The sequence below is a fragment of the Salvelinus alpinus genome, chromosome 5 (genome assembly GCF_045679555.1).
Source record: "Salvelinus alpinus chromosome 5, SLU_Salpinus.1, whole genome shotgun sequence".
Taxonomy (NCBI): Eukaryota; Metazoa; Chordata; class Actinopteri; order Salmoniformes; family Salmonidae; genus Salvelinus; species Salvelinus alpinus.
Window position 1 is genome coordinate 25,160,416 of NC_092090.1, and position 72,089 is coordinate 25,232,504.

At 41.9% G+C, this 72,089-nt stretch overlaps 3 protein-coding genes across 7 annotated transcripts in view; 1 reads left to right on the forward strand and 2 right to left on the reverse strand.

Moving 5' to 3' along the window:
* Window positions 1-21,477: 21,477 nt before the first annotated feature.
* Window positions 21,478-26,419, reverse strand: LOC139575797 (insulin gene enhancer protein ISL-3). Of its 5 annotated transcripts, none has more exons than XM_071401109.1 (6): window positions 26,240-26,419; window positions 25,615-25,804; window positions 24,862-25,124; window positions 23,378-23,658; window positions 22,542-22,709; window positions 21,478-22,227 (listed from the first exon to the last, which is right to left on the reverse strand). In XM_071401109.1, exons 1-6 carry the CDS (start codon window positions 26,295-26,297, stop codon window positions 22,111-22,113), a joined length of 1,077 nt encoding a protein of 358 aa, XP_071257210.1. In that variant the 5' UTR covers window positions 26,298-26,419; the 3' UTR covers window positions 21,478-22,110. The 5 variants fall into 5 exon arrangements, with proteins under 5 accessions (XP_071257210.1, XP_071257208.1, XP_071257209.1 ...); XM_071401107.1 differs by having other exon boundaries at window positions 23,366-23,658; XM_071401108.1 differs by having other exon boundaries at window positions 23,378-23,661.
* LOC139575275 (electron transfer flavoprotein subunit alpha, mitochondrial-like) lies at window positions 26,326-40,944 on the forward strand. Its single transcript, XM_071400234.1, has 11 exons — window positions 26,326-26,472; window positions 28,089-28,253; window positions 28,709-28,790; window positions 28,991-29,073; window positions 29,938-30,037; window positions 30,933-31,043; window positions 31,236-31,337; window positions 31,454-31,522; window positions 31,690-31,772; window positions 39,004-39,069; window positions 40,807-40,944. Exons 1-11 carry the CDS (start codon window positions 26,326-26,328, stop codon window positions 40,927-40,929), a joined length of 1,131 nt encoding a protein of 376 aa, XP_071256335.1. The 3' UTR covers window positions 40,930-40,944.
* An 11,560-nt stretch (window positions 40,945-52,504) lies between these two features.
* Window positions 52,505-72,089, reverse strand: part of LOC139575798 (transmembrane protein 266-like) — a 53,470-nt gene continuing 33,885 nt past the window's right edge. Inside the window, exons 6-11 of the mRNA XM_071401111.1 lie at window positions 71,447-71,503; window positions 70,706-70,844; window positions 64,468-64,583; window positions 57,790-57,976; window positions 54,477-54,542; window positions 52,505-54,358 (exon numbers count right to left, since the gene is read on the reverse strand). Of these exons, the coding sequence (XP_071257212.1) occupies window positions 53,574-54,358; window positions 54,477-54,542; window positions 57,790-57,976; window positions 64,468-64,583; window positions 70,706-70,844; window positions 71,447-71,503 (1,350 nt within the window). The 3' untranslated portion in view covers window positions 52,505-53,573. The remainder of the gene's footprint in view (window positions 54,359-54,476; window positions 54,543-57,789; window positions 57,977-64,467; window positions 64,584-70,705; window positions 70,845-71,446; window positions 71,504-72,089) is intronic.

Consider the following 72,089-nt stretch of genomic DNA (forward strand, 5'->3'; position numbering starts at 1 on the left):
ACTTGTCTTCAGCGCTGTCTCTGATGAGGACATCAAGTACTGACCTCTGACCTTTCAGAGCCCTAATGACGTCCATTTAGTGCCATCTGACAGCCCTGACCCGGCAGTGTCCGGGAGACGCATTGATTTCAGTAGGAAGCTGTGGAAACTTAGTGTCCGTCTGGCTCAGATTCAGAAGACGGCAGAGGGATGGAGGATGGAGGGGAATTGGCTGCAGTTACAATGGTAGTAGCCATGCCCAGATATCTCAGTGCAGCATTAAGCCTTGACCAGGCAACCTCTCACACAATCAGGCCCTTAGATTGTGGAGGTATTGGCATACACTTTCCCATCCTGTGCTTAGTGTACCCCAGAGTTAGGGATACCCGCGCGTCGCATTTATGACAGGAAGTTTAGACTCACCACCCGAGGGGAATCTAGTCCAATTTAGAAATGAAAATGTTTGCTGACTCATTATAACATCACAAAATTGTTTGGGATTTAACTTGGTACACACATATACAGTACACACACACACACACCAATTTGCTTCAGCTCTTCAAGATCAGACAGATTGATGTGTGTTTGTTTGTGTACCTGCCTGTTCTGCCTGTCTGACTCAGCCAGACAACACTGACATTTATTGGGTTTAACCGACTGTGGACCGACCAAGACTAATTACATAATGAGTTTATTAGAGGTAATTATGTTGAATCAAATATTTAGTATTACGTTGCGTCCCCCTTTCATCCAGTAAGGAACAAGGAGGTCTTTTCAGGATATGGCTCTGCTCTCCAGCTCACCAGACGTCTGGAGTGTGTAATCGCTCCATTTTAAAACTCTTTTAGCTCTGGAGCCAAAGACTGCATGTCTTTTTCTATCACATTGGGAGTTATTTGGGAGTTATCAGGAAGACCATCTCTTTCACACATTGATATATGCAGTAATAGTAAGATTCCATTAAGGCTGTGAAGGTTGTCTGCTGACTCCTGGCTCTAACTCTTGTCCATAGACTCCCGTTCCTTAGACTCCGTACTCTGCTGTAACAAGGATGACATTAGTTAGTTAGACAGTCAGAAAAAACAAGCTTAAACCCTCATCCAAAGCAAAGATCCCTTCAGCTCATCAGCTTTGTGAAACCTCCACCATGGTGTGTGTGTGTGTGTGTGTGTGTGTGTGTGTGTGTGTGTGTGTGTGTGTGTGTGTGTGTGTGTGTGTGTGTGTGTGTGTGTGTGTGTGTGTGTGTGTGTGTGTGTGTGTGTGTGTGTGTGTGTGTGTGTGTGTGTTGGGGGGGAGATATTACCTGTCCTCCTAGCACGTCAGATATCACTTCACTTCTCCATCACAATGCAGGTTTAAAAGGTTCAACTGTATAATGACATGTGCAGGAATGTACAGAGCCTTGTCCAGACCCCAGCTTAGTCCTACCGTAGTACCCATACCATTAGAACTGCTTCCCAAATGGCACCCTATTCCCTAACTAGTCACTACTTTTGACCAGAGCCTTATGGAACCTTGTCATTAGTAGTGCACTATGTAGGGAATAGGGTGTCATTTGTGATGCATCCTTTAGCTGTCAAAGTCACATTCCTATGGGATTTAGAGTATTCCTACCAGCTTCTGTTTTAGCACCACTAGAAAACAGAGAGTTTGGTGGGGGTGAACTAAGTGCATCCTCTGTGTAACAGAAGGCACACATCTTTCAAAACAGCCAAAGGAGTAAGAGGTCTGAGTATTCAATCAGGTGAACACATTGTTTTGTGCTACACACTATGATCTAGGATTTTTTTGAATTAATGAATTAACTAATTGATTATAACAAGCTCTGGTCTTCTCTACCCTGACATCATCATACAGCCGAATACAGACAAGCCCAAGTGCCTCAGAGCCACTGTAAATCCTATCTTTGCTTTCAGTTACCCAGTGAGTTCCTGAACCTGATAGGCATGTTAAAGAAGTGCTCCCAAGTGGTGCAACGGTCTAAGGCACTGCATTTCAGTGCTAGAGGCATCACTACAGACCTTGGTTCGATTCCAGGCTGTATCACAACCAGCTGTGATTGGGAGTCCCATAGGGCGGTGCACAATTCGCCCAGCGTTGTCCGGGTTAGGGTTTGGCTGGGGTAGGCCGTCATTGTAAATACATATTTGTTCCAAACTGACTTGCCTAGTTAAATAAATGTTACATTTTTAAAAAGCCATACCAACCCACAGCAGTATTGGTATGGGAAGAGACAGGCCTGGTTAGTGGGTATAGCCGGCACCCACAGACAGCAGACTTCCTGGTAAACCACTTGACAACAACATGGCTCTGGTTTCTAACTCCTCCAGTCTGGCTCAGATAATATTTCCCCAATTTATAAAATCTTCAGGTTGTCATAGAGGTTGTCAGCTAATTCCCCTCAGTTTAGACCCTTTTCCTTCCCTCCCGGTATATTCAATCAGAAATATTGATGTAAACTGTGTTTGTTCTGATTGTCATAAAACCAATAAATAAATGTCAATCTCAAAGCTACACTCTTAAAGCATATAGGATGTATCCTACAAGCACTAGAAATAACTATGCAATAACTATGCAATAACTATAACTATGCAACTATACTATGCATCCCATTCCCAATACTCAAGCAGTAGACACACAGCACCATTGCCTTGCAGCCCAAACTTGATGTTTCAGTGTTCTCATTATTGCTCCTGCAGGGCTACCATTAGGAAAAGACGTTTCCTCGCCGAGCATGACCTCTGACCTGGGCTAATCTGTCATGGACAGACAGGTCAGGGAAGGTCTCAAGGCTCAGTGCAAACCTGAACAGTCACATAGCTGCTGGACTGGACATACACCCACAATGGCCACTGGAGCCATAGTCTCTCACAAATCATCTCTGCTGCAAACCTGAGTTCAAATACTTTTAGCATTGGCTGCAGCCTGGCTGGAGTGCCAGATGTGTGGGGTATGCACTTTTGCGAATATTCCATTCATTCTATCTTGCCAGGTAAGCTCAATCAAACAAAGATAAAGTATTTGAAATGATTTCAACTAGTATTTGAACACAGGTCGTGTCTTCTCATCTGGGACATTGGAGGATGGGGGCTGTAGAGGTTGAACCCACTCTCCTTTTCTCTGACAATCTGATGAAAATCTCCTATGGCTCTGCTATTCCCCAGATCATGTACTCTAGAAAACAAGGAAAGGATTAGAGTGAGTTTAAGCAGGGGAACCTTCAGGTGTTTTAGGACTGTTCCTCAGGTGGGCTCAGCCTGTGTGTTCCAGCCCAGTAACCCACCTAAGTGGGGTTCTTAACATGCACTGAAGGGAGATATCAGTCACATACTGCTCTGGTTCGGACTGCGCTTTTTTTCTCTTTTCAATGTTTTATTGTTGTTTTTAATGACTGTGTGCGCGGTTTGGTCTGTAACAAGCCTCTGATACAGGCAGAGTTGAAACAAAAGCCATGAAACAAAATTACAATTCAGGTTTATTTATGCCAAGGAAAACATGTTTTGAAAGATCTTCTTTGTCAAGATGGGGGGTAGTGGATAGGTCAGGATTGTTTTAGTGTTGTTGCTCTGTTTAGTAATGTGTCAGTTTGTAGATGCCCCAACACACTCACAGTCACACTTTCGCACACACACACACACACACACACACACACACACACACACACACACACACACACACACACACACACACACACACACACACACACACACACACACACACACACACACACACACACACACACACACACACACACACACTTGATTTGATCTGTGTTGCTCCCGACCCTCTGCTGCTCTGTCACACTGACATGTTTAACAAATAGTGTCTGGGCTGGGGGCAGGACATACTATTATGTCAGGGTGGGGGGCAGCAAGTTGTTGTCTATCTCAAGAAGCTATGATATAGTAAATCATGTTCAGGAAGTGTCAGGGTGGGGGCAGCAAGTTGTTGTCTATCTAAAGAAGCTATGATATAGTAAATCATGTTCAGGAAGTGTCAGGGTGGGGGCAGCAAGTTGTTGTCTATCTCAAGAAGCTATGATATAGTAAATCATGTTCAGGAAGTGTCAGGGTGGGGGGCAGCAAGTTGTTGTCTATCTAAAGAAGCTATGATATAGTAAATCATGTTCAGGAAGTGTCAGGGTGGGGGCAGCAAGTTGTTGTCTCTCTCAAGAAGCTATGATATAGTAAATCATGTTCAGGAAGTGTCAGGGTGGGGGCAGCAAGTTGTTGTCTATCTAAAGAAGCTATGATATAGTAAATCATGTTCAGGAAGTGTCAGGGTGGGGGCAGCAAGTTGTTGTCTATCTAAAGAAGCTATGATATAGTAAATCATGTTCAGGAAGTGTCAGGGTGGGGGCAGCAAGTTGTTGTCTATCTAAAGAAGCTATGATATAGTAAATCATGTTCAGGAAGTGTCAGGGTGGGGGCAGCAAGTTGTTGTCTATCTCAAGAAGCTATGATATAGTAAATCATGTTCAGGAAGTGTCAGGGTGGGGGCAGCAAGTTGTTGTCTATCTCAAGAAGCTATGATATAGTAAATCATGTTCAGGAAGTGTCAGGGTGGGGGGCAGCAAGTTGTTGTCTATCTCAAGAAGCTATGATATAGTAAATCATGTTCAGGAAGTGACAACCTAAATCATATTTAGGTTAGTGTCTTCAGAATTCACATACTGACTTCAAATTACTTTAATGTTCTAGCCAGTTCACATCTATGTTCATATTCAATGATTATGTGATAAGAAATACAAAGAGGTGAGAATTAATCGTACATGTAAATGAGACTATCATCTTTACATCTTAATTCTTCCCAATGGATCTCCAGTGCACTGCATGCAGGTAGGCATCAAGCCTGGCTGCTGCAGGATGTTCAGAGGAGGGAGTGAATGAAGGATGAGGTCTTTCTCCTCATTCACCAACCAAAGCAACAAAAGGTGCCTCTGTAAATATTTCAGATGGTTTGACACCTTGGTCATGTCCCACAGCAGGCAGTCTGTTGCCTCTCAGAGAGACCCATTGTGTTCAGTGAGGGTGGTGAGGAGAGGCCTGCTTTGTGCCGTGTGCTGCCCTGATAACTCACTGTGTGTGTGTGTGTGTGTGTGTGTGTGTGTGTGTGTGTGTGTGTGTGTGTGTGTGTGTGTGTGTGTGTGTGTGTGTGTGTGTGTGTGTGTGTGTGTGTGTGTGTGTGTGTGTGTGTGTGTGTGTGTGTGTGTGTGTGTGTGTGTGTGTGTGTGTGTGTGTGTGTGTGTGTGTGTGTGTGTGTGTGTGTGTGTGTGTGTGTGTGTGTGTGTGTGTGTGTGTGTGTGTGTGTGTGTGTGTGTGCCCGTGCCCTTTAAGGAGGCAGCAGTGCTTGCATGCATAGCGTACAGCAGCGGACTGACTAGGTTTGCGTCCCAAATGGTCTCTGGTCAAAAATACTGCACTATGTAGGGAATAGGATATCATTTGTGACATAGACTGGAGGATTAAAGCCCTGGTTGGTTCCCTGTCCTGTGTCTAACTGGCTGCCATGCATGCTCCAACGCCTTGGCACAGGGGACACAGTGTGCCACAGTTGGCCTGTTCACTATCTCTGTTCCCCAGGCTACTTAAGTCAGCCATGTCCCTTGATACCATCACACCACCATCAGGAGTGGGTCTTCAGGGAGGTTTCCAATAAGAGTAATGTCTTCCCTCGTGTCCCACGCGCCACCCGCGACCATTCAACAATTTACGGGGAGATTACAGATTCTAATAAAAATGTTGTAGTCTTAATTAAAGGATCTGCTCCTGATTTTATGACAGTTCCCCCCCCCCCGACCCCCCCTATTGTTGCTACCTCTCCAATCTAATTATACTGATATGCCTCATTAGCATGAGCTGGCCATTGTTCAGCTCATTTGCATATTATATTTGATAATTGAATGAGGAGGCTGGTGATTAAATTAAAGGGAATGACAGATGATTCAGCTCCCGTTCCGTAAGGAAAAATTAACAGAATGACCAAGCTGGGAATTAGAGCTAGTTCATTTTCATGCATATTCATTTTGTTCCCCAGCTGGTTGCACTCTTGCTAATTTAAAATAGGCTCTGCGCTGCTGTGAAGTTGTGAGTCTGCTCTTTACTCGCTACTGCAGATCACAAGCTGCTGTGTTGTATTCCTTCCTGCTTGGCATGCTCTTCAGACCCTGTCACAGATATACATCTGTCTAAAATGGCACCCTATTCCCAATATAGTGCAGTACTTTGACCAGGACCTATAGGGCTCTGGTCAAAAGTAGTGCACAATAAAGGAATCAGGGTGCCATTTTGGACACAGAGAGAGAGAGCTGTGAAGGCTATGTCAGATGAAAGAAAACACTTGGTGAATTGAAACATGTTTTGAAAGTGTAGCTTCATCACTGAGGCAACACTTTTACAGGATGAATGATAAGACAGATTGGAGCAGTGTTGGGAAATTCATTTCTGAGCACTTCTAGTGTAAACACAGACTACTCCTAGCTGGAGTCTATTACATCTAGAACTGTTGCTGCTGCCATGGCATTATTGATGCCTGCCTGGTCTAGAAAACACAAATACAAAAGATGTTATCATTTTTTAAAGTAAAACATGGTTTTAAGTGTCTGTTTTCATGACAATTACATTTCCACATTCCAATTATACAAATGTTCAAATTCTGCAAATTAGCATTTTAATTGTTAAGAGCCAATGGGAGAAAAATATTTTATTTTTACACAACATTTGTAAGCGTCCCTCTTATGTTATTAATCCTAAAGACATGTCCTCCTGGACAATGTAGAACAAGGCTCCCTGGAATGTTTCCACGCTGGATCCAGGTTCCAAGGCGTCCATACAGGCAGGATAAATGTTTAGAGGGGATATTTGGAGCAGCTTTAGCCTTTCACATGGTAATGTAAGCACTGGCGGCAGAAGAAAGCTGGCCTGACCCGGGGGGCACGCCGTGACACAGCCCCCTGATTCACCGCCCCCAGCCCGGAGCTTTGTTTATGTGTGTGCACAAGAAATAATGCAGAGCATAAAACAGGAGAACTTTGAAGGGGACCCACTACCCTGGATGATAAATGTTGCCTGCTCTAAGGGTATAAATAATCCATCCAATAGCACAAAAGTCATTTCAGGAGTGACTTATACATCGTCATTTGTACAATAACATTGGGGCATGTTTCCTCTCTCTACTGGGAACCTATCAGACTAGGGGTTGAATCATCCTCCTGGCGTTCTATACTTCTAACTTCTGAAGACGACAGTTTGTAGTGAAGAAATACTGTTTTTATTTTGATGTTTTTTTGCGATATTTAAAATAAAATGCTTAATTTGCTACCATTTTTATTAACTCCATTAGGCTACTGTAATTCAGTTATTGCTAGTTGATTATTTTATTATCATTATAGGTAAGCAGAGTTACACCAGCAGGCATGGCTTTTATGTCTTTATGTTTCTGTTGGACAAACTGCTAGTTATTATTTTTTAAGATGGTTGTAATGTAATGATCTCTCCAGCAGTATGAAAGTGGTGGAGAATTCAAAAATCAGACGTTTGCTATAGCCTAGATGTTTAAAATAAACACTTATAAATGTATAAGGTGGTGATTAAATATATTTATCTTTAGTTTAAAAAATTCTAAAACATTTTATGTGTGTTTGTGCTTTGTTTCTTTCAAGTTCCACTGCTGACAAACACAGTTAACCAGATATGGATATTTAAATCTGTTTATAAGATCTTGTTGTTCTTGGTTTCCCTATTCACTGCCTTGCGAAATCTGTTCACTTCCTACCCCAGTATACATCAATGCACAGACTGTCGTCTCATTGTCTGAACAGAGACAGTTTTAGGAGGCAGCGGAATTTACACAGCCTTAGTTTGCTCTCATCTCACTATCTGTCAGTAGGTGGTAGGAGCTGTTAAGTGAAGTCCTTACATCAGTCACTTCCTCACAAGGGCTCTCTCTCTTGGTCTCTCTTTCTCACCCCCCCCCCCCCCCCCCTCTCTCTCTCTCACTTGATCTCTCTCTCCCTCTTGTTCTCTCTCTCGTGCATGGTCTCTCTCTCTTTCGGTCTCTCTCTCTTGGTCTCTCTCTTTCTAGCTCTCTCTCTTTCTCCTGGTCTTTCTCTCTCTTGGTCTCTCTCTCTTCTTTCTTCATCTCTCTGATACAGCCTCAGCTCTTATCAGTAACTTGACCGTGCCCACTTCCAGACTTCCAGCTAACGCAAATGTTTGCAGAGAAGATGGAGATCTGTTGATGTGTGTTTTGGGGGGTTGAGATGAGACTGAGATTTGTGGAGCGGTAACACACACACACATGCATGCACGCACACACACACACTCAAGTCTCAAAGTAAAGGATTGCCAAGGTGTATAGACTAGCAAGGTAACAGGAACTGTAGCAATGTGTGTGTACTGATATCTCTTTCCCTCTCTCACTCACTGAGTGCTTATGTAAGGAGAGAGTACAGTGTATACCAGCTAAGCCCCCTGAGTAATTAGTGTTGTGTTCTCCATTAGGTACCCTGATCTCTGTAGCAAGAACATTTGTGACTTACCACCTGGATTTAGTCTTATGTAGCTAAATGTGAAATTGTGTTTTTTTTGTACATTGGATAAGAGTGGAGACTCAGAGCTACAAAACTGTTTATCATACACTACAGTTGAGGAACAATGGGAAAGTAATTCTGCTTTGAAAGTTGATCAACTTGTAAACTCACTTTTTTGAAAATTGCCTTTGAATGTTTTGGTATCTAGTGAAGAGCTCTTTGTCTACACCCATTCAGCATCGTTCACACCCTCTTTAGCTTTAGCCCCACCCATCTCGTTTCGCTCTCGGAGTGCACACTTGACGCTCTGGCCGATGATTTGTTTACCTCTGTATAACATGAAAACAGCCTAACTAGCTCTGCTGGCAACAATTTCATTACAATTTTTTGCAGACGTTTACTGACACCGGCCGTATTCAACAGGTGTTGTACACACGTCACGTAACATTAGCTAACGAGCCAGCCAGCTAACGTTAGCTAGTTAAACAACAATGAACAACATTAGACTAACTAGAAAAGCAAACAGCTCTGGGAAACAAATAATAACGTCCGCTAGGGAGCCAGCCAGCTAACATTAGCTAGCTAGCTAACAGTACACTTTAGCTTAACACATATAGTTAGCTAGCTAGGTAAACTACGTTTTTAAGACCACACATGTAACGTTAGCTAATGAGCCAGCCAGCTAACGTTAGCTAGTTAAACAACAATGAACAGAGTGCCAACAATGCCTAACATTAGGCTCTAACTAGAAAAGCAAACAGCTCTGGGAAACAAATAATAATGTCCGCTAGGGAGCCAGCCAGCTAACGTTAGCTTGCTAGCTAACAGTACACTTTAGAAGTGTACTGTTAAGAGATATAACTAGCTAGCTAGGTAAACAATGAACCTAGCTAGGTAAACAACGTTTAAGATCACACATGTCACGTAACGTTAGATAAAAAGCCAGCCAGCTAACATTAGCTAGTTAAACAACAATGAACAAAGTGGCAAAAATGCCACAGTGCTGGGAGCTAACCAACCAGCTAGCTAACATTTGGCTCTAACTAGAAAAGCAAACGGCTCTGGGAAACAAATAATACCACCAGCTAGGGAGTCAGCCAGCTAACATTAGCTAGCTAGCTAACAGTACACTTTAGCTTGAAATTAAACCACTTTCTGTCAAAATTACAAACGTGTAATATCTGAAAATGTAGCTAGCTAACGCTAGACTATTTTACCTGTATACATCAACATGCATCATGGACGCATCTCCCTGTCAGGAATGCCATACCACGGTTGCCCTTAATTTGAAGATGTAATCCAGAGATAGGTGTTTGTTCCATCTCTTTAACTATCATACTCTAATTCCACTGATTTCAAAACTTAATCTTCCAGAAAATGGAGAGCAACACTTATGCAGCTCCACCACACAATACATTTTTTTTTAAGCCGTGTTCGACCTCATATAGACAGACGCTTTCAACATGGCAGACCAATCCAAACTCCTCTCTCGGCATGTCCAGCCCACTCATTATCTCAGCCAATCATGGCTAGTGGGAAGGTTGCTACTTTTTCTGTGGCTTAACCAACAAGGCTCCTAATTTAACAATTTTATTCGTATTTACAGATGGCATACAAGTTTGTTATTAAGGTGCATGAAAGTTCACATGTTCAAGAAAGCATTTCAGCCAAAAAACCAACTGCCCGACTAAAGGCCCACTGTTGACCGTCTTGAACTACCTAGTCTTGGGCTGTGTTTGTGTTTCACAAAGTTACGTTTACGTACCCTTTGTTTTACCAGAATAACTTCTTTAAGACTTATGTAATGGGATGCCGTAAAAGCGCAGCAGCCCTGTCTGAGAGAAACACCCACCAGTTGTACTTCAGAAAGGGCAGATCTGTCAGGGCTAGGTCGCTTTTTACGGTGTCTCCCTGTAATTGAGGGCTGATTCATCGGTTTGAACGCTTGTCATTACTTTTATTACCTTGAGGGTCTGGGTCTGGGTAGCTAGATACCTCTGCGAATGAGGTATCTAACTAGTTCAGTGCCAAAGGCCTGTGGGTGAAGAGGAACAATGAGAGCAAAGTCATTTTTCTCCCCCGGCTATATAGTTACTGGACTGGGGGGAAGCAGCTTTGAAAGGGCCACAGTTTTTGACACAACCCACTGGCCCTGGCACTGGCTGGCGAGTCTTGTTTTATGTCTTCTCTGCAGGGCACACACACGCACACACTTACATACACAAACACACACACACACTTACATACACACACACACTTACATACACAAACACACACACACACACACTTACATACACAAACACACACACACACAGTTGAAGAAGGACAATTTGTTTGGCTGTTTGATGCTCCTCTAGACACAGGCTGGTAGAGGATTATATGTGATGGCTCAGTGATTAGTGGTAGTGGTGGTACGGCTACAGTAGTGTGCATTTGGTTCCAGGCTCTTGCTTTAACACAGACATCAGTTGTCCTAAAGTCCCGCTAACTTCTGAATGCTTACATTATGAGGCTGTCTGCCTGCATGTGGTCCCATGGTCCCTCAGGGAAGATGGTTGTTCGGTATTGCTTTATGGATTATTACGTTACAGGTATATGTCCTGCTTAAAGATTCATTTCCCCGGGATTTCATTTTGGATTTTTGAAACGCCTCTGTTGCCAGGTTCTCTTTAAGCATCTTGGCAGAGAAGATAATCATTGATTCACTGTGAAGCTTCGCGGTGCTCTCTAAAAAACAACCAAACGCTACTGTGAGGATAGCCAGATCACACATGCAGAGAGAGAGCGAGCAAGAGAGAGACAGAGAGACAGAGAGAGAGAGAGAATGTGGAGTTGACATTTCCAGAGTTCCATTCATCATTTTTAGAAGCAGATCTTTATATTCTGTTAGTTAGTGCTATCAGAACTTGGAATTTTCATATGACAGAAAAAATAATAACTTGATCAAAATAATAATCAAAATAATTTCATAATTAAATTCAAAATGAATGGATAAGATACATACCATGTGAAAATACATACAGTGGGGAGAACAAGTATTTGATACACTGCCGATTTTGCAAGTTTTCCTACTTACAAAGCATGTAGAGGTCTGACATTTTTATCATAGGTACACTTCAACTGTGAGAGACGGAATCTAAAACAAAAATCCAGAAAATCACATTGTATAATTTTTAAGTAATTAATTTGCATTTTATTGCATGACATAAGTATTTGATCACCTACCAACCAGTAAGAATTCCGGCTCTCACAGACCTGTTAGTTTTTCTTTAAGAAGCCCTCCTGTTCTCCACTCATTACCTGTATTAACTGCACCTGTTTGAACTCGTTACCTGTATAAAAGACACCTGTCCACACACTCAATCAAACAGACGCCAACCTCTCCACAATGGCCAAGACCAGAGAGCTGTGTAAGGACATCAGGGATAAAATTGTAGACCTGCACAAGGCTGGGATGGGCTACAGGACAATAGGCAAGCAGCTTGGTGAGAAGGAAACAACTGTTGGCGCAATTATTAGAAAATGGAAGAAGTTCAAGATGACGGTCAATCACCCTCGGTCTGGGGCTCCATGCAAGATTTCACCTCGTGGGGCATCAATGATCATGAGGAAGGTGAGGGATCAGCCCAGAACTACACGGCAGGACCTGGTCAATGACCTGAAGAGAGCTGGGACCACAGTCTCAAAGAAAACCATTAGTAACACACTACGCCGTCATGGATTAAAATCCTGCAGCGCACGCAAGGTCCCCCTGCTTAAGCCAGTGCATGTCCAGGCCCGTCTGAAGTTTGCCAATGACCATCTGGATGATCCAGAGGAGGAATGGGAGAAGGTCATGTGGTCTGATGAGACAAAAATAGAGCTTTTTGGTCTAACTCCACTCGCCGTGTTTGGAGGAAGAAGAAGTATGAGTACAACCCCAAGAACACCATCCCAACCATGAAGCATGGAGGTGGAAACATCATTCTTTGGGGATGCTTTTCTGCAAAGGGGACAGGACGACTGCACCGTATTGAGGGGAGGATGGATGGGGCCATGTATCGCGAGATCTTGGCCAACAACCTCCTTCCCTCAGTAAGAGCATTGAAGATGGGTCGTGGCTGGGTCTTCCAGCATGACAACGACACGAAGCACACAGCCATGGCAACTAAGGAGTGGCTCCGTAAGAAGCATCTCAAGGTCCTGGAGTGGCCTAGCCAGTCTCCAGACCTGAACCCAATAGAAAATCTTTGGAGGGAGCTGAAAGTCCGTATTGCCCAGCGACAGCCCCGAAACCTGAAGGATCTGGAGAAGATCTGTAGGGAGGAGTGGGCCAAAATCCCTGCTGCAGTGTGTGCAAACCTAGTCAAGAACTACAGGAAACGTATGATCTCTGTAATTGCAAACAAAGGTTTCTGTACCAAATATTAAGTTCTGCTTTTCTGATGTATCAAATACTTATGTCATGCAATAAAATGCAAATTAATTACTTAAAAATCATACAATGTGATTTTCTGGATTTTTGTTTTAGATTCCGTCTCTCATAGTTGAAGTGTACCTATGATAAAAATTACAGACCTCTACATGCTTTGTAAGTAGGAAAACCTGCAAAATCGGCAGTGTATCAAATACTTGTTCTCCCCACTGTACATTATGTGAAAACTGTGGTACAAATACCTTCATAGCTCTCTGACTTGATGATGTGAACTTCAACTTCAAGTGACATGACGTGAACTTCCCATCTATTTGTTCTAGCTTTGCCTTCAACATTTGTCTCAATTCCACCGTTGCGTGCATTCATCCTTATGAGAGAGAGATAGAGATCAGTGGTGTTGTTTTAAACCTCTTCCAAAGCATCTTAAGATAGCTCTTCATTTGATACTGCACTGTTTGGAGAGAGCCTTTGAACGCTGCTGTAGAACCTAGTCCAGAAGGGCTTCACCTTTCAGATGATAAAACAGTGAATTATTGGTTTGTTTATCACGCTCTTAAACCCTAAAGTGCATTATTAAACAGAGAACGCATTAAAAGGGGTATTGTTAAAAGTATTTTTTAAATCTTGTAAATCCCTGTAATTTATGTCGTCATGGTCAAGAACCTTCACCCTGGCCTTCTGGTTCCAATTTAGGCCTTGCTGTCTGGGTCTGGGTTAGTCTGTACCTGGGACTAGGATGCTGCAGTCACTACACTTTGGAAGCTAGAGAAACACACCGGAGGTCATGTCAGTAAATTGTAGCTGGGAAAAAGTAATAGTGTAGTGCCTTTTTTCCAGACACAATTTACTGATCTGACCTCCACAGAGTTTCTCTATCTACCTTCCTTCCATACTGACCACCGCCTGCCCTGGCCCCGCCCCCAGCCTCTAGGGAGAGACAATAACGGTTCAGACCAGCAGACTAACTGCGTCCCAAATTGCGCCCTATTGCCTGTTTAGTGCACTAAGTTTGGCCAGGGTCTATGGGGCTCTATTCAGAAGTAGTGCACTATATAGGGTGTAGGGTGCCATTGGGACGCAAACCCAGAAGAGTCACCAGACCCCTTGGCTTCTTCTGCCTTGTGTGTTGATCCTTTCCTCCTCTCCTCCTCCTCCTTCTCCTCCTTCTTCCTCCCCTCCTTAATCAAACAATCTGGGGAGTGATTGGATTTTAATATTGCTTGGCCCAGTCATAATGGTGTGATGGACGGATGGAGGGGATGGTTGGCAGGGCCCTGGTGGATTGGAGCAACATGTCAGCTGCTCAACCCCACCCAGGGTTGGTTCCATTAATGGTATTGCTTAATTTCTTAAAGTGACAGTAACACCGTGGGAGCTGGGTCACCGTGGTTGGTAGAGCCAGACCCTGCAGACTCTGCTCTGCCCAGCTGTCTTGTCCTGGACTGGGCTATTACTGTAACAATGGAGGCAGGCCATCGCATGAATACAAGGTGATTAATTCAGCAATACTATTTCAGTCAGTGGTTTTGAGATATGAGTCAGAGTTGGATTCATTTGATACCATTTAAAACCTCTCCTGAACTGACATGAAATTGACCCCAACCCTGACATGAATAGGCGTACCAGAGCGTCTAACCTATCATTTTCTTTGATGCTTATCTTTGATGCAGTTGTTTTTTCCCTTCACTAAGTGACTCTTCCTCAATGCCTCATTGTCTCACAGCATGACAGGTAAATAAATATATGATGTATTTCACAACTAACTGCCTAATAACAGTTTGGTTCAGTGGAAAGGGATGTAGTATAGCTAACCCTTCCCTGTGTTTTATAGGGAATAATTGTTGAGTGGGTGGCTTTGACCTTTATTTCTCCTCTTAATGGGCGTTTGTGTGTTTTGTTTTTGCGCTAGATTTATGGTGGGTGGGGCTGGGTGATTTACGACGCTCTGACACTGTCGGCAGTGGGACCAGAGTGACTGACTGTACTCTGTGTGTGTTCCAGGTGATCCCATGCAGTCTGGCCACCAGCCCGGTGAGCTGTACACACATATGCACGGATGCACATGCATGCACATAAACACACACACACACACACATATATAAATGAACACACACACACATACACGAATACACGCATACACGCATACACGCATACACGCATACACGCATACAGGCAGACAGACAGACAGACAGACAGACAGACAGACAGACAGACAGACAGACAGACAGACAGACAGACAGACAGACAGACAGACAGACAGACAGACAGACAGACAGACAGGCAGGCAGGCAGGCAGGCAGACAGACAGACAGACAGACAGACAGACAGACAGACAGACAGACAGACAGACAGACAGACAGACAGACAGACAGACAGACAGACAGACAGACAGACAGACAGACAGACAGACAGACAATATCTCTGTTGCTTCCCCTGTGCTCTGGTGACCTGATTTTTGGCTGATATAGGAGTTCAACCCTGTTCAGTTCTCTTATCTGTGCTTTCTGTAACAGTCCCCCACACAAACCAGGTAATCTATAGTAGGATATAACACACACACACACACACACATATGAGGTCATCTACAGTAGGATATCTGACCATTCCTGGAGCTATACATACTGTCAATTGAATATAGAGTTCAGAATATATAAATATTTCTAATGATATAGCCTATATAACTGCTGGGTGAGAAGAGAATGTGTTGGCTAGTGTGTTTTTATGTTTTTCTCATACCACACCAACTAAATATTAAAACAAGAGCTACGGAATACTTACTGTGTTATTAAGCCATTGACAATTATCCCCGTATGGCCCAGGCCTTCTCCTCCTCCTTCTTCTTCTCCTCCTCCTCCTCCTTCTTCGCCTCATCCTCCTTCTTCTCCTCCTCCTCCTCCTCCTTCTCCTCCTTCTCCTCCTCCTCCTCCTTCTTCTCCATGCTTTTAAGGTTGACAATATCTGAATATTTACTTCATGGTGTCACTTTCCCATAAAAGCAGCATCCATTCCGCCAGATCGATAGAACACAAGTACCCAGTATTACATTGGGATGTTGACACACACACACACAGTGCTCTTTCATTATCTGTGTAACCTAAGATGATTAAATTCTTGTCACTAGAAGTTAAATTGGCCATTACCCATCTAAGATGAATTGGTCCTTAAATGTCCTATTTAAGAGACCTGACAGGAAGTGCATGGGGGGAGGAAAAAGTGCAAATACTCAGTGCTGTTCATAATTTATTTGTTGACAGATGGAGTCAAAATAACATTTAGCTGTGGACATGTGTATTGGAAAATACCGAAAGTCAAAAAGGAGGATCCTTCAAAAAATAAGTACAGTATTTTGACAAACCCATTGTAAGCAGGAACAATAATATTATCTACTGTATGTGATGTAGCTAGTGATAGTGAAAATTCCTCTGTAAAGGGGACACATTACTTGCGTAAACTCCTCCAAGCATTTTCGTAGTTGAATGGATGGATCACATCTGCATGGATCACATCAGTGGTAACTGCCATTACTACACTACACTACAGTGGTAGGCTTGATTACCAACAACGACGAGACGGCCTACAGGGAGGAGGTGAGGGCCCTCGGAGTGTGGTGTCAGGAAAATAACCTCACACTCAACGTCAACAAAACAAAGGAGATGATTGTGGACTTCAGGAAACAGCAGAGGGAGCACCCCCCTATCCACATCGACGGGTCAGTAGTGGAGAAGGTGGAAAGTTTTAAGTTCCTCGGTGTACACATCACGGACAAACTGAATTGGTCCACCCACACAGACAGCGTTGTGAAGAAGGCGCAGCAGCGCCTCTTCAACCTCAGGAGGCTGAAGAAATTCGGCTTGTCACCAAAAGCACTCACAAACTTCTACAGATGCACAATCGAGAGCATCCTGTCGGGCTGTATCACCGCCTGGTACGGCAACTGCTCCGCCCACAACCGTAAGGCTCTCCAGAGGGTAGTGAGGTCTGCAGAACGCATCACCAGGGGCAAACTACCTGCCCTCCAGGACACCTACACCACCCGATGTCACAGGAAGGCCATAAAGATCATCAAGGACAACAACCACCCAAGCCACTGCCTGTTCACCCCGCTATCATCCAGAAGGCGAGGTCAGTACAGGTGCATCAAAGCAGGGACCGAGAGACTGAAAAACAGCTTCTATCTCAAGGCCATCAGACTGTTAAACAGCCACCACTAACATTTAGCGGCCGCTGCCAACATACTGACTCAACTCCAGCCACTTTAAAAATGGGAATTGATGGAAATTATGTAAAAATGTACCACTAGCCACTTTAAGCAATGCCACTTAATACAATGTTTACATACCCTACATTACCCATCTCATATGTATATACTGTACTCTATATCATCTACTGCATCTTGCCATCTTTATGCAATACATGTACCACTAGCCACTTTAAACTATGCCACTTTATGTTTACATACCCTACAGTACTCATCTCATACGTATATACCGTACTCTATACCATCTACTGCATCTGCCATGCCGTTCTGTACCACCACTCATTCATATATCTTTATGTACATATTCTTTATCCCTTTACACTTGTGTGTGTGTGTAAGGTAGTAGTGTGGAATTGTTAGGTTAGATTACTGTTGGTTATTACTGCATTGTCGGAACTAGAAGCACAAGCATTTCGCTACACTCGCATTAACATCTGCTAACCATGTGTATGTGACTAATAAAATTTGATTTGATTTGATTTGATTTGACTTTAACCCTTAGTTTTCATTGTTATTCCTCAGTATACAATGTTGCATGCTACTCTCTCCTCCCAGCCCCCTTATTTGTCTCTTTTTTTTAAAACATAGTCTCTATATTAAATCAAGCTGTCAGAGTGATTCCCTTGAGATGTTGGACTTGCAGCTTTTCCTTCCAGGTCAGTATGGCGGCCTCTCTTCCACACTCATGCCTTGGCATTCATCTTTTAACTGCAAATGTGTATAGGCTACTATTCAATTAAACCTTAAACCTTAAATGTATCTGTCATTCTTTTTTATACAACAGTTATTATGGTTTTATGACAGCCCAAAATATGCATTATTAGTTTGTATTTGGCTCTTTTATTATGATAAGCTAAACCAATATAATTATATTTGGAGCTAATTTGGTATTACACTAATTAGTGGAAGAATGATGCCAACCACACACCCCTTCTCTGTGTGGAACATTGGTGAGTCCGGTCTGGGCCACTGTAACCGGCCGCGCTATACAGTACTGCTCCATTCACTGCGCACGGCCACGGATGGGACTGGGACAACACGCTGGAATCTATCCAAACAGGACCTGCTATTCGATTTCACAAGTCCAACCAATTAGAGTGTTGCATCACACCTTGACTTATGTCAATTGTTTGGTGTATTCAATCATTCATGATGTGGTACAATGCCCTTCAGAAGAGTCCAGTTGCACTGAGTGACCAGGTAGCAACTAAATGCCCTCTGTTATTTTTAGACCGAGTCAGATGGCAGGCAAGCAGTCCTTATTTTCTCAAACAGATTACTGTGAGGAATCAATCAAATGTTAATTATATATATTACGCAAGTGTCCGCTGAACTAAAGACGCAATCACAGATGCAAATGCAAAGGTAGGCTATATGACTGAATAAATGGTTTGAAATCATTCAAGTAATTCTTTACTCCTCTAAAACATAACTATTCATTTTTCAGAATGGGATCAATTAATTGGTTGACAGGACTAGCTCAGAAACGGGTTGTCATTCGGTTAGACCATATATTATTGTAATGTTGAAATTCTGGAGTGTCTCTCTAGTTAGCATTAATACATGTCATATATTTCCTATCTCAGTGTGTGTGTGTGTGTGTGTGTGTGCGCGCGCGCGCTCAGAACGCTCCCGGGAACGGGTGTTAATAGTGTTTGTTGTGGTTCTGGTTTAACGCAATGGATAGACACGCCCATTAAAAAGCTGATAAAAGATCAACAACAGATACTACATAGATGTTGCACTATCTTAAGTTTTTCGAACGTTCCAAACTTTTGTCATGAACTTTGCGTGCATGACTTTTCTTGAATGTTCTGTTTACACTGGCCAGTCGTTTTCATGGAATTTCGTAAATCATGATTTTATATTTTCTTTTGCAATTAGTATTGCCAATAGTGATTAAATCATACAGGCCTTAACTGGCACGGTTATCAGCAAGCTCAAATGGAAACGTAATAAAATAAATGTAAATATGCAATGGTCTTCTCCAGGCTGCCCTGTGAAAAGCATAAATTAAAGCGAATTCAGGTTGATGTTATAGGATTATGTGATGGCTGTCGTGTGGTATTTTATTAAAAGTCTAATAAAAAATGATTTCATATTATTAAGTATTTTTATATTTTTATGTGGTAAGATATCAATAGATATGAGAAGTATAGGTTAAAATCCATCTGAAATTCAACCAATTCGACAGGATATCATGCACTATTTTTGCTACGGCCTACTCTGATATTCCTGCAATGAAATAGGTCAGATTGACTAAGGTTTGATAAAGTTCACATGTTAATTTGACCCATGATCTCGCTTAGATTTTTCGATTGTGTTTGAAATAGCCTACCAATTCCATCAAAATGACCATAGGCCTATCCGTTTCCCACACTAGTTTGCCTACTCTTAATTCACACTCGAAATGAAATATTCCAGGCATTTTGAGTATATAGGGTTGAAATGTGTTTTACTTTAAAGTGAAGAATACAACTTTGTAAATGTTATGAATCTACAGTATAATAAATGTGTATCTAGGACATTTGTCTCTTGAAACGTTCCTCTCCAGGCTAGTTGCACCAATATTGTTATTCCTCTGTCAGTAACTTCTGGTTATCTCCGGTTATCTCTAACAGGCAGCATTGTTTCCTGCAACGTCTCTAAAACAGCTCAATTACACATCTATTATCTACCCATTGTCATTCGAACTTCCGATTTAGATATAGGTTTTTGTTTAGTGTTTTCAGTTGTTTTAATTTCATTGGGAATGCAAATGTTTATGTATGTATGTATGTATGTAGGTAGGTGGGTAGGTAGGTAGGTAGGTAGGTAGGTAGGTAGGTAGGTAGGTAGGTAAGTGTGTCCATATACAAGTATGATAATTGTATTACAGTGTATAAGCCCATGTGGGCTGGGAATCATGAAGATGCATGACACTATAATGAAATCGATCAATCAATAAATCGTAGGCCTAGCCAATAGTTGAGTTGAATTAGGATAATGATGTTTAATACTAATTAAATTAAATCTACAAGATATAGAGTTCCATTCATGAGTCTATTTTGATCCTGTGAAAGTATGGTCAGACATTAAAATAATAAGTTAGACCCACTTTTAAACTGAATTTATAGCCAACTACAAATGGGATAATTAATAATAGGCTATACATTTCGTCTTAGTCTACTGTATTTTTTTTGTTAATTGTTCCTATTATCTCAAATTATTTGATGAGTGCTAACTAATTGTGTCCAGGTAGCCTAGTCTTTACGTAGCCCGGTTAAAAACACACAAAGGTACTTGGTCTGAGATGTCATTACTGAGACGTCTGACCCGTGCGTAATAACGCAATTGACTGAGTGGAATGAAAATAAACTGCGGCCAGATTAGGGTGGGTTTACGAGCTGGTCTCTCCCCTAAACTAGCTCTTTCCAAAGAGAGAAGTGGGTTTGTTGTGGCTTCATTCAATGTATCGTTTGCAGGTGATCCCAGGCGCAGATAAGAAGCCGCCGATCCTTGTTGGCTGTCTAGACTTGTGACTTAACCAGTGAAACTGAATTGATCACAACAAAAATTCGCCCCTAGAAAGTAAATGACCAGAAGCCAATCCACCTTAATTCCAATCTCCCAGCCTCAGAAAAACTGTTATGTTAAGCATTAGGTAGGCTGCGCTAACCCTCAAATTGAGGGTGTCTTATTTACTTTTAAAAAATTATTATTGTTCATTCCACATTAAGCTCCAATGTTTTTTAAAGTTAAAATTATTAAATAGCTTGCGTATAAAAATAACATAATCACATGATTATAAATATTTTCCCCAAATCAATAGGCCTATCAGATTATCCTGATAATAGTCATAACATTCAACATTTATTTGTAAATGCTTTCATCAATGGACCCTCAGTATTCGATCATTGACGTTTTAATCCATCCTTTTGTATCGCAATTAAATAGGCCTACTTTTTGCAGTGGTTTAATTAAAGCCTAATGCAGGGATAAATAGGGAACTAAAACTTATTCACCTTGTTAGCACAATTATTATTTTGATAAATTCTGAAATATATTGGTGTTTGATTTGTTGTATATAGGCCTACACCTCTGTGGTTTAGAAACTCGGGGAACTGGGGGCCTATAAAGTTTGCGTGAAGCATACTCGTTTTGGGAATACCTTTGGTTGAAGGTTTTGAGCTCAAATAACCACTGGTCAACTTGATTAACTGCCTGTCACAGGCTGAGTGAGGGAACGGGGGTGTAAGCCTATCTTGGGAAATTCTACAAGAGTTTATGCAAAGACTGTACCTTAGACATTATAAAGATTTAACAGTTTATTTTTGATCAGTTATTAATTCCTTTATGAATCGTTGTCCTGACAATAAATAATAATAACTTACTTTTGTTAGAGAGGCTCAAACAACCTGCCCTCTTACTATTAAGATCAAATATTTAACAACAAGAATCTGTTTTATATAATCTTCGGAAATCATGCTCCTTTTTAAGACAAACACACGAATCTATGGACTTGATAACGAAATAAATGTATCAAAAATCACATAAAGAAACCAAGACACGATATGTTCACAATGAATTGCAGAATGTCCATCTGGTTCGACATCAAATGGCTCCAATGTAATATGGAGGGAGGCTGTTTTGTAAATCCATCACGAGAATCTTCTATCTTCTTTCGGTTCATGCAACGAAGATCGGTTTTTGTTTTGTCACTGATATCCTCAAAAATGCTGAACTGAGTCTTAAGAAGAAGGGCTTTCGTACGCGTTGCTTTATAGTGCCGTTAGGTAATTGTTCAAAATTGAGAATATGTCACTTTCCTCTCCATGTCCGAAACGACTCCTCTGTCTTTAGGACGCTGTGATGAGCTGGTCACATGCAGGGGACCGGGGACCGGGGCGGGAACATGCTAGGCCTGGGACCGAGGCTGGTAGCCTGGTCTCACGTCTCCACGGGACTGGGTACCATGCTGTTCGGGGTGTCGGGTAAGTGCGATGACAGAGAAGTCACGTCGCTGCCGGAGGAGTTTCCCAATGAACCCGATTCCGAGAAAGACACCTATAATGTGCAAAGACAGTGATGTCAAAATAAATCTGTTCTGGCTCTGTTTAGGCTACAAATTTTGCCACTTCTGACTTTGAAATTTGCCATTTAACGTTATTACTTATACATTTTAAATTGATGACATTAAAGTTAAGAAAAAAAATCTGAAATTGTCGTCATCTAAATTAATGTGTGTGTGTGTTTGTTTGCGCGCGTGCGTGCGTTCGTGTGTGTGTGAGAGAGTTTGAACGTGTGTTCGTGCGTAATTACGCGTACCCACATGTGCACCCACATTAGCATGCAAGTATAGAATGTCTCCTCTATCTTACCAGTTGTTGAAAGGCCGGCTGGTCCAGATCACTCTGCAGGGCGAACTCGCTGAGGGCCTTCCAGGGCGGCTGGTAGGTCTGCACCTCCACCGAGTTACCCTGCCCCGTGTTGTCGTGCCTGATAGGGCTTCTGGCAACCAGAGGCGTACCTGTGAGCCCCTGTAGACTCTAATACGAGATTAGATAGGAAATCCAAATTAAATCTACACTTTGGTAGAGGAAGAAAACCATCAAATTCCCAGATAAGAATGTCAGGATTTTGTTCTGTAGTCTTTGCTTTCCAATACAGGTCATGCACAATTGAATTCTTGATTAATTATTTATTGGCAGGTTGAATACAGAAAAACAATAATGAAAGAACAGCTAGTGGAAATGACCGGCCTCGGACCAAGGGTTATTCAAGTGTGGCACTGGTCAAATCATTCCAGAGAAACGAATTCTTTGCCTTTAATTAAGAGGTAACCATTTGGCCTCAAGTACTTCTTTGCTGACCAACCTGGACTCAAGGTTAGACGTAACATAGTAAACGAAAATATCGGAGACTTATATTAGTATGATATGTACGTTTGGTATGGTAATAATTTGTGGATGTCTATCATCCATTTCGTATGAAATGTTACGAATTACAATTCGTATGATATGTTACTAATTGCAATTCTTATATCCCGGATTTTCGTTTACTATGTTATGTTTAGTCTATGAGACCAGCCTGTGCTGACATACCTCAACTATCGCAAAAATGTAAGGATTCAACGATGAACCAAACATAAAGAAAAAGTAATAGGCTAATAGAAGTATAAAAAATGTTTCCGAGATTAACTTACGAAGATGCTTACAGTCTTATCACTGTGTTGCTGCTGCTGAAGTTGCTTCATGAGAATAGATCTCTTTTTGTCTTTGCATCTTTTATTCTGGAACCAAACTCGAATAACCCTTGGGCTGAGGCCGGTCATTTCCACCAGTTGTTCCTTCATTAGCGCATCTGGCCGCGGATTGGCGTTGTAGCAGGTCCGTAACGTGTGGAGCTGCTTCTCGTTCAAAACGGTTCGCACTCGTGTTGTCTTCTCTGACTGCTTGTGGACGTGGTTTCGGTGTGGTGCCCGTACTGTCACCGGCTCTGCTGAAGAGAGGCGGAATTATATTTAATAAAAAAGGAAATTAACTAAAGTTTGACTTATATTGTTATTATTAATTATTATTCTAGTCTATGCAAATGCGTTTTTTCCTGGAGTATGTTCCTTGCTATAGGTTATATAGCCCGTTATTTACTCTTATTAATCTAAAATATAATTTATTCAACTCTTGCGTTATAATATATGGAGTACGTGTGGATGGAGAGACTGTTGTCGTATATATATAGTAATTAACAGTCTCTCCATCCACACGTATGGATGGAGATGGATGGAGAGACTGTTGTCGTATATATATAGTAATTAACAGTCTCTCCATCCACACGTACTCCATTTGATCTTGGTATTCCCCCCTAAAAATACATCGCCCATATTGAGCAACAATTATGTCTAGGCCCCAATGACAATGTAATTCTAAAAGCATGTAAGCTTTATTGCATTATAGTTCAATAGGCTACAGATTCCCATCCACGCACTATGACGCACTCCTTGTTTATGTCATGTATTAAGTTTCTGTTAAATTAAAAAGGAATAGTCAATTAGTCAACAGCAACTGTGTGTAGGACTACTCGTTAACATTTCTATCTACTACAATTCTTTAATTTGCACATTAAGAGATGATCTGTAAAATCGTATTTATTGTTATCCAGATGATCCTGATAGGCCTAACGTCAAGGAGTAGTGATTAGCCTAATCTTTGAAGTTATTATAGCCTACTGTATTTGTATTATTGGGTCAACACTATTAAATAGTCATGTAAATATCAAATATCAAAATCCTTAAAAAATCCAACGTGACTTATGTTCAAAATCTATCAATTTTAAAAGCTTGGTATAAAAATGAAATCATATCTCAGTGATTTTCCATGGAAAAGTTTAAAGGTCAGTCTGATTTTGGTCGCCTATTGCCTAATATAGCCTAGTTATTGACATCTTAATGACTCAAAGCTTGCATCTGATTTTTTTTCTGGATGGTTATGGTCATAAAATTAGGCCTATCGATAATTCTAGGAAATATATTTAGAGACTATTATTATCAGGCAATTATTATGATCATTAATATAACAATGAATATCATCATTCTGATTAAGATGATTGCCTCCATATTCTTATTATTATTGTTGTTGTTGTTGTTCCTCTTATTATTATTACAGAAGTCAGTGGTGGTGTTGTTTTGTATGTGCAACTGACCTGCTAAGTGTAGTGATCTGTTGGAGTGGATATGTCCGGGGCTGATTGGGCTTCCGGCGGAGCTCCGCTCCATTAGTAAACTGTGGTCCGCCCGACACAGCAGCTCCTCGTCCCGGAGAGAGAACTCATCCCCCGGTAAGAGCTGCCTGCTACACACGGAACATCTGAAACACTCGATGTGGTACACGTTGTCCCGGGCTCGCATCACCAAATCACTGCTGCTGAATCCCAGGTTACATTTTGCACATTTTATTCCAAATAACCTGCAAGGAATAAATTAAACAAAAAATATATGGAATTAAACAACAACTTCTAACAGCCATTTGATTTGTTGTTACTACAGTTTTTATTCCAGGTTTTACATTACTAGGTCTACGTCGAACGTCAGAAACAAGGCTAAGATAAATATTACTGTGCATTGTTTAGCCAGGATCAAAGTATAAAAGCTAACTTGAACGAACTATTTTAATTGTAGAAAAGCTGCTTAATTGTAGGTCAAATGGCCTTTTATGCGTTGAACTACAGATACATTTTGCATAGAATTACACAGACTGAGCACACTTTGTTTTATAAACCTTCCAAAACAAGGATATTTGTATTTTTAGGCCTAATAAGCCTCTGTGATTTAGGTACAAGTCTTGCATGTATATGGGATATACTATATATTAGTTTGTAGGCTACCTCCTCATTCACACCAACGTTAAAATACGTTCAATCACTAACAGATTATTTCCAAAGAATTTCAATCCCTACCTTACATAATCTCTTTTGCAATATGTTTTTCCGTCCCGTACGAAGCAAGTGCATGTCTCATCCAGGTACTGGCTGCACTCTGCACACTTCAGGCAGGCTGCATGCCACTCCAGGTCCGGGGAAACTCTCAGAATGTACTGGTCATGTATCTGACTTCCACAGCCTACACACATCGCGAATCCGGACTTCTCTGCAGAGAGCACAGACATTGTAACCATTCTTTCCCATGTACACAGTTCTTGACACCTTAAATCACACTTTTTGAGAGCCACTGGCCTACATGTCACTTCTTCGTCTTAAATTGTTTTATACAGAGCGACATACTCCCAGTTTCTCACTGTATTACATTCCAATGACTAAGACCTGTTCTGAAATTATGCACAATCGTTTTGAAAGAAATCTAAGATAAAATGAACTATAAACAAGAAAAAGTACGCATTATGGATAACAAAACAATACCAATACGAATATATTAAATTTGCTTTATGCAAATAAATATATGAAATACGATGGCATTTGAATGCGATAATAGAACATGTTTTAATTTCAGAGGCTACGATTTGTAGGGTAATCTACAACACTGTGAAAAGCGGATAAAAATACATGCAAAAAAAATGCCACTTACTTTTGGAATGATCCCCCATATCACCCAAGAAAGAAGAGTTAAAAATAATATCCACCATACAGGAATGATGACGGGATTGCGATAAGATGCAGAAAATAAGTAAGAAGGAGAAGAAGAGGAGAAAGGAGGGAGGTGAGTGGCCTGTGCCTGGCTGTCTGATAACTTCAATTCGGACTGTGGGACGGCCCCGAGAAGAGGCGCTGCAGTGTCCCACACGCTCTCTGACGTCACGCGTAAAACTGGACATCCATTCGTCCCACATAACATATTCACACTGTCATATCAAGTCTCGCTAGAGATTTTAAACAATTAAGTAGTTCAAAATGTTTATTTATTTTGAAACAGTTGGTTATTTGTTAGAATGCAATAGGTAATTCTAAGGTCATTTTGGGGCTTAGATATTTGCCTACGTTTATGGAGAGCTTTTTTGGTTGATGCATTATTTCCTGATAATTACTACTAATTATTTTAAATCTGTACACTTTTGTTAGGCCTACATTGGCATTGGAATTAGCAGGAGTAAGCAGTAAATTGCATGTTTTTCCTGAGACAGAGGAGAATGCACACAGACAACCCGTCATGACACCTGACACCATGTGAATCAGTCCATCCATCTACTCGAGAACAACAAGGACACCTACTGGAGGAACATTAGAAGTACAATTTTACTGCTTCATGCCAGGACAGGAGAGCAGCGCAGTGAGCCACTCTAGACTGGTACCTGCTTTTTAGTTATAAATAAAATAAAATGTATCCACAAAGTTTCTGTATTGAATTTGTTCTATTTCATATATCAAATTAATACAATGTAGGTAGGTTATTTTCATTGTCTCGCAATTTTGGAGTATAGGGCTCTCATTATTTAATTCCAGATAATTCACAGGTTTATTTATGACCATTTGGTTGCCATATTTTACATTAGCCTGTATTTTTCCAATTAAATATAAAAGTTTATGTCTATGGATGGAATGGAATGCTTACATCATGTATTTTATAGCCTACAGTACATGCATTCTCAAATCCCTGGTCTTTTGCACTTTTAAAGGGCCTTTGAATTCATAATGAAATTATTAGATAGGGCTATTCTTGAAATTATTAGATAGGGCTATTCTCTGAGTTCACTGTTTAAAGTGAAAGAGACGCGGAGAGATCAGAGTACATTGTTCTCGCGAGATACAAGAGTGGAGAATTAACTGATGCCTCTCAGCTTTGTGTGTTTGTTTAGATCAAGACAAATAGCTAGCAAAAATGTAGCTGATTAGCTAGAAAGAAGTTTGGGACAATTGGTAAGTAAAACTCCAGTGTTGACAAATGCAGCAATTTCTTCTACCGTTTCAGATTGCCACCAACGTCTAGTTGGCTAGTCTGACTGAAGTCTGTCTGAGGTCAGTTGAGGACATGGCATGTCGACAACATACTTTCACTCTCATTTGCAACTGTACTGTTAACTACATACATTGAAACTATTAACGGTTATCGTGTCAGAGTAGAGCATGAAACTAATCCAGATTTTGGCCACATAACTAGCTACAGTACAGTGTGTCACCTGACTTGGGTTAAACTAAACTAGCAAGTGATTTCGTTATCTTGGAGGACAAAACACACAGTTGACCTGACATGGCTATAGCCTTCCTTTTGGTTTTCGACAAACGTATTTCATATTGCCTTTTTTGCGTTTTATAATGACCATTGTACACACTACTGTTTACACTTAACTTGATAGAGCCAGTCTGATAATGTGCCCAAAGCCCTCTGTCGAGTTTATCATTCAAGACCAAAATAGTAGTTATTGACAATCAGAAATGTCTAAGTCTTCTTTTTAAAGCAGTTTCATAATGGAGATTGGTAGTGTTCTCTCCTGCAGCCCTGTCTGGCCCAGAGGTTTCAGAGTACTCTGGTAATAGCAGAGCACAACAACAACCAGCTCACACCCATCACACTGAACGCCATTACTGCTGCCAGCAAGGTGGGAGGAGAGGTCACCTGCCTGGTGGTTGGAACCAACTGTGCCAAGGTAGGACTGTCACTACGGTGCCCCACAGAGGTGGCAACCCCTCTTATCTGGAGAGCTACCAGTGTGCATGCAACTTTTTTAATTGAACCTTTATTTTACCAGGTTGGTCTCATTGAGATTAAACATCTCTTTTGCATGAGAGACCTTTCCAAATTTTGCTCCAACCCTACACTAATGCACCTAATTTCAGCTAGGCTAATCATGATTCTGGTGGGTAGAATCAGGTGTGTTTCAGGAAGGCTGGAGCAAAATCCTGCATACACCCAGCTCTGCTGGAGGAGGGTTGGCTACTCCTGCCCTAACAGCTGTTCAGTCACACATCAATGGAAGTTGTGTTTTAATGTGGTATTTTGTACATATGTCACCCTTGTGCAGTACAATGTAGCGCTTTCATGATATACAGCTGGCTGATATGGTTAACTGTTTATTTCTGTGTTGGTTTCCTTCTTTAACAGGTTGCAGACCAGATCAGTGAAGTCCAGGCGGTCAAGAAGATTCTAGTGGCTCAACATGACTGCTACAAAGGACTGTTACCAGGTGTTTTTTGGAAATGATGAAAGTCCCTTCATTCTGGGATGGGATATTTGTGTTACGTTCTGAGGTCTGTGTGGATATGCTTAGTTACAGATGTTTATTTACAGTTTAGATGATATATACTGTTGGAATGATGGAATGCCATGATACTTCCTTTTGGTCTAAATATGTACTTTAACCCCGGTCCTCTTTTCTCCATACAGAGGAATTGACTCCTTTGATTTTTGCTACCCAGAAACAGTTCAACTTCACACACATCTGTGCAGGAGCTTCTGCTTTTGGGAAGGTGAGTTACTGACTGGAACACAACAGTGTTCACATGTCTGCATTTCCCCCATATTATTAATAGCTATATAATGATCAAATCCTTCCTTATCATGGGAAATTTATTTTATTATGTATCCAGACATGCATGAATAATAGCGCATTTTATCATCATAGCAACATCTAGTTGGTCTGATTGACCATTTTTAAACATTATGCTTTAATGCTTCTGAAAGTTTTTTTTCCTTCCAATTTTACCCAGTAAGTGTAGTACTACCCCTCAATTACTACCCCAGTAATCTGTCATTCTGCAATAGAACTGTCAACTTGCTGATCTAATGGTATTTCTATTGAATTAGGATGCATTAAACAATATCTTATGTATTGTAATCCAACTCATATTGACTGAGGCTGGGTTGTCTGGTCTCGATTTCCCCGAGTAGATGAATGTGTTTTAGATGATGCATCCTAATACTGTCTGGTATTTGATTTCATTATTTTACTAAAAACATCATCAGCAATCATTTGTCAAAGATGACTTTGAATTCCATTGTCCATCCTTGGGCTAAACTTCACACAGTTTTGTATTTGAGTCTCTGTAGCCCAAGCTAGTTTTATCCAACTCACAGAGGGAAGTTTGTATCCGTCATGGTACTATAGCATTATTCACGTCATCTACTTTAAACTGTTTCCGTAGGGACACATTATTTGTAATAGTTTCAATTTTGTCTTTATTGTACCAAACTTTGCCAAGTCCTTAAAATGTTGAGAAACATTCCCATTTTAAAATAATCAACCTCCCCATCACCTCTGTGTCCTGAGAGATCCACAGGGTGATATGGTTGAATTAAAGAATATCATCTCAATACTGTATTATGCTCAACAGAATCTCCTTCCCAGAGTGTCAGCCAAGCTGGATGTTGCAACTCTCTCTGACATCACCGAGGTCAAATCTCAAGACACCTTCGTTAGAACCATTTACGCTGGTGAGATTCCTGTTGTAATATATTTTATAATTAACAACTATTCCATTGAGGTATAAAATGACCCCAAATATTTTGTAAGCACACTAATTATTATGCATTACAACATAGTTTCTTATCGCTGCAGGCCTGTTCTTAGCACAACCTATAATGCATACGTAAGCAGCAGAATAAATGATTGGAAAGATTTCCGTATTGGTGTAGTGCTCTGCTAATGGGCTGGGGTCAGGGGTTAAATGGAGATGATTGTTCTATATTCATTAGTAAAGTGATGAGGCTATAGTAGTTCATGTTGTTGTTGTTTCTGACCTCTTAATGACTACAGAGATCCACCCTAGTCATCCCAGCTGTCAGTCTGAAAGACTAAAAGCCTCCCTGAAGAAGAATAAGCTCAGATCATATTTTGATTGGGCACATTATAATCATAAGATATAGATGGGTCTGATTTAAAATTATCCACTTAAACTTTGGCAAGAGCCTGACTCTTCCTGGTTGGAAATTCAGTGGGGGGGGTTTAACCATTTTGCTGCTGCATTTTTGACAGACAAAGGTCTTACACTTGGATGTTTTGGTGTTGTCAGACAGTCCAATTAGTAATTCACAATGCATATGCCAGGAACCGCCCTAGCTTCATACAATGCAAGTTCTTACAATGCAAATAATTACAATGCAAGTCTGTTCTTTCATGTTTTTAATTATTACTGTGAACATTTGTCATTGTATTTTATAGAATTGCCTGAATTGCATCGCATGTAAAACCCAAAAGCTTTATTAGATCCCCAAATTTTTATAAAACCTTTTTTCTTATATTGAGGGGTTTTGCTCTGAGAATATATCTCAATATGACCAAGCAAACACATTGTATGTGGTGTTACTGTATGTGTTGTCTTTGCTACAGGTAATGCCCTGGCCACAGTGAAGTGCAATGAGAAAGTCAAGGTGTTCACAGTGAGGGGAACTTCCTTTGAACCTGCTGCTGTGGAGGGAGGCAGTGCTGCTACTGAACAGGGTACAGTACTCTTCCATTACACTGTTGACAGCAGCACCACTCAGTAACCTTTTTCTGTCATCATAACAGATATTAATATTTTCAATACCTGATTATGGATGGAGAGCAGCATATTCAGATGCTAGTGTAAAGAATATATTGCACATTTAAATTGGCTGCGTTTTTTTGTTATGTCTGTCCATTCTGTTGCAGTTGCCTCACCCTCTCCTGCGGGGATGTCAGAATGGCTTGAGCAGAGCCTGACCAAGAGCGATCGACCAGAGCTCACTAGTGCCAAAGTGGTGGTGTCCGGAGGTAAGGGCTTAGCTTTACACTGTCTGACTGCTTCAGCCAATGTGTCATTCACATTCCCTGGCCTTTCATTCTGTTAGGTCATTGTGACCAAACACTTGATTTCTTTGTCCCATTAGGACGAGGGCTGAAGAGCGGTGAGAACTTCAAACTGCTGTACGACCTCGCTGACAAAATGGGCGCTGCAGGTATAAATAACGATGTGTGTGTACATCAGAGAGAAGGAGAGAGAGAATCTTTGAGAGTGAGTGGGTGCATGTGTGAGGGACAGTGGAAAGAGTGAGGTCAGTTGTCTGTGTGTAACTGCGTGGTATGATCATGTGTATTAATAACCTGCTGTATGTTGTGAATGCAGTGGGGGCTTCCAGAGCTGCTGTGGATGCTGGCTACATCCCCAATGACATGCAGGTCGGCCAGACTGGCAAGGTTGTAGCACCTGTAAGTGATACAACACACACCCTTTTATTGTCTCTGTTATTTCACTGTGTCACAGCAGAAACCAACGTACAATATTTCTTAGTGAGCAACCTGATAAGAAAATAATAACATAACTTTAATAAATTGTATATGATTGTTTCAGTTTTTCAGCATCACACTATCACATTAAATGTTCTGTAAAATTATATTTTAATTGAGGTATTTTGGATTACAATGTAATTATGTTTGGTCTTGTTGAATGACTTTAATTGAAATGTATGTGCACTTTTGCTGACCTTCATTAGCCTACAGTGCATTCGGAAAGTATTCAGATCCCTTGACTCTTTTCACATTTTGTTACATTACAGCCTTATTCTAAAATGGATTCAATTGTTTTGCCCCCCTCATCAATCTACACACAATACCCCAAAATGACAAATCAAAACAGGTTTTTAGACATTTTTGCAACTGTATATACACTACCGTTCAAAAGTTTGGGGTCACCTAGAAATGTCCATGTTTTTGAAAGAAAAGCAATTTTTTTTGTCCATTAAAATAACATCAAATTGATCAGAAATACAGTGTAGACATTGTTAATGTTGTAAATGACTATTGTAGCTGGAAATGGCAGATTTTTTAATGGAATATTTACATAGGCGTACAGAGGCCCATTATCAGCAACCATCACTCCTGTGTTCCAATGACACGTTGTGTTAGCTAGTCCAAGTTTATCATTTTAAAAGGCTAATTGATCATTAGAAAACCCTTTTGCAATTATGTTAGCACAGCTGAAAACTGTTGTCCTGATTAAAGAAGCAATACAACTGGCCTTCTTAAGACTAGTTGAGTATCTGGAGCATCAGCATTTGTGGGTTCGGTTACAGGCTCAAAATGCCCAGAAACAAAGAACTTTCTTCTGAAACTCGCCAGCCTATTCTTGATCTGAGAAATTAAGGCTATTCCATGCGAGAAATTGCGAAGAAACTGAAGATCTGGTACAACGCTGTGTACTACTCCCTTCACAGAACAGCGCAAACTATCTCTAACCAGAATAGAAAGAGGAGTGGGAGGCCCCGGGGCACAACTGAGCAAGAGGACTGAGCAAGAGTACATTAGAGTGTCTAGTTTGAGAAACAAACGCCTCACAAGTCCTCAACTGACAGCTTCATTAAATAGTACCCGCAAAACACCAGTCTCAACGTCAACAGTGAAGAGGAGACTACGGGATGCTGTCCTTCTAGACAAGAGTTCCTCTGCCCAGTGTCTGTGTTTTTGCCCATCTTAATCTTTTATTTGTATTGGCCAGTCTGATATATGGCTTTTTCTTTGCAACTCTGCCTAGAAGGCCAGCATCCCGGAGTCACTTCTTCACTGTTGACGTTGAGACTGGTGTTTAGTGGGTACTATTTAATGAAGCTGCGATGGCGTGATGGTTGCTGATAATGGGCCTCTGTACGCCTATTCCATTAAAAATCTGCCGTTTCCAGCTACAATAGTCATTTACAACATTAACAATGTCTACACTGTATTTCTGATCAATTTGATGTAATTTTAATGGACAAAAAAGTTTGCTTTTCTTTCAAAAACAAGAATTTCTAAGTGACCCCAAACTTTTGAATAGCGTATATAAAACATATTTTTAGAAATATCACATTTACTCAGTACTTTGTTGAAGCACTTTTGGCAGCGATTGCAGCGTCGAGTCTTCTTGGGTATGACGCTACAAGCTTGGCACACCTGTATTTGCGGAGTTTCTCTAGAGCAGGTTTTCATCAAGGATCTCTTTTGTACTTTGCTCCGGTATCTTTCCCTCGATCCTGACTAGTCTCCCGGTCCCTGCCTCTGAAAAATATCCCCACAGCATGATGCTGCCACCACCATGCTTCACCGTAGGGATGGTGCCAGATTTCCTCCAGACGTGACGCTTGGCATTCAGGCCAAATAGTTCAATCTTGGTTTCATCAGATCAGATAATCTTGTTTCTCATGGTCTGAGAGTCTTTAGGTGCCTTTTGGAAAACTCCAAGCGGGCTGTCATGTGCCTTTTACTGAGGAGTGGCTTCTGTCTGGCCACTCTACCATAAAGGCCTGATTGTTGGAGTGCTGCAGAGATGGTTGTCCTTCTGGAAAGTTCTCCCATCTCCACAGAGGAACTTTGCAGCTCTGTGAGAGTGACCATCAGGTTCTTGTTCACCTCCCTGACCAAGGCTCTTCTCCCCCGATTGCTCAGTTTGGCCGAGCGGCCAGTTCTAGGAAGAGTCTTGGTGGTTACAAGCTTCTTCAATTTAAGAATGATGGAAGCATTGTGTTCTTGGGGACCTTCAATGCTGCAGAAATGTTTTGGTATCCTTCCCCAGATCTGTGCCTTGACACAATCCTGTCTCGGAGCTCTACGGACAATTCCTTAAACTTCATGGCTTGGTTTTTGCTCTGACATGCACTGTCAACTGTGGGACCTTATATAGACAGGTGTGTGCCTTTCCTAATCATGTCCAATCAATTGAATTTACAACAGGTGGACTCCAATCAAGTTGTAGATACATCTCACAGATGATCAATGGAAACATGATGCACCTGAGCTCAATTTCGAGTCTTATAGCAAAGGGTCTGAATATTTATGTAAATAAGATATTACATTTTTTTTAATTTTGCGAACATCTCTAAAAACCTGTTTTCGCTTTGTCATTATGTGGTATTGTGTGTAGATTGAGGATTTTTTTTATTTATTCCATTTTAGAATAAGTCTAACATAACAAAATGTGGAAAAAGTCAAGGGGTCTGAATACTTTCCGAATGCACTGTATTTTCTCGATCTTGATGCTCCAAAGATGGCTTATCTGTCTCCTACATTCAATTGTGTGTACAGTGTGTTAGTTAGCAGATGTGTGTGGATTGGGGTGTGTGTGTGTGCCAAGATTGCGGAGGCTGTGTATGTTTTGGCAAAGCCAACAAGCCACAAGACAGACCCCTCACAGCAAAGGGAATTAGCCTTAGTCGAGTTGCATATTCCGGTTTTCAGGAATACAGCTATTTTCAACCTAGCTTCCTTTTCCACTGAAAACCAAATGTGGGAACTCCGCTCAGGCGTTTCTCTTATGCCTGCTACGTCAGGTTAAAGGGAATTAATACAGGCAAGCACACACTTGTTATCCAAAACAATACAAACAAAATCACAGAATGTGTGACAATACTCTGTATTGTGACATTATTTAATTATTTTAAATTGAATAAGCTTAAAAAGGCTAAATGGGTAATTTGGCTCGCGACAGGGATATCCCAGCTGTCATCAGACCCACATTAGGGCAGTCTGAAGCGGCTGTAATGTAGTTAATGGCTGATTTAAGGTCCTAAATGATTTACCAGACTCATTAGGAAGGAGACTTAAGTGCTGTGAGTCCACCCTGCCCCTCAAAATGGACAACTCTGCCAATATTGTTGTACACAATGTAAACAGGAAACAATCACAGAAGGCTATGAAATGCAACATACTAAACCAGTAACCATTCATTGCTTGTGTATTGCAATTAATATTCAAAACAAATCAGGTCAATTGAAATATAATTGATGTAACCAAATGTAATAATATACTATTTACAGTAATATTATATATACAGTACCAGTCAAAAGTTTGGACTAACCTACTAATTTTCTTTATTTTTGTTATTTTCTAGATTGTAGAATAATAGTGAAGACATCAAAACTATGAAATGACACATATGTAATAACCAAAAAAGTGTTAAACAAATCAAAATATATTTTATGTTTGAGATTCTTCAAAGTAGCTGCCCTTTGCCTTGATGGCAGCTTTGCACATTGGCTTTCTCTCAACCAGCTTCATGAAGTAGACACCTGGAATGCATTTCAATTAACAGGTGTGCCTTTTTAAAAGTTAATTTGTAGAATTTCTTTCCTTCTTAATGCGTTTGAGCCAATCAGTTGTGACAAGGTAGGGGTGGTATACAGAAGATAGCCCTATTTGGTAAAATACCAAGTCCATATTATGGCAAGAACAGCTCAATTAAGCAAAGAGAAACAACAGTCCATCATTACTTTAAGACATGAAGGTCAGTCAGTGCAGTCACAAAAACCATCAAGCGCTATGATGAGACTGTCTCTCATGAGGACCACCACAGGGAAGGAAGACCCAGAGTTATCTCTGGATAAGGATAAGTTCATTAGAGTTAACTGCACCTCAGATTGCAGCCCAAATAAATGCTTCACAGAGTTCAAGTAACAGACACATCTCAACATCAACTGTTCAGAGGAGACTGTGTGAATCAGGCATTCATTGCCGAATTGCTGCAAAGAAACCACTACTAAAGGACACCAATAAGAAGAGACTTGCTCGGGCCAAAAAAAACGAGCAATGGACATTAGACCGGTGGAAATCTGTCCTTTGGTCTGATGAGTCCAAATTTGAGATTTTTGGTTCCAACCGCCGTGTCTTTGTGAGACGCAGAATAGATGAACGGATGATCTCTGCATGTGTGGTTCTCACCGTGATGCATGGAGGAGGTGGTGTGGGGGTGCTTTGCTGGTGACACTGTCAGTGATTTTATTTAGAATTCAAGGCACACTTAACCAGCATGGCTACCACAGTATTCTGCAGCGATACGCCATCCCATCTGGTTTGCACTTAGTCCCACTGTCATTTGTTTTTCAACAGGACAATGACCCAACACCTCCAGGCTGTGTAAGGGCTATTTGACCAAGAAGGAAAGTGATGGTGCTGCATCAGATGACCTATCCTCCACAATCACCTGACCTCAACCCAACTGAGATGGTTTGGGATGAGTTGGACCGCAGAGTGATGGAAAGGCAGCCAGCAAGTTCTAAGCATTTGTGGGAACTCCTTCAAGACTGTTTAAAATGTTTTGGTTACTACATGATTCCATATGTGTTATTTCATAGTTTTGATGTCTTCAGTATTATTCTACAATGTAGAAAATAGTAAAAAATTAAGAAAACCCCTTAATTAAGTAGGTGTGTCTGCACTTTTGACTGGTACTGTATATATTTAAAGTTATAGGTATATTTTCTACACAGTAAGCAGTGGATGGTATGTCAATCTCCATAATTCCATGACAAGCCTTCAGAAACACTCCAACCCCCCCCCCCCCCCCCCCCAAAGAAATCACATCTTTCCTCATGCCTGTCTGAGAGGGGAACCATGTTGTGGATTTATAATTTATCATTCTTCAGAGGTAATGCAGTATTCACATGATAATTAGGATACATTTTTGATTGTTGCCTGCGGGCATTTCTGCATTGTTGGCTTCAGGAACCTGGGCCATTATGACCTTATTAGTGTAACTGTCAGTGGCCTGTTTTAGTTTACACATGCGTTGTCGTGTATTTTATTATGAACTGCACTCATCAGGATAAAACTTATTAGTGGCTTTTACAAGACGCCGTGTCACTTAAATGAGGAGAGCAACACCTCCGCTTGACTCAATGTACCTGTCAAAACAATGCTGGCAAAATTAATAACGTTTTCGATTATTGTATTCTTGTTAATTACTTATAAAGACTATGTATTTTACTTGAAATGGGATACGATAACAATTGATTAAAATAATGACATACAATTGTTTCAGGTTTTGTCATAAGGAACAAATAAAGAAACATTTATAATATAAGGCTATTGTTAAGTGAGAGCACTGTATAGGCATTGGTGGTTTCAGAATGATGCAGGTTGATATAGTCTTTTACTTATGATTTTAGAGGACTGAAGTAATAATTTCAAGTGATAACTTTTATAATTTTCTCATTATCTTCACAAGCTTTGTCACATGTAGGCCTACAGTACAAATATAACAAAATAAAGACTTCTAATGGGACCACTTTTACCCTTTTTTCATATGCTTTTCAAGGCATTGAATATCATAGATTCTTCTGTCAAACCAGTTATAGGACTCAGTCCTGAGATACCACTGAGCCAGTCTAACAGTATTTAGTGTCGTTAGCCAACCTGTTGTCCTTTGTTGTCTGTTTGCACACAGCAGCATCCCGTGATCACCTGGTTGATTAACTCAGTTGTGTCACAATCTGGCTATGTGTACAGGAGCTTGTGTTCTCACACCTGAGGGGAGCTGTGCTGTGTGAACCACTGGGTTTCAGCATCACTTTGGGGGATTTTATTAACAGGCCAGCGGGTGCACCGAGTCCCTGCCCTGCTGCCACTGCTCACAGCAGCTGTGGAGAGACCAAACACCAGACAGGCAAGCAGACAGACAGGCAGAAGAGGAGGGCAAAACTGACCAAGCTTGGCAAAGCGTCTGGCCATTCTCCTCTCCCTACATATACTTTAAAAACATCCATGGCTAAATGACCCCCCCAAGTATAGCAGTTTGTAGTGGGAAACTTTCAAAAAGCTGTTTATACCCAGCTGGGGACCTACTTGGAGGCTAACGGGGAGAAGCTTTTCTATTTTTTATTTTCTCTCTCTCCCAGTCTGGGGGGAAAAAAGGCCTCTGGATTGACAGTGCCTTTCATACTGTATTATCCGGCCTGGCTTTTAACTCCGGGAGAACTGTGTTCACAAATTGATGCTCTGTTCCTCTGGGGCTGCAGCTGAAACATTAAATCCTACTGAAATATTCATATGTGAGTGCATTTAGCTGAAAGCAATTGATGTGCTGCTCCCTGGAGAATGGATGGTAATGTTGCAGCCAGGGGCCAAGGCCCCCACACTCTGGCTGGCAGACACCCTAAAGGACCACACTGGTCAAAACCATTGAGATGTATGTTCAGGAATTGACTGCCTATCGGGTCAGAGTATGATGTAAAGGGTTCCGGGGGATTGGGGCTCAGTTTGTGGTTCTGGTGTTGGTCACTTATGGTCACAGCAACTTGGTTCACCAGACTACTGGTTAGGAGAGCCTATCTCGTAAGGCTGTGGTCATAGGGATTCTCTGATGACCATGCTGTGTATGTCTGTGTGAAAACACACATCATCTTCGCATTTTAAGTTGTTGAAAAGTAATGGTTAAATCAATAGTCTTACATATCATATTGTGGCCAAACCTTTTCATTCATTTGGTTGAGACTGATTTTCTTTCAAAATAGATTTTTTTGTTCTCCCTACAATAAACACTCTGTTTATTAAAACTTGAAAGCTGATTTATTTTATTTATTTATGCATTATGTCTCTGTAGTATTATTGCAATAATATACCATTTTTTGTTATATGAATTACATTTTTGATATTACATTATTATATACTGACTGGCCATTTTATGTTTTTTTTCCAGGAACTCTACATCGCAGTGGGCATCTCTGGAGCTATTCAGCACCTGGCTGGGATGAAGGACAGCAAGGTACAGCACACCACATCACACACATCAAACTAAGCAGTCTAAATAAGCTAGTGGTATTATTGTGGTATAGCTGTGTTATTACTTGTGGATAATACTTCTCATTTAAACAAATGTAAAAAGATTTGTTCTACTGATTTTCAAAAAAACGATTTGAGGATGCAAGATATTCTGAATTTTTCTAGTGCTCCAAACAAAATACAGAATATGTTTTATACAGCAAGAGGTTTTTGAAAATGTAACAATGTTTCCCTAAAGAAGTTGTGCTTTTTAAAACATAGTTTTTTGCTGATTCTTGCTGTCGCAAGTCATGCATAAGTACATATAGTTATGGGGCGTGTGCGTCTGATTGCTAAATTAACTGTGGTGTCGATTATTTTATTCAAGTCTTCTGAGCTCTTTGTGATGTAGCGCCTTGTCACCAAGAGAGTGATAAATACGTCTCACCCTCATGTTTATCATAATTTCATGTAGCTAAGCTTATTCTACCGCCTTTTATGGAATTTGCACTAGTGATGGATTAACAAGTAAAGATATACATACAGTAAAACAATGGGGATACTGATTAAATGTCATATTGATTTAAAATAAATTCTATTAATGTAAAAACATGTATTAATTAATACAAAATATTTACAACTCTTTGAAACTGGCTGTCTCATTTTGAAGATAAAAAAACAATCATTTGATATCTTCAAGTTATCTGAAAGTATAAAGATCACCCATTCCAATAATCAGTTCAGTTAACACTGTTACTGTATAGGCTGATTCGAAAAAGCCAAAATTTACCTAATTAATAGTATTACAACAATTCACTCTTTGAGAATGTCTATATATGAGGAGGATTTGAATTAACTTGGTCAAAGTAACTTTTCTTATTTGCATTCCTCTTTTTTCGCTGTAGTTGACCCAATTTTACAACAAGTGGAAGGCAGAATACGTCTGTCACTGGAAGAGAACTGTTTTATGTAAATGCAAAATGGAAAAACTCTTTCGTAGCCATGACAACAGTCTCCTGAGTGGATTTCTTCCACCAAGGCGAGCTATCTGCTCCGGAATCCCGTGCACTTAAGAAGTGTGTTTTAAAAGGGAACCTGAAGAAGCTTTTTAAAGAATGATGTATAATTTATTTGTATTTTCTCTCTTGCTTCGGCGCTTCTTAAGAGGAGAGTAGGGTGTCTTGTGTGGGATGTGTTCTGAATGTGTCAGACCACAGTATTATGTACTATTATGCAGCCATAGTCCCATATCTATTTGTTTTGAATGAGATGTACTCTGCTTCTACGTATATCCAGCCGCTTGATGTCATGGAGCTGTTTTCAATCACTTTCATCCACTTAAAAAAAAAACACATTCATAAGTGACATCACTTAAGTGCAGCTAATTTGGGCTTGTATGTTTGCTGCTTTAACAAGCTATGCAATATGTCATGAAAGCATCGTGTATATATAACTTGAGAGAGTAGTAAGGGATGGTAATACAACTTTATTTTGTTCTTTATTATTTATTTTAACTTAATTCTGATTCTCATCATAGTGACTGATATTGTCCTAATGCCGGATGCTGACTCACTGCTTTAGGATGTGGATCAACAATTTACATAGCAATGTATCTTTGTAATTTATGATTTAAGTGTTTGGTTTAGCCTCCATGTACAGTATGCAGACGAACTGTGACACGTGTTTCTGGAAGACCCAGCCACGACCCATCTTCAATGCTCTTACTGAGTTTTATTTCTAGATAATCGTTGCCATCAACAAAGATCCAGAGGCACCTATTTTCCAGGTAGCTGACTACGGTTTGGTGGAGGATCTCTTCAAGGTAAGACTGTCAATGATGACACCATTAGATATTGTAATATAAAAGGTGTGAAATGAATCCCTATATGGAGGTAGATATTTAGTTCATCTTAAGGAGGTGGACCTAGATCTTCAGCATTGGCTAAATGCAGTATTGTACACCACACCCTGTATAAGTTTAGTAAAGTGCTATGAGTGTTATCCAAGTTAACACTGATACACTGGATTTAACCTGTATGTTGCCCAGTATTTCTAATTCATGACAGCATTTAAAGTGTCAGTGTTCATGTCCTTGATCTGGTTAGTCCTGATGGGTAAATTGTGTTGAGGAGTCTTGAGGGAAATATCCATCACACCCTCATGCCATCGTTACAGATCCCTGTCACACCCTGTCCATCTCTCCTTTAAGAGTCATTATTCTAGTACCCTCAGGAGGATTTAAAATAGGTTTATTAATATGATGTGTATTTATGTTATTGTCACGGCCGTCGTTGAAGGAAGACCAAGGTGCAGCGTGGTGAGCGTACATAATCCTTTTATTTAGAACAATTATGTCAACTAAACAACAAACGAAGAAAACAACCGTGAAGCTTACAGGGCTAAGTGCCACTAACAAAAGTCAACTACCCACAACGAAAGGAGGGAAAAAGGGCTACCTAAGTATGGTTCCCAATCAGAGACAACGATAGACAGCTGTCCCTGATTGAGAACCATACCTGGCCAAAACATAGAAATAAAGAAACATAGGAAACAAAACATAGAATGCCCACCCCAAATCACACCCTGACCAAACCAAATAGAGACATAAAAAGGCTCTCTAAGGTCAGGGCGTGACAGTTATATTAATAATATGGGCCTTATTCTACCAAAAGTGGTTTCCTGATAAAAGCAAACATAACATTGGTTTTGGCTGAATTAGGTCCTTAATTAGCTATAAATTATTATAAACTGGGTGGTTCAAGCCCTGAATGCTGATTAGCTGACAGCCATGGTATATCAGACCGTATTCCACATGTATTTTTACTACTCTATTTACGTTGGTAACCAGTTTTATAATAGCAATAAGGCACCTCAGGGGTTTGTTGTATATGGCCAATATACCACGGCTAAGGGCTGTATCCAGGCACTCTGCATTGCGTCATGCTTAAGAACATCCCTTAGCCGTGGTATATTGGCCATATACCACACATATACCCTCGTGCCTTATTGCTTAAGTATACCATAGCAAAACACATTTGAAAAAAACGCAAGAAAGAGGTGATATCTCAGATTTCCTCCTCAGTTAACCTTTTGTCAATAGGGGGAGCTGTTAGCATAATTTTTTTTTTTACATTTCCAAATTAAACTGCCTCGTACTCAATTCTTGCTCGTACAATATGCATATTATTATTACTATTGGATAGAAAACAATCTCTAGTTTCTAAAACCGTTTGAATTATGTCTGTGGGTGAACCAGAACTCTTTCTACAGCGAAAATCATGACAACACATGCGAAGCTCTGAAAAATAGTCTCTGATCTCGGATCAGTTTAAAACTCTGTGTGTGTCCTATGGCTTGACATGAACTGCACCCGCCTTCCCCTGGATGTCAGTAACCAATGAGAAGTGGAATGGTGTCTCTACGTGTTTGTCAGAGTTTATAAAAGGGAATGGAGTGAGATGTCCCTTCTTTTCGACGCTCGCCAGGACGCAAGGGAGGACATCAGAATGGCATGCTCAAAAGCTCTCGTTATTGTTCAAAGATATATCCGTCTGTGATTTAATTCGATATAGGTGTTAGAAACATCATAACGAAGTTATTTGAAACTGATTTATATCAGTTTATGCGAGTATATTGCTATTTTTCTGAATTTCCTTAGTATTGCGTTTGAGGATTTGGGCATGTGTGTGCCGTGTAGCTATCGTTAGCTGCTAGTTCCGAAGTTGAGGAGGTCGTTTTACAACAAAGCAACGATTCTTTTGGACAAAGGACACATTGCCCAAGATACTGATGGAAGCTCGTCCAAAAGTAAGAGTTATTTATGATTTTATTCCGTATTTATGTGGAAAAATGTAAACGCAGTTGTCAGCCATTTTTTGCGGCACTAGTCTGGCTGTAACTCACAATGTATGTCTAGTAACGTAAATTTAAAAAATCTAAATCAGCGGTTGCATTAATAACCAATGCATCTTTCATTAGCTGTCCAACCTGTATTTTTTTAGTCAATCTAATCGATAAATAATCGTAAACATAGGTGCCTTTCCAAGATGGCGCCGGCCCGAATGCATGCCATGTTTTGACAGATTACATTGCATAACCACGATTTGTGATGCTAAATATGCACATTTTCGAACAAACTCTATATGCATTGTGTAATATGATGTTACAGGACTGTCATCTGAAGAAGTCTGAGAAGGTTAGTGAAAAAATTAATATATTTTGGTGGCGATAACGTTATCGCCCCTTTTGCCTTGATTTAATGCTGGTGTGATGTTAGCTCATGTGGTATGCTAATATAACGATATATTGTGTTTTCGCTGTAAAACACTTAGAAAATCTGAAATATTGTCTGGATTCACAAGATCTGTGTCTTTCGATTGCTGTGTATTTTTCAGAAATGTTTTAGGATGAGTATTTTAGTAATTGACGTCGGTCTCTGTAATTATTCCGGCTGCTTCCAACGCTATTTCAGATTGCAGCTGCAATGTACAACTGTGATTTATACCTGAAATATGCACATTTTTCTAAAAAAAACATATCCTATACCATAAATATGTTATCAGACTGTCATCTTATGAAGTTGTTTCTTGGTTAGTGGCTATATATATCTTTATTTAGTCGAATTAGTGATAGCTACTGATGCAGGAAAAAAATGGTGGAGAAAAAAAGTTGTGTCTTTTGCTATCGTGGTTAGCTAATAGATTTACATATTGTGTCTTCCCTGTAAAACACTTAGAAAATCTGAAATTTTGTCTGGATTCACAAGATCTTTGTCTTTCAATTGCTGTAGGCTGTGTATTTTTCAGAAATGTTTTAGGATGAGTATTTTGGTAATTGACGTCGGTCTCTGTAATTATTCCGGCTGCTTCCAACGCTATTTCAGATTGCAGCTGCAAAGTAGAACTGTGATTTATACCTGAAAAATGCACATTTTTCTAAAAAAACATATCCTATACCATAAATATGTTATCAGACTGTCATCTTATGAAGTTGTTTCTTGGTTAGTGGCTATATATACAGTGGGGAGAACAAGTATTTGATACACTGCCGATTTTGCAGGTTTTCCTACTTACAAAGCATGTAGAGGTCTGTAATTTTTATCATAGGTACACTTCAACTGTGAGAGACGGAATCTAAAACAAAAATCCAGAAAATCACATTGTATGATTTTTAAATAATTAATTTGCATTTTATTGCATGACATAAGTATTTGATCACCTACCAACCAGTAAGAATTCCGGCTCTCACAGACCTGTTAGTTTTTCTTTAAGAAGCCCTCCTGTTCTCCACTCATTACCTGTATTAACTGCACCTGTTTGAACTCGTTACCTGTATAAAAGACACCTGTCCACACACTCAATCAAACAGATTCCAACCTCTCCACAATGGCCAAGACCAGAGAGCTGTGTAAGGACATCAGGGATAAAATTGTAGACCTGCACAAGGCTGGGATGGGCTACAGGACAATAGGCAAGCAGCTTGGTGAGAAGGAAACAACTGTTGGCGCAATTATTAGAAAATGGAAGAAGTTCAAGATGACGGTCAATCACCCTCGGTCTGGGGCTCCATGCAAGATTTCACCTCGTGGGGCATCAATGATCATGAGGAAGGTGAGGGATCAGCCCAGAACTACACGGCAGGACCTGGTCAATGACCTGAAGAGAGCTGGGACCACAGTCTCAAAGAAAACCATTAGTAACACACTACGCCGTCATGGATTAAAATCCTGCAGCGCACGCAAGGTCCCCCTGCTTAAGCCAGTGCATGTCCAGGCCTGTTTGAAGTTTGCGAATGACCATCTGGATGATCCAGAGGAGGAATGGGAGAAGGTCATGTGGTCTGATGAGACAAAAATAGAGCTTTTTGGTCTAACTCCACTCGCCGTGTTTGGAGGAAGAAGAAGTATGAGTACAACCCCAAGAACACCATCCCAACCGTGAAGCATGGAGGTGGAAACATCATTCTTTGGGGATGCTTTTCTGCAAAGGGGACAGGACGACTGCACCGTATTGAGGGGAGGATGGATGGGGCCATGTATCGCGAGATCTTGGCCAACAACCTCCTTCCCTCAGTAAGAGCATTGAAGATGGGTCGTGGCTGGGTCTTCCAGCATGACAACGACACGAAACACACAGCCATGGCAACTAAGGAGTGGCTCCGTAAGAAGCATCTCAAGGTCCTGGAGTGGCCTAACCAGTCTCCAGACCTGAACCCAATAGAAAATCTTTGGAGGGAGCTGAAAGTCCGTATTGCCCAGCGACAGCCCCGAAACCTGAAGGATCTGGAGAAGATCTGTAGGGAGGAGTGGGCCAAAATCCCTGCTGCAGTGTGTGCAAACCTAGTCAAGAACTACAGGAAACGTATGATCTCTGTAATTGCAAACAAAGGTTTCTGTACCAAATATTAAGTTCTGCTTTTCTGATGTATCAAATACTTATGTCATGCAATAAAATGCAAATTAATTACTTAAAAATCATACAATGTGATTTTCTGGATTTTTGTTTTAGATTCCGTCTCTCATAGTTGAAGTGTACCTATGATAAAAATTACAGACCTCTACATGCTTTGTAAGTAGGAAAACCTGCAAAATCGGCAGTGTATCAAATACTTGTTCTCCCCACTGTATCTTTATTTAGTCGAATTAGTGATAGCTACTGATGGAGTAAAAAACTGGTGGAGTAAAAAAAGTGGTGTCTTTTGCTAACGTGGTTAGCTAATAGATTTACATATTGTGTCTTCCCTGTAAAACATTTTAAAAATCAGAAATGATGGCTGGATTCACAAGATGTGTATCTTTCATCTGGTGTCTTGGACTTGTGATTTAATGATATTTAGATGCTTGTATTTACTTGTGAAGCTATGCTAGGCTATGCTAGTCAGCTTTTTTACTGTGGGGGGTGCTCCCGGATCCGGGATGAGTACCAAGTAAAAGTTAATGACGCTGTAATAAGACACATCAACGACTGATCGACTAATGTTAATGCAATTAAACTGACTCCCTCTGAGCCTTTACTCAAACATTTCAATTATTAAGGGAAATGTCTAATGGTCACTGTTAATTCACTCTTCTTCTTCTCTGATTGTGACATTGAGGCACTTCCTGGTTCACTAGAGACCTCCCGCAAGCCATTTCCTGTCTGATCAGAGGCCCAGGCTGTCAGCTAGACGCTCATTAAAAGTATTCCTGTGTAATAATGTAATTGTAAAAGCATTTTGTGACATCTGCTTATGTACAAGGGGTTCTATAAATGAGTTTGATTGACAAAATGAATTGAATAGTTAGGTTTATCATTATAAATCATTAAAAGACACCTTCAATTTGCCGTTCAGTCTTAAACAATGGGGATTCATTAGCTTGGTGGTGCAGCCATCTATTTGACCTGTTTAAAGGCTATGTTAATGTCTGGTTTTCCCTCTCATACATTTGCACATTATTCAGTTGTTTAATCTCAGAAAGCAAAACTTCTAGAGACCTTGTGCCTTACTGAGTTGTACCTTATTCAGTTACAATCCGTTAACTAGGTGTCTGGGATAAGCCTAAAATAACATTGAGTGAAATCATGTTTAAATGAATATGCAGTTGAGTTCTTACTCTCTCCGACTGTAAACATTTCTCTGAGTGCCTGAATCCAAACCTGGTAAATCAGTTATTGGGATTGATAGAATAGGAACCATTTGGAACTGTATATTATTCCACCTAATGAAAAAGCAGATGTAGTGAATTATTGAACTGGTGAATGTATCAGTGGATAGTTCATGAGAGGACCTCCTGCTCAGAGAGTAACTTCCACTCCTCAACCTTAACAGGAACTAATACCACCTGATAGTTAAACTAAGGGGACTGCCTGGTGTTGGCTTTCATATTGATTCTGTGTTCCTCTTCACCTATTCACTCCTAATTGACATGCTCAGGTAACTTTGGCAGGGCTCAACGCCACAGGGTTCCAGGCAGCACTTCTACCCTCTAGTTTAGGCATAAAGACGGAGGTGGCAGATCCAGATCCAGTGCCCAAGCTTTGCCACACACTTCAAGAGGGACCCTTTGTGAGAAGTGAAAGCCTAGTGGCTTTGGCTGTGCCTCATCATTTATTAACCAGTGCCGTTGCGTGTGATCGGCCGGTGTAGGTGACTAGGTGTTTAAGTTAGTAATATTCTGCTGAAGTGATGGGTAAGTAGAGATAATAATAACAGGCAGGTCCAGAACTGTGACAACAGCGCACGCAAGATCCCCCTGCTCAAGCCAGCGCATGTCCAGGCCCATCTGAAGTTTGCCAATGACCATCTGGATGATCCAGAGGAGGAATGGGAGAAGGTCATGTGGTCTGATGAGACAAAAATAGAGCTTTTTGGTCTAAACGCCACTCGCCGTGTTTGGAGGAAGAAGAAGGATGAGTACAACCCCAAGAACACCATCCCAACCGTGAAGCATGGAGGTGGAAACATCATTCTTTGGGGATGATTTTCTGTAAAGGTAACAGGACGACTGCACCGTATTGAGGGGAGGATGGATAGGGCCATGTATCGCGAGATCTTGGCCAACAACCTCCTTCCCTCAGTAAGAGCATTGAAGATGGGTCGTGGCTGGGTCTTCCAGCATGACAACGACCCGAAACACATAGCCAGGGCAACTAAGGAGTGGCTCCGTAAGAAGCATCTCAAGGTCCTGGAGTGGCCTAGCCAGTCTCCAGACCTGAACCCAATAGAAAATCTTTGGAGGGAGCTGAAAGTCCGTATTGCCCAGCGACAGCCCCGAAACCTGAAAGATCTGGAGAAGGTCTGTATGGAGGAGTGGGCCAAAATCCCTGCTGCAGTGTGTGCAAACCTGGTCAAGAACCACAGGAAACGTATGATCTCTGTAATTGCAAACAAAGGTTTCTGTACCAAATATTAAGTTCTGCTTTTCTGATGTATCAAATACTTATGTCATGCAATAAAATGCAAATGAATTACTTAAAAATCATACAATGTGATTTTCTGGATTTTTGTTTTAGATTCCGTCTCTCACAGTTAAAGTGTACCTATGATAAAAATTACAGACCTCTACATGCTTTGTAAGTAGGAAAACCTGCAAAATCGGCAGTGTATCAAATACTTGTTCTCCCCACTGTATCACGGTGGATAATGGAAAGCTACAGTATCAGGATAATAGTGTTATATAATCACGGTGGCTAATGGAAAGCTACAGTATCAGGATAATAGTGTTATATATCACTGTGGATAATGGAAAGCTACAGTATCAGGATAATAGTGTTATATATCACGGTGGATAATGGAAAGCTACAGTATCAGGATAATAGTGTTATATAATCACGGTGGACAATGGAAAGCTACAGTATCAGGATAATAGTGTTATATATTACGGTGGATAATGGAAAGCTACAGTATCAGGATAATACAGTGTTATATCACGGTGGATAATAGTGTTATATATCACGGTGGATAATGGAAAGCTACAGTATCAGGATATTAGTGTTATATAATCACGGTGGACAATGGAAAGCTACAGTATCAGGATAATAGTGTTATATCACGGTGGATAATGGAAAGCTACAGTATCAGGATAATAGTGTTATATATCACAGTGGATAATGGAAAGCTACAGTATCAGGATAATAGTGTTATATATCACGGTGGATAATGGAAAGCTACAGTATCAGGATAATAGTGTTATATAATCACGGTGGACAATGGAAAGCTACAGTATCAGGATAATAGTGTTATATATTACGGTGGATAATGGAAAGCTACAGTATCAGGATAATACAGTGTTATATCACGGTGGATAATAGTGTTATATATCACGGTGGATAATGGAAAGCTACAGTATCAGGATAATACAGTGTTATATCACGGTGGATAATAGTGTTATATATCACGGTGCATAATAGTGTTATATATCACGGTGGATAATGGAAAGCTACAGTATCAGGATAATAGTGTTATATATCACGGTGGATAATGGAAAGCTACAGTATCAGGATAATACAGTGTTATATCACGGTGGATAATAGTGTTATATATCACGGTGCATAATAGTGTTATATATCACGGTGGATAATGGAAAGCTACAGTATCAGGATAATAGTGTTATATATCACGGTGGATAATGGAAAGCTACAGTATCAGGATAATAGTGTTATATAATCACGGGGGATAATGGAAAGCTACAGTATCAGGATAATACAGTGTTATATATCACGGTGGATAATGGAAAGCTACAGTATCAGGATAATAGTGTTATATATCACGGTGGATAATGGAAAGCTACAGTATCAGGATAATAGTGTTATATATCACGGTGGATAATGGAAAGCTACAGTATCAGGATAATAGTGTTATATATCACGGTGGATAATGGAAAGCTACAGTATCAGGATAATAGTGTTATATATCACGGTGGATAATGGAAAACTACAGTATCAGGATAATAGTGTTATATAATCACGGGGGATAATGGAAAGCTACAGTATCAGGATAATAGTGTTATATATCACGGTGGATAATGGAAAGCTACAGTATCAGGATAATAGTGTTATATAATCACGGGGGATAATGGAAAGCTACAGTATCAGGATAATACAGTGTTATATATCACGGTGGATAATGGAAAGCTACAGTATCAGGATAATAGTGTTATATATCACGGTGGATAATGGAAAGCTACAGTATCAGGATAATAGTGTTATATATCACGGTGGATAATGGAAAGCTACAGTATCAGGATAATAGTGTTATATATCACGGTGGATAATGGAAAGCTACAGTATCAGGATAATAGTGTTATATAATCACGGGGGATAATGGAAAGCTACAGTATCAGGATAATACAGTGTTATATATCACGGTGGATAATGGAAAGCTACAGTATCAGGATAATAGTGTTATATATCACGGTGGATAATGGAAAGCTACAGTATCAGGATAATAGTGTTATATATCACGGTGGATAATGGAAAGCTACAGTATCAGGATAATAGTGTTATATATCACGGTGGATAATGGAAAGCTACAGTATCAGGATAATGGAAAGCTACAGTATCAGGATAATACAGTGTTATATATCACGGTGGATAATGGAAAGCTACAGTATCAGGATAATAGTGTTATATATCACGGTGGATAATGGAAAGCTACAGTATCAGGATAATAGTGTTATATAATCACGGTGGACAATGGAAAGCTACAGTATCAGGATAATAGTGTTATATATTACGGTGGATAATGGAAAGCTACAGTATCAGGATAATAGTGTTATATATCACGGTGGATAATGGAAAGCTACAGTATCAGGATAATAGTGTTATATAATCACGGGGGATAATGGAAAGCTACAGTATCAGGATAATACAGTGTTATATATCACGGTGGATAATGGAAAGCTACAGTATCAGGATAATAGTGTTATATATCACGATGGATAATGGAAAGCTACAGTATCAGGATAATAGTGTTATATAATCACGGTGGACAATGGAAAGCTACAGTATCAGGATAATAGTGTTATATATTACGGTGGATAATGGAAAGCTACAGTATCAGGATAATACAGTGTTATATCACGGTGGATAATGGACATCTACAGTATCAGGATAATAGTGTTATATCACGGTGGATAATGGAAAGCTACAGTATCAGGATAATAGTGTTATATCACGGTGGATAATGGAAAGCTACAGTATCAGGATAATAGTGTTATATCACGGTGGATAATGGAAAGCTACAGTATCAGGATAATAGTGTTATATCACGGTGGATATTGGACATCTACAGTATCAGGATAATAGTGTTATATCACGGTGGATAATGGAAAGCTACAGTATCAGGATAATAGTGTTATATCACGGTGGATAATAGTGTTATATCACGGTGGATAATGGAAAGCTACAGTATCAGGATAATAGTGTTATGTCACGGTGGATAATAGTGTTTTATATCACGGTGGATAATGGAAAGCTACAGTATCAGGATAATAGTGTTATATAATCACGGGGGATAATGGAAAGCTACAGTATCAGGATAATACAGTGTTATATATCACGGTGGATAATGGAAAGCTACAGTATCAGGATAATAGTGTTATATATCACGGTGGATAATGGAAAGCTACAGTATCATGATAATAGTGTTATATAATCACGGTGGATAATGGAAAGCTACAGTATCAGGATAATAGTGTTATATCACGGTGGATAATGGAAAGCTACAGTATCAGGATAATAGTGTTATATAATCACGGTGGACAATGGAAAGCTACAGTATCAGGATAATAGTGTTATATCACAGTGGATAATGGAAAGCTACAGTATCAGGATAATAGTGTTATATCACGGTGGATAATGGCACATTTATGAAGGACAAAAGAAAATCAGTGTGTTTCAAAATGTTGTATAGTTTCTGAATGAACATTGAAGTGCTCAATTACACTATAACAAAGGATATCTAATTAAGAATGCAAATACATTTGTTAAGACATACACACCAAATGTTTCTTCCGCTAACCCTAAGTAGAGGAAAAGCGTTGTCGCCAAAGGAGGGTGGTGTAATCGTTCAGCTGTAAATAAAACGCTACATCAGCTCTTATTGAAACCCATAATGACTTTACTTCATATGATCCAGGTCCTCAAATAACATTACACCCAACCCCCACTTTACTATCCCCATGTCTTAATGAATACTTCTGAAACACTTAGGCCTGCTTGTTTGAAGCCTTGATTGTTATTAATTAACAATTAAACATATCATTTACTTGTAAACACTTGACAAGTAACAAAATGGGTAGTTTATGTCCTAAATTAATTATTTGATCGAAGTTAATTAGGGGGTTTAATCCTCATTACCAGACATTTATAATGACAAACCTCATTAACCAATTACATTTTTGTTGTGACAGGTCTCTCCAATGTTAATAGATATGAATCATTTATTTCATTTCAGAGCGATATGCAAATAAGTTGACAGTTGCTAATGCAAAAGTGTTGTAGGGTGATGTTGTAGAGTCTGGAGCCAATAGGAAGGCTCAGTCATATCTGATAAAGAGCCCACATGTAAAACAAACTCATTCATATTAATGTAGAGGATTCTATCTCGAATACATCGTAGTACTTTTTAGTTTGGGCTGTATTCTACTGTGTCATTTCATGTATTGCTTTGTAAAGTGCATCCATATATACATCATATCCCTTGGTAAATGCAACTAATGAATATTAGAGTGAATACGAAAATCTCTGCTACCAATGTACAAAATAATATAATTTAAAATGGCATGGCTCATGTACAACTGAAAGCAATAAAATGGGACCACAATATTGTTAATGTTCCAAAGGTTTATTTATTATTTGAATGGCACCACCTGCAATTTGGCAATGAGTTCCCCTCATTAAGTTTACAAAACATCTGTAAAGATTAAAGTGCACAGGATTGGCTTGTTCAGGCTGTAGATCTTTTAAAGAAAGGTTCATGCTACCAGCACTCCAATCTAAAACATCAATCCTCTATCACTGCTCATAATCAGATTCACATACTTTTCCTATACTGTACCTCTTGGGATCCTTTAGGGCCATTCACTACCTATCCTCATACTTTTAATTCCTCCATCATTTATTCAATTGCCTGTTCTTGTATCTGGCTAGAAAATGTCAGGCTTGATATGGTTTGATGTTCCTCTACTTCAATACAAACCTCTTTATCTCTGTTATAGAAAGACAAAAGTATAGTAAGAAATTGTCTGTTTATTTGGCACAGACAGTTTGTCCAGAGAAAGCACCCTGTGGCTTGGTTGTTAGAGCAGAGAGAACTGCACAGTTACAGTAGCTAATACAAATAAAAAGAAAGCCTCCCACTCCCACCCAACTTAGAGAAATCTCATGTCAAATCTGTCTTGTAGTTAACATAGGAACACTTGAATAGGCATGTTCTGTAAAGGCTTGAATATGGCCCATTGCTGGTTTTATTTCAAACTGTTTTGTTTCACATTTGGGGCCCCATTTAAAGTGGGATTTCCTGATGATGGTTCTTTCTAGGCCCACACGTGTCTCCTCTGTCCTCATTGGGTCATTGTTGTGCAAATTGGGCATTATTCAAAGTCACCCCAAGATTGAGGTCGAGGAGGGCTGTGTCTGTCTGTCTGTCTCTGTCTGGAGCCCCACAGAGAAGGGAAGACTAACATGAGAGCGGTAGCCTAGTCCCAGATCTGTTTGTGCTGTCTTGCTAACAGATGGTCTTTGTAACGCCAGGTTTGATCTTGGACCAGGCTCTGACTTTGTTTGAAGCATGAGGATTTGGAGAAGCCAGGTCAGTCAGTTCTGTCTTGAGCTGTATGCTCTGTCCTCTGGGATGGACTATTGCCCTTTTCACACTGTTGTGCCGACCCGAGCCAACCAGTGCTGGCTCTGACATATTCTTTTCACATGTCCTTTCCAGCACGGTTCAAACAACTATGGTGGATGCATAACCAGGCCAGCACAATGCAGCTCGGTTCGGCTTGGCTCAGCTCAGTAGTGTGAATCAACCCTATGTATCAGGCAGACGGCCCAGTGGACCATCAGCAGGACCCAGTAGCCTATACTTCTCCTCCAAAGAGGACTCAGGAGCGCCGCCCTGCAGGTGGATGAGAGGCTTAGTCTGTAGGAGCACAGTGGCTGCGGCTCGGCCCTGTTTCTGGCCCCGGCTCTGGTACTGGTTCTCCTCCTGATTCTTCCAGTTGTAGATGTTGATTCTGTGCTCCAGCTCTGGGCTGGCCTTGGCTGAGCCGGAAGGGCTGGGAAGCTTCAGGTTAACTGGGTCCACCAGGCCTTTCTGGGCCAGACAGGAGTCCTCAGACAGGGACGAGAGCAGCTCCTGGACTACCACGCTGGGGTCCCGTGGAAGGGGAGGCTGGGCTGAGGTCAGACCCAGGCCCAGAGGGCTGCAGTAGGGCAGGGGGAAGCAGCGCTGGCCCTGGGTGTTGTAGTGCTCGGTGTTAAAGTCCCTGTCCTGGGTCTGCATCTGGGACTTGTAGTCCAGATAAGGCCCCCGGGCCTTGGTATGGGAATTGTAGTTCCTAGCCTGGGTGTGGTAGTCCCTGGCCGTGGTGCTGCTGCTGCAGTCCGTAGTAGACGAGCGCAGGGTGTGGCTGCTCAGGCTATGGGGGCGGGCCGTCAGACTGCGGCTGGACCGTGATACACTGGTGGAAGTGTCACTCACAGCGCTGCTCATTTGCTCCACGCCCAGCAGAGGGTTGTTGTGGGCGGGGTAATGGGTCTTAGGGAGGTGGACATCGATGGCTGCCGTGGTGATGACACGAGGACCCCCCATGTCTGAAATGACACATTATCCAGTACATCAGACTGGGGAAGATACAGTAGGTATACAGCAGAGTTGCCCCATATACATTACCAGCTATGCACTTTACTCAAGATCCACTAAGTCACTCACCACTACTTGGTTCACTGTAGTACTGGCTGATATAGTTGTTCATGTCGTCATGATGGACAACAGGGTCTGGATAACAGATAAAAGAAGCATGATGAGGTTAAAGACCCAATCTGTATGATTTCAATGCACTGTAAACACAGTGCAAAGCAATCCTTAGATGTGGGAACAGTACATTTCACTTATAGGTGGCGAGACATCTGACATCTTATCTATCAATCCAAGTGTACAGGTGCTTCACCGACTTAACCCTGGTTTCCAAATCACACCAGATGGTGTTGTGAGGCTCAAGTACAGTAGTGAATGTGAGAGCAACCAGGCTTTGGTATAGAGTTCTCTTTGTGTCCTCAGCCAGACAGCTAGGGCCTCAGTGGTGAATGGTTCTGCCCTGATCTGCTCTTCAGTGTTCGCTTGATTGGGCCTGAGCTCAGTGTTTGTCCGCTGAGTGGTGCCCAAAGTACCCTGAGTGCCTGGGCCAATCCCCCAGGACCACAGCAGACTCTGACGGGTAATTTCATTTATTTTTCAGCGTAAAATATTAATCCAGGGGAGGGAGGGTTGGATGGAGGGTGGGGGGCGGCACCCCTGGAGAGGAAGCATTGCACTCACTAAAACACGACCAAGACAATCACTCAGTGATTAATAACACATGAGGATGAGGTCTCAGAGAGAAAGAAAGAATGAAAGAAAGAGAGAAAGAGAGAAATAAATAAATAGAAAGAGAGAAAAAAATAAAAAAAGGAGAGAAAGAAAGAAAGAGAAAAAGAAAGGATGGACAACATGAAAGGCTCTCTCTCTCTCTCTCTCTCTCTCTCTCTCTCTCTCTCTCTCTCTCTCTCTCTCTCTCTCTCTCTCTCCCCCCCCCCCCCCCCCCCAACAGTAAGGCTACCATCCATCTATGAAGTGGGGCTGACATCATTTAGGTCATTTAATTTGGTTAAAATCAATTTGCATGTGCAATACTTTGTGATGATCTGTAGGTACTGTAGCAGAGCCGTATTCACGCAGCTCTGCTACCTTAAAGGAGAGGTTTTATTTTTTTATAACCAAATCTCTATTTTTTATGTAAATGGCATGTTATAGAAGGGTCCAAACACCTTTTATTCACGTTTTTGATAAACTTACCCCAAACAGCAAATCACTTCCTCATCCTCGTTGTGTAGTATGGGGGCCCCGAAAAAACACTAATACGCAACAAAAGGAATTTTAACGTTGTGTATAAAGTTCATAATGACACAATTTCACATGTACAACATCTAAAGCACTGCATCACTATACTGAGAGCTTTGCCGTTTCTAAAAGGATGTATTTGGGTATTTTTGAGGTCCCCATACTACACAAAAAGGATGAGGAAGGGATTTGCTGTTTGGAGTAAGTTTATCAAAAACACGTCTATAACATTCCATTTACATCAAAAAGAGAGATTCGGTTGTAAAAATAAAACTTCTCCTTTAAGTGAGGTATTCACATTGGATTTTGTTACTATGTTCCCTTCCCCCAGCAGTACAACACATAGAGAAGTTATGTGAACTTCCAAGAAGTTGATCTGAAAGAAATTACTGTGCTTTTCACCCACAACTCTTTGTGGTCAATGTTGTATGTTCCTCAAAATCTACAGCTGCTCTCTTGAGAAGTGACAAAACCACAAATCCCTCGTGACCAGTAGACAAAATGTGTCTAACCTTTTCTACCTCCTTTTGAAACAAGCTTAGTTTTCAACAAGGAAATAGACTTCGCAGTAGAGTGCCTCAATTAGAATGAATGACACTTTGATGGCATCCCTCGGGAGAGGGGGGAGAGAGAGACGTGAGGAGTCCTAACCCAGTCCACGGTCTGTCCTTGCAGGCCTGCCTGAAGCCTAAGTGCTCCTCCTGTCCCAATACTCCTTCCATGTTCTGGAGAAGAAAAAAAACACGCTTGTTCCTAAGAGCCAGATTTCCCACAATCCCCTGGGGGTGGTGGTGTGGCGTCTCCTGGTGCCCTATTGTGGTTTCCAGGTGAAGAGGAGCAGATGTTCACAGTGGCCCTCTCTCTGCTCAGACCTCAGAACAAGGCCCAATGCACAGAGCACTCTGTACCTCAAACAGCCTGGCTGAGGTTGGGTGTGTGTGTGGGTGTGTGTGTGTGTGTGTGAGTGTGTGTGTGTGCATGACTGCATGTGTGTGTGCGTGCATGCTTGCGTGTGTGTGACGAGCCGTTAGGAGAACATGCTTGTCGTCCCCAGGTTTCAGCACATCCTAAAAGCTTTTCTGCCCTCTTATTGATACTGCACTGCCTGCGGTCAGAGGTGTGGTGTGTGTGTGTTGTGTGTGTGTGTGTGCGTGCCTTGCCTGCGGTCAGAGGGGTGTTGTGAGTTAACGTCAGTGTTTTAAGAGGCTAGGGCCTGGAGACTAGCTCAGGGCTACTGCTGCTAGATCAGTTTGACACTGCTCTGACACCCCATTCACCTGATGTTACATTGGATGGGACTTTTTGTCCCACATAATTATGTACATACTTTATGTACAAACCTCTCTCCTGGTTCTGTCAGGATGCCTTTTCAACCAAACAGACGAATGTAGAACTTTATTAAAATGAGTCACAGGCCTCCCGAGTGGCGCAGTGGTCTAAGGCAGTGCTAGCTCCTGGTTCGAGTCCAGGCTCTGTCGCAGCCGGCCGCAACCGGGAGACCCATGGTGCAGCGCACAATTGGCCCAGCGTCGTCCGGGTTAGGGGAGGGTTTGGCCGGCAGGGATGTGCTTGTCCCATCGCACACTAGCGAGCCAGGTATACGGTGTTTCCTCTGACACATTGGTGCAGCTTCCTTCCAGGTTAAGCGGGCATCGTGTCAAGAAGCAGTGCGGCTTGGCTGGGTCGTGTATCGGAGGACGCACGGCTCTCAACCTTCGCCTCTCCCAAGTCCATACAGGAGTTGCAGCGATGAGACAAGACGGTAACAACCAATTGGATACCACGAAATTGGGGAGAAAAAGGGGTAATAATAAAAATAAAATAATAAAATGAGTCAAGTTCATTGTTTTTGGTCTGTGGTGAAGTAATTCATAATTAGGATTTACAGGTTTGTCTGCCTCTTGGAACAGCAGTATTCATCAGACTCAATATCCTTACATGTTCCGGAATATAGCAATACCCATGAAGAATATCAAAGAGCTAGTATCTATTTTATCTCATGGTCTGAGGATTATGGTATGGAGTATTACATACACCGTTATAGTTAGGGCCAGAAAAACTCTGGGCCCTAGTTTCCCTGGATGTGACATACACCACATGGCCAAAAGGGGTGTCCACATACTTTTGTATATATAGTGTAGCTTACCTGCTGGGGTCTCCCTGAGGACTCCATGTCCCTCATCGTCAGACTCCCCAGGGCCCTGGCCCTCCACCACCTGGTAGCTGCTCCTCTGTTTGCCCCACACATGGTGGATCTGCATAGCAGCCTCCTGCTCCGCAGCCAGGTCCAAGTCCTGCTGGGCCAGGTGGGCCCGGAGCTGTCTGATCTCAAACTGAGGAAGGGGGGGAGACAGAGAGAGAGAGAGTTGGTCTGGAAAAGGAAAACAAACATGTATTCTTCTAGCTGAAATCTTGGTGTATTGATGTAACAATATGTCAGTGTTGACTAACCTTTTAGTCCCAGACAGGCCCTTTTAGCATGATCCCAGGCATTCTGCAGCTAAGTGGTTCTATTACTAGCTATAGGATCAATGCTTTCACTGGGGTTTCCTCTGGCCTGATGGCTCATATTGACAAACAGACAGTCAGATTACACATGAACTGTTTGTTTCTAGCATTACACTGAGGATCCCATCATTACTGGACTGTTTTGTACAACAACATGTTTCCATTGATGTACAGTTATGGCTTCTCCCTGTATTGATCTTGGGACCTTGAGTCTTTGAAAGAAATGTAGTCCTTTATTTCAACTGACTACAGGAGTGCAGTCATTAATCAATCAATCAAATGTATTTATAAAGCCATTTTTAAATCAGCAGATGACACAAAGTGCTTATACAGAAACCCAGCTTAAAACCTAACAGCAAGCAATGCAGATGTAGAAGCACAGTGGCTAGGGAAAACTCCCTAGAAAGGCAGGAACCTAGGAAGAAACCTAGAGAGGAACCAGGCTCTGGGGGGGGGCAGTCCTCTTCTGGCTGTGCCGAGTTGAGATTATAAGAGTACATGGCCATTAAGGCCAGATCGTTCTTCAAGATGTTCAAGTGTTCATAGGTGACCAGTGACAGTGATAAAAAGAACAACATGGAAAATATGTGTTGTTTACATCTATATGGGAAACATCTTTCCAAATATATTTTACTGTATTATGTTGCGTGCTTATGAGTATTGTGGGTTCATAATATCACAAAATCAACTTTTCTTGTGCCTGTTTATTATGGATTTGCAAATCATTGAATATTGTAAAACAATTTGAAGAAACATCGTCTCTGATGTCTGTTGAAAATGCGTTGGCTACACATTGAACTCTTCTGTGACGTGTTACTGCCCCCCTGTGGTAGCAATTGAAATTGCAGCCTCTGGAAATCTGAAACAGCCTCAAACACAACCCTAACCCAAGCGTCATGTCCACATCCTGCTTCAACTTTAACCCTAACCCTAGCCTCAACCACAACCCTAACTCTAGCTTCATGTTTACCCCCCGGTTCAACCTTAACCCTAACCCTAGCGTCATGTCCACATCCTGGTTCAACCCTAACCCTACCTTCAGGTCCACATCCCAGTTCAAACCTAACCATAACCTCAACCTTAACCCTAACCATTACCATAGCATCATGTCCACATGCCAGCTTAACCGTTAACCACAGCCCTAACCCTAATCCTACCTTCATGTCCAAATATCTATTGCTGCTCATTGGACCCTATGATCACTCGGCTACACAGCTGATGCCTGCTGGACTGTTCATTAACACGGTACTTCATTTTGTTTATCTGTCGGCCCCAGCCTCGAACTCAGGCCCTGTGTGTAGCTAACTGACTCTCTCTGCCCATTCATCGCCATTTACCCGTTGTTGTTGTCTTAGCTGTTTACCCGTTGTTGTCTCAGCCGTTGTTGTCTTAGCTCTCCCAATCAACACCTGTGATTGCTTTATGCCTCTCTCTAATGTCAATATGCCTTGTATACTGTTGTTTAGGGCAGCTCTCATTGTTTTATTTTACTGCGGAGCCCCTAGTCCTGCTCAACATGCCTCAGATAGCCCCCTTGTCCCACCCCCCACACATGCGGAGACCACAGCTAGCCTAACTGACGCCTCCAGAGATGCAGCCTTTCTCATCGTCACTCAATGCCTAGGTTTACCCCCACTGTACTCGCACCCTACCATACCCTTGTCTGTACACTATGCCCTGAATCTATCCTACAACGCCCAGAAATCTGCTCCTTTTATTCTCTGTTCCCAAAGCACTAGACGACCACCTTTAGCCGTACCCTCATCCTACTCCTCCTCTGTTCCTCTGGTGATGTAGAGGTTAACCCAGGCCCTGCAGCCCCCGGCATCACTCCCATTCCCCAAGCGCTCTCATTTGTTGACTTCTGCAACCGTAAAAGCCTTGGGTTCATGCATGTTAACATCAGAAGCCTCCTCCCTAAGTTTGCTTTATTCACTGCTTTAGCACACTCCACCAACCCTGATGTCCTAGCCGTGTCTAAATCCTGGCTTAGGAAGGCCACCAAAAATATTGAAATTAGAGATAGCCTGCAGAGTTCTGTTATACTATCCAGGTCTATGCCCAAAATTTTAGAGGTTCTACTTTTAAAGATCCATCTCTCCAGAAATAAGTCTCTCACTGTTGCCGCTTGTTATAGACCCCCCTCAGCTCCCAGATGTGCCCTGGACACCATATGTATATGCCCCCCATCTATCATCAGAGTTCGTACTGCTAGGTGACCTAAATTGGGATATGCTTAACACCCCGGCCGTCCTACAATCTAAATTAGATGCCCTCAATCTCACAAAAATTATCAAGGAACCTACCAGGTACAACCCTAAATCCGTAAACATGGGCACCCTTATAGATATTATCCTGACCAACTTGCCCTCCAAATACACCTCTGCTGTCTTCAACCAGAATCTCACACTTCTGCGAGCAGGCCTTTCTAATCGACCTGGCCCGGGTATCCTGGAAGGATATTGACCTCATCCCGTCAGTAGAGGATGCCTGGATGTTCTTTAAAAGTGCTTTCCTCACCATCTTAAATAAGCATGCCCCTTTCAAAAACAATTGTACTAAGAACAGATATAGCCCTTGGTTCACTCCAGACTTGACTCCCTTGACCAGCACAAAACATCCTGTGGTGTACTGCACTAGCCTTGAATAGTCCCCGCGATATGCAACTTTTCAAGGAAGTCAGGAACCAACACACACAGTCAGTTAGGAAAGCAAAGGCTAGCTTTTTCAAACTGAAATTTGCATCCTGCAGCACTAATTCCAAAAAGTTTTGGGACACTGTAAAGTCCATGGAGAATAAGAGTACCTCCTCCCAGCTGCCCATTGCTCTGAGACTAGGAAACACTGTCATCACTAATAAATCCACGATAATCGAGAATTTAAATAAGCATTTCTCTACGGCTAGCCATGCTTTGCACCTGGCTACCCCAACCCCGGCAAACAGCTCTGCACCCCCTGCAGCAACTGGTCCAAGCCCCCCCCCCCCCCCGGTTCTCCTTCACACAAATCCAGACAGCTGATGTTCTGAAAGAGCTGCAAAATCTGGATCCCTACAAATCAGCTGGGCTTGACAATCTGGACCCTCTCTTCCTAAAATTATCCGCCGCCATTGTTGCAACCCCTATTACTAGTCTGTTCAACCTCTCTTTCGTATCGTCTGAGATTCTTAAGGATTGGAAAGCGGCCGTGGTCATCCCCCTCTTCAAAGGGGGAGACACTCTAGACCCAAACCGTTACAGACCTATATCCATCCTGCCCTGCCTTTCTTCGAAAAGCCAAGTCAACAAACGGATCACCGACCATTTCGAATCCCACCGTACCTTCTCCGCTATGCAATCTGGTTTCCGAGCTGGTCACGGGTGCACCTCAGCCACGCTCAAGGTCCTGAACGATATCATAACCGCCATCGATAAAATATAGTACTGTGCAGCCGTCTTCATCGACCTGGCCAAGGCTTTCGACTCTGTCAATCACCGTATTCTTATCGGCAGACTCAACAGCCTTGGTTTCTTTAATGACTGCCTCGCCTGGTTCACCAAATACTTCTCAGACAGAGTTCAGTGTGTCAAATCGGAGGGCCTGTTGTCCGGACCTCTGGGGGTGCCACAGGGTTCAGTTCTCGGGCCGACTCTTTTCTCTGTATACATCAATGATGTCGCTCTCGCTGCTGGTGATTCTTTGATCCACCTCTACACAGATGACACCATTCTGTATACATCTGGCCCTTCTTTGGACACTGTGTTAACAAACCTCCAGACGAGCTTCAATGCCATACAACACTCCTTCCGTGGCCTTCAAATGCTCTTAAATATTAGTCAAATGAAATGCATGCTCTTCAACCGATTGCTGCCCGCACCCGTCCGCCCGAATAGAATCACTACTTTGGACGGTTCTGATATGTGGACAATTATAAATACCTAGGTGTCTGGCTAGACTGTAAACTCTCCTTCCAGACTCACATTAAGCATCTCCAATCCAAAGTTAAATCTAGAATTGGCTTCCTATTTCACAACAAAGCCTCCTTCTCTCATGCTGCCAAACATACCCTCGTAAAACTGACTATCCTACCGATCCTTGACTTTGGCGATGTCATTTACAAAATAGCCTCCAACACTCTACTCAGCAAATTGGATGCAGTCTATCACAGTGCCATCAGTTATGTCACCAAAGCCCCATATACTACCCACCACTGCGACCTGTATGCTCTCGTTGGCTGGTCCTCGCTACATATTCGTCACCCACTGGCTCCAGGTCATCTATAAGTCTTTGCTAGGTAAAGCTCCGCATTATCTCAGCTCACTGGTCACCATAGCAACACCCACCCGTAGCACGCGCTCCAACAGGTATATTTCACAGGTCATCCCCAAAGCCAACACCTCCTTTAGCCGCCTTTCCTTCCAGTTCTCTGATGCCAATGACTGGAATGAATTGCTAAAATCACTGAAGTTGGAGACTTATATATCCCTCACTAACTTCAAGCGTCAGCTGTCAGAGCAGTTTACCGATCGCTGCAGCTGTACACAGCCCATCTGCAAATAGCCCATCCAACCAACTACCTACTTCATCCCCATATTTGTTTTTTGTTTTTCTGCTCTTTTGCACACCAGTATTTCTACTTGCACATCCTCATCTGCACATACAGTTGAAGTCAGAAGTTTACATACACATAGGTTGGAGTCATTAAAACTCATTTTTCAACCACTCCATAAATTTCTTGTTAACAAACTATAATTTTGGCAAGTCGGTTAGGACATCTACTTTGTGCATGACACAAGTAATTTTTCCAACAATTGTTTACAGACAGATTATTTCACTTATAATTCACTGTATCACAATTCCAGTGGGTCAGACGTTTACATACACTAAGTTGACTGTGCCTTTAAACAGATAGAAGCTTCTGATAAGTTAATTTAAATAATTTGAGTCAACTGGAGGTGTACCTGTGGATGTATTTCAAGGCCTACCTTCAAACTCAGTGCCTCTTTGCTTGACATCATTGGAAAATCAAAAGAAATCAGCCAAGACCTCAGAAAAAAAATTGTAGACATCCACAAGTCTGGTTCATCCTTGGGAGCAATTTCCAAATGCCTGAAGGTACCACATTCATCTGTACAAACAATAGTTTGCAAGTATAAACACCATGGGACCATGCAGCCGTCATACCGCTCAGGAAGGAGACGCGTTCTGTCTCCTAGAGATGAACGTACTTTGGTGCAAAAAGTGCAAATCAATCCCAGAACAAATGCAAAGGACCTTGTGAAGATGCTGGAGGAAACAGGTACAAAAGTATCTATATCCACAGTAAAATGAGTCCTATATCGACATAACCTGAAAGGCCGCTCAGCAAGGAAGAAGCCACTGCTCCAAAACCGCCATAAAAAAGAAGCCAGACTACGGTTTGCAACTGCACATGTGGACAAAGATCGTACTTTTTGGAGAAATGTCCTCTGGTCTGATGAAACAAAAATAGAACTGTTTGGCCATAATGACCATCGTTATGTTTGGAGGAAAAAGGAGGAAGCTTGCAAGCCGAAGAACACCATCCCAACCGTGAAGCACGGCAGTGGCAGCATCATGTTGTGGGGGTGCTTTGCTGCAGGAGGGACTGGTGCACTTCACAAAATAGATGGCATCATGAGGGAGGGAAATTGTGGATATATTGAAGCAACATCTCAAGACATCAGTCAGGAAGTTAAAGCTTGGTCGCAAATGTGTCTTCCAAATGGACAATGACCCCAAGCATACTTCCAAAGTTGTGGCAAAATGGCTTAAGGACAACAAAGTCAAGGTATTGGAGAGGCCAACACAAAGCCCTGACCTCAATCCCATAGAACATTTGTGGGCAGAACTGAAAAAACGTGTGCGAGCAAGGAAGCCTACAAACCTGACTCAGTTACACCAGCTCTGTCAGGAGGAATGGGCTAAATTTCACCCAACTTATTGTGGGAAGCTTGTGGAAGGGTACCCGAAACATTTGACCCAAGTTAAACAATTTAAAGGCAATGCTACCAAATACTAATTGAGTGTATGTAAACTTCTGACCCACTGGGAATGTGATGAAAGAAATAAGAAATGTGATGAAAGAAATTAAATAAATCATTCTCTATACTATTATTCTGACATTTCACATTCTTAAAATAAAGTGGTGATCCCAACTGACCTAAGACAGAAATAAAGGTGAAATAAATGTAATTATTATTTAATTAAAAAAAATCCTGGTTCAGTCTTAGCCCTAGCCTCAACCATAACCTAGCTTCAACCAAAACACTAACCCTAGTCTCAACGCTATCTGCGAGGTGATGGTGCGGGGACTTACTGCCTGTTCCTGGCAGATCTGTGTGAGTCGTTCCAGCTGCTCCTCCCTGACAGCCTTGATCTTCTCACACTGCAGGATCTCCAGCTCCATCTCCACCTTCACCTGCAACACATAGGCTGAGAGAGAGAAGAGACAAATATAGAGAGAGAGTAGAGACAGATAGAGAGAGTGAAGAGACAGAGGTCAGAGAGAAAGATAAGAGATAGATAGAGGGAATAGACAGAGAGAGCAAGAGTAGAGACAGATAGAGAGAGGGAAGAGAGAGAGAAGAGACAGATAGAGAGAAGAGACAGAGAGAGAGAGAGAAGAGACAGATAGAGGGAAGAGACAGAGGTCAGAGAGAGAGAAGAGACGGAGAGAGAGATAGAAGACACAGAGCGAGAGAGGGAAGAGAGAGAGAGTGAAGAGACAGATAGAGAGTGTGAAGAGAGGGAAGAGACAGAGAGAGAAAAGAGAGATAGAGAGGAGACAGATAGAGAGGAGACAAAGAGATGGAAGAGGGAAGAGACAAAGAGAGAGAGGGAAGAGACAGAGAGAGGAGATAGATAAAGAGAGAAGAGAGAGAGAGGAGACAGATAGAGAGAAGAGACAGAGATAGGGAGAAGACAGAGAGGGAAAAGACAGAGAGAGAGGGAAAGACAGAGAGAGGGAAGAGACAAAGAGAGAGGGAAGAGACAGAGAGAGGATATAGATAAAGAGAGAAGAGAGAGAGAGGAGACAGATAGAGAGAAGAGACAGAGATAGGGAGAAGACAGAGAGAGAGGGAAAAGACAGAGAGAGAGGGAAAGACAGAGAGAAGAGACAGAGAGAGGGAAGAGACAAAGAGAGAGGGAAGAGACAGAGAGAGGATATAGATAAAGAGAGAAGAGAGAGAGAGGAGACAGAGACAGAGATAGGGAGAAGACAGAGAGGGAAAAGACAGAGAGAGGGAAGAGACAGAGAGAGGGAATAGACAGAGAGAGCAAGAGTATAGACAGATAGAGAGAGGGAAGAGAGAGAGAAGAGACAGATAGAGAGAAGAGACAGAGAGAGAGAGAGAAGAGACAGATAGAGGGAAGAGACAGAGGTCAGAGAGAGAGAAGAGACGGAGAGAGAGATAGAAGACACAGAGCGAGAGAGGGAAGAGAGAGAGAGTGAAGAGACAGATAGAGAGTGTGAAGAGAGGGAATAGACAGAGAGAGAAAAGAGAGATAGAGAGGAGACAGATAGAGAGAGAGAGGAGACAAAGAGATGGAAGAGGGAAGAGACAAAGAGAGAGAGGGAAGAGACAGAGAGAGGAGATAGATAAAGAGAGAAGAGAGAGAGAAGAAACAGAGATAGAGAGAAGACAGAGAGAGAGGGAAGAGACAGAGAGAGAGAAGAGAGAGAGAGAGAGAGGAGACAGAGAGAGGGAAGAGACAAAGAGAGAGGGAAGAGACAGAGAGAGGATATAGATAAAGAGAGAAGAGAGAGAGAGGGAAAGACAGAGAGAAGAGACAGAGAGAGGGAAGAGACAAAGAGAGAGGGAAGAGACAGAGAGAGGATATAGATAAAGAGAGAAGAGAGAGAGAGGAGACAGATAGAGAGAAGAGACAGAGATAGGGAGAAGACAGAGAGGGAAAAGACAGAGATAGGGAGAAGACAGAGAGGGAAAAGACAGAGAGAGGGAAGAGACAGAGAGAGGGAAGAGACAGAGAGAGGGAAGAGACAGAGAGAGGGAAGAGACAGAGAGAGGGAAGAGACAGAGAGAGAGAGAAGAGACAGATAGAGAGAATAGACATATAGAGGAGAGAAGAGAGATAGAGAGAGAGGGAAGAGACAGATAGAGAAGAGAGAGAGGAGAGATAGTGGGAAGTGACAGAGAGAGGGAAGAGAGAGACAGAGGGAAGAGACAGAGAGAGAGAGAAGAGACAGAGAGAGAGAAGAGACAGAGACAGAGAGAGAAGAGAGACAGAGAGAGAGAGGGAAGAGACAGAGAGAGGGAAGAGACAGAGAGAGGGAAGAGACAGAGAGAGAGTGAGAAGAGACAGAGAGAGAAGAGACAGGGGAGCGAGAGAGACAGGATTAGACCATATCTTCACTCAAAACCAAACACATGCACACACAGCCTGGCCTCAGAGCCATACAAAACATAGTATACGTATTCATGAGCAACTCCAATACATGTGATATTTAAACACACAAGACATAGAAGTCCACATGCTCTGGTATTGACTTCAGCTGAGTCATATCCCCTCTTCTGTTCTACACAGTGACCTCAGTGCACAGCTGCTCTCCTGCTACTGCTGACTCTCCTGAGTAGGGCCACATTACTAGGCCATACAGACTGGGAAGCAGCAGAGTGAATAACCAAGCCCTCTACAGCAGAGGAGACCTACTAGTGAACTACTGACAGCAGGCAGTGCCTGCAGCCATCTCTCTACAGCAGCTCTGCTCTGTTCTGCTCTCCCATAGCCTATTAATAGAGCCGTTGATGTGAACACGCAGGAAGAGGGAGGGAGACAGCAGAGGGGGCAGGCCGGAAGAGCACAGCAGAATGCATGGGGAGGGAGAGCAGAGGGGGGAGGATGAAACAGCGGAACTCAGGGCCGGGGAGAGCAAAGGGGGGAGACAGGCACAGCAGAACTCACACTTAACAAGGGGAAGGGAGCAGAGCAGAGAGCGCAGGCAGGCACAGCCAAATTCACATTCACCAAGGGGAAGCTGAAGTGGGGGATTATTAGCTGCCCAATTTGTGCATGGCTATAATAAGCATGTCAAAGACGGCTGGTGTACTGTGTGTGCGTGCGTGCGTGCGTGCGTGCGTGCGTGCGTGCGTGCGTGCGTGCGTGCGTGCGTGTGACTGCTGACAGCTGCTGGCATGGCAGGACATGCCAAGCAGCAGTGTAATTCACACCATGGTTGATTCCACAGCACCTCTGTCACAAGAGCCTTTTCCACTTTCACCTCTCCTCTCAGCTCAGGCCAAGTGCAAAGCCCCTGGCCTCCACACCTCTCTCTCTCTCACCATCTCTCTCTGCCCTTCTCTCTCTCTCTCATCCTCTCTCTCTGCCCTTCTCTCTCTCTCTCTCTGTCTCTCTATCTCTCTCTCTCACCATCTCACTCTCTCCCCCTCCACACCTCTCTCTCTCTCTCTCTCACCATCTCACTCTCTCCCCCTTCCCCTCTCTCTCTCTCTCTCTCTCTCTCTCTCTCTCTCTCTCTCTCTCTCTCTCTCTCTCTCTCTCTCTCTCACCATCTCACTCTCTCCCCTCCCTCTCTCGCTCTCTCTCACCATATCACTCTCTCCCCCTCCACACCTCTCTCTCTCTCTCATCACCTCTCTCTCTCCCCCTCCCTCTCTCTCTCACCATCTCACTCTCTCTCTCACCATCTCACTCTCTCCCCCTCCACACCTCTCTCTCTCTCACCATCTCACTCTCTCCCCCTCCCTCTCTCTCTCTCTCTCTCTCTCACCATCTCACTCTCTCCCCCTCTCTCTCTCTCTCGCTCTCTCTCTCTCTCTCTCTCTCACCATCTCACTCTCTCCCCTCCCTCTCTCGCTCTCTCTCACCATATCACCCTCTCCCCCTCCACACCTCTCTCTCTCTCACCACCTCTCTCTCTCCCCCTCCCTCTATCTCTCTCACCATCTCACTCTCTCTCTCACCATCTCACTCTCTCCCCCTCCACACCTCTCTCTCTCTCTCACCATCTCACTCTCTCCCCCTCCCTCTCTCTCTCTCTCACCATCTCACTCTCTCCCCCTCCCTCTCTCTCTCTCACCATCTCACTCTCTCCCCCTCCCTCTCTCTCACCATCTCACTCTCTCCCCCTCCACACCTCTCTCTCTCTCTCACCATCTCACCCTCTCCCCCTCCCTCTCTCTCTCTCTCTCTCCCCCTCCCTCTCTCTCTCTCTCTCTCACCATCTCACTCTCTCCCCCTCCCTCTCTCTCTCTCTCTCTCTCACCATCTCACTCTCTCCCCCTCCCTCCCTCCCTCTCTCTCTCTCACCATCTCACTCTCCCTCCCTCTCTCTCTCTCACCATCTCACTCTATCCCCCTCCCTCCCTCTCTCTCTGCCCTTCTCTCTCTCTGTCTCTCTCTCTCTCTCTCACCATCTCACTCTCCCCCTCCCTCCCTCTCTCTCTGCCCTTCTCTCTCTGTCTCTCTCTCTCTCTCTCTCTCTCTCTGTCACCCTCTCTCCCTCCCTCCCCCTCTCTTTCTCTCTCTCTGTCTTTCTCTCTCTCCCTCTCCCTGTCTCTCTCTCTCTCTCCCACCATTCATCTATCTGATACTTTTTCAGTGAAAGAGGAAAGAATGTATTCTATCTTATTACATATTTCTTGGTGTGTAATCAATGTTGCTCTCCACTCCTGCACTTACTGTATAGGTGTGAGTTTGATGTTCTTGCTGAGTGTGGCTGGCTGCCTAACTGCCCAACTCAATCACTCAAACACATGTAAACGAACACGCCTGGAGACAGATACTGTGAAGGAATGTGAAGGACTAAGTTGTTCTCTATAGTGATTGAATTGCTGCAGAATGAATCAGTGCCGTTGGGCGTTTCTTCTGTTGAAGTATAAAAACAAGTTAACATGATTTAGATGTACCACATCATGATCACTGCACCATTTTCTGATATGACTAGTGTTGGATTTTAACTTACTTTCTCAAAATGCTACTATCCTATTTAGCATGCAGAGCTGACAAATTAGTTCACTTCACCTGTATTGGCAAAAATACTAGTACAAACTATATGTACAGTATTTCAGATTCTATGTAGCTCTTACACTGAGGGTACGAAAACATTAAGGACACCTTCCTAATATTGAGTTGCCCCCCCCCCCTTTTTCCCTCATAACAGCCTCAATTCGTCAGCGCAATTCCACAGGGATACTGGCCCATGTTTCCCACAGTTGTGTCAAGTTGGCTGGATGTCCCTTGGGTGGTGGACCATTCTTGATATACACGGGAAACTGTTGAGCATGAAAAACCCAGCAGCATTGCAGTTCTTGACACAAACTGGTGCGCCTGGCAACTACCACCATACCTTGTTCAAAGGCACCTAAATATTTTGTCTCACCCATTCACCCTCTGAATGGTGCATATACAATCCATGTCTCGATGTCTCAAGGCTTAAAAATCATTATTTAACCTGTCTCCTCCCCTTAAAGTGGATTTAACAAGTGACATTAATAAGGGATCATAGCTTTCACCTGATTTCACCTGGTCCGTCTGTGTCACAGAAATAGCAGGTGTCCTTAATGTTTTGTACACTCAGTATATGTAGGTCTATGTACACTGTTTCTGGTCTGGAGATTGGTCGAACAGACACGCAGAGCTGATGGTGAGGTGATGTAAGTATACTGTCTATAGCTAGAGAGACTGAGGTCTGTAGGTTGATCATACACAGCTCTCACTGAGACTGAGGGTGACCTCCTGTTAGAAATCCAACTGCATTACATTAGCATAACATAGAACAGTCAGTATAGTCATTATCATGGCTTTTCTAAATCTGTTTAAACAGGGCTTAGGATCAATACCAGTTTAAGTGGAGAACGGGTGGCAATTTACTCCGAGGGACGATCAATAATTATATTGTTGTGAATAGTAAATAATGTGTATAATCATGGGGAGAATGGGGTCGTGCTGCCAATCATGTATTGAATAAGCAATAGACTTTATCATCCTTAGGTGAAGTATGATATTTTCGAATTTAGCGCTAAAATTGTAAATCAAAAATATAATACATTTTTGTAATTTTTGTCATTTAGCAGACACTTTTATCCAGAGCAACTTACAAAGTTTATTCATCTGAAGATAGCTAGGTGAGATAACCACGTATCCCAGTCGTAGTCCCTCTCGTAGAAGATCAGTCAGGTGTAATAATTAAGGACTGATAGCTCAAGTTCAAAGTAATCTGTTGGTACAACGTAAGGTTGTTGAATTTTTCAATAATATCTCACTAGAACCAATCCTACCAAACTAACTAACCATCCATCTAAGAGTAATACCAAGAACACTAAGGAAAGCTGTTGACTGAGAGGGACGATGACTATAGCTAGGTCAGGATCACTCTAGTAAGACATCCACCAGCAGGGCTCAGACAGACAGACAGACGAGGCAGACAGACAGACAGACAGACGAGGCAGACAGACAGACAGACGAGGCAGACAGACAGACAGACAGACGAGGCAGACGGACAGACGGACGGAGGGAGGGAGGGAGGGAGCTGGGACAAGGGAGCGTCTGGTCTGCTCCACCCTCAGTCTCACCGTCGATGATTCTCTTGACCCTCCAGATGCGCAGGGTGATGATGAGGCTGATGGCGTCCCAGGGACTGCTGGGGCCATTGGCTACCGTGGAGGCTACCATAGGGGCCAGGGACAACACGATGACTGCCCCGTCAAACACCTGCAGGGAGCAGACACACAGACACACACACGCAAGCACACACACATGCCCACACATGCAGGCATGTGTACACACAAACACACACACACATCACATGCCACACTGTCACAGACTTAGGAGATATTACACACTGTCATTAGGAGATATTACACACTGTCATTAGGAGATATTACACACTGTCATTAGGAGATATTACACACTGTCACAAACTTAGGAGATATTACACACTGTCATTAGGAGATATTACACACTGTCATTAGGAGATATTACACACTGTCATTAGGAGATATTACACACTGTCACAAACTTAGGAGATATTACACACTGTCATTAGGAGATATTACACACTGTCATTAGGAGATATTACACACTGTCATTAGGAGATATTACACATTGTTTTTAGGAGATATTACATTGATGTTTATTATATGAGGAAGATTACAATGCACTCAGACTTTTTGGCAGCATTTAACATTTAACAACTGTAATGTGAATTGATTTGTGGAAGAAAAAAAATTGTTCAATGATAAAACTCATGATTTCTCGAGGGAAAGTTATTATATTTTCATTACTTGCTATGAAGCTTACGTAATTTATCTTACCTCTACTTTGTTCTCAATGTAGTCCCAAATCCCAAGGACTACAATCCTGAAGACAGTCTGTGAAAAGAGGGAGAGCGAGAAAGGATGGAAGGGGAGGAAAAAAGACAAATACAACCTCTCCCATGACATGCGAAATATTCTCACTCTCCTCAGGTTTCAACACATCTTCAACACATTCTGAAACGTCATTTGAATATGGACAAAAAAAGACAGGACAAGTTACAGTCTCCATTTTTATAATGCTGCTGTGAATGTAGGCTTTCTTTGACTCAAGCCTTCCTTTTCTACATGGTCACAGAAAGTAACATATACAGTTGAAGTCGGAAGTTTACATACACCTTAGCCAAATACATTTAAAGTTATTTACCATTTCTGACATTTAATCCTAGTAAAAATTCCCTGTCTTAGGTCAGTTAGGATCACCACTTTATTTTAAGAATGTGAAATGTCAGAATAGTAGAGAGAATTATTTATTTCCGCTTTTATTTCTTTCATCACATTCCCAGTGGGTCTGAAGTTTAAATACACTCAATTAGTATTTGGTAGCATTGCCTTTAAATTGTTTAACTTGGGTCAAACGTTTCAGGTAGCTTTCCACAAGCTTCCCACAATAGGTTGGGTGAATTTTGGCCCATTCCTCCTG

What these genes read in the sequence shown, in the direction of transcription:
- LOC139575797 (XM_071401106.1), bottom strand. Translation starts at nt 26,297, where the DNA reads ATGGTGGATATTATTTTTAACTCTTCTTTCTTGGGTGATATGGGGGAT. An exon ending in TATGGGGGATCATTCCAAAA is followed by an intron (nt 25,805 to 26,239) that starts GTAAGTGGCATT and finishes TGCTCTCTGCAG; the next exon opens with AGAAGTCCGGATTCGCGATG. An exon ending in TGCAAAAGAGATTATGTAAG is followed by an intron (nt 25,125 to 25,614) that starts GTAGGGATTGAA and finishes TATTCCTTGCAG; the next exon opens with GTTATTTGGAATAAAATGTG.
- LOC139575275 (XM_071400234.1), top strand. Translation starts at nt 26,326, where the DNA reads ATGCAGAAAATAAGTAAGAAGGAGAAGAAGAGGAGAAAGGAGGGAGGT. An exon ending in CTACAAAGGACTGTTACCAG is followed by an intron (nt 28,791 to 28,990) that starts GTGTTTTTTGGA and finishes TTCTCCATACAG; the next exon opens with AGGAATTGACTCCTTTGATT. An exon ending in CTGGCAAGGTTGTAGCACCT is followed by an intron (nt 31,773 to 39,003) that starts GTAAGTGATACA and finishes TTTTTTTTCCAG; the next exon opens with GAACTCTACATCGCAGTGGG.